The 72,089-nt window shown below is 38.7% G+C and overlaps 1 protein-coding gene across 8 annotated transcripts; it reads right to left on the reverse strand.

The window, feature by feature from the left end:
- Nucleotides 1-23,110: 23,110 nt before the first annotated feature.
- On the reverse strand, nucleotides 23,111-50,467 carry elavl2 (ELAV like neuron-specific RNA binding protein 2). 8 transcript variants are annotated; one of them, XM_078795713.1, is made up of 9 exons: nucleotides 49,437-50,035; nucleotides 41,967-42,154; nucleotides 40,676-40,766; nucleotides 39,856-40,090; nucleotides 31,961-32,064; nucleotides 30,083-30,236; nucleotides 28,061-28,247; nucleotides 27,801-27,839; nucleotides 23,111-24,729 (listed from the first exon to the last, which is right to left on the reverse strand). In XM_078795713.1, exons 2-9 carry the CDS (start codon nucleotides 42,113-42,115, stop codon nucleotides 24,399-24,401), a joined length of 1,290 nt encoding a protein of 429 aa, XP_078651839.1. In that variant the 5' UTR covers nucleotides 42,116-42,154; nucleotides 49,437-50,035; the 3' UTR covers nucleotides 23,111-24,398. The 8 variants fall into 8 exon arrangements, with proteins under 8 accessions (XP_078651839.1, XP_078651837.1, XP_078651834.1 ...); XM_078795711.1 differs by having other exon boundaries at nucleotides 28,025-28,247; nucleotides 39,856-40,087; nucleotides 49,437-50,032; XM_078795708.1 differs by having other exon boundaries at nucleotides 28,025-28,247; nucleotides 49,437-50,032.
- Nucleotides 50,468-72,089: the final 21,622 nt, after the last annotated feature.

Below are 72,089 nucleotides of genomic sequence, written 5' to 3' on the forward strand. Positions count from 1 at the left end.
GTATACAGAAGATACGACAACATTGAATTCAGCAATGATTACAGAGTGCGGTCCTTCGGTTAGAACACTGGTTTTCAATCTGGGGGGCGGGGGGCGTGGGGCTACCATGAGCACATTTCATTATTAACCCTGTGGGGGCGCCAGAAAAATCATCAGTATAAAGTTTGTGATTGGAGTAAATTCCCTCCATCTAATTCGAGCGGTTAACGCGCAGACCTCACAGCTAGGAGACCAGGGTTCAATTCCACCCATGGCCATCTCTGTATGGAGTTTAAGGTTTTCTCCGGTTTCCTCCCACATTCCAAAAACATGCTAGGTTAATTAGCGACTCCAAATTGTCCATAGGTATGAATGTGAGTGTGAATGGTTGTTTGTCTATATGTGCCCTGTGATTGGCTGGCCACCAGTCCTTAGTGTACCCCGCCTCTTGCCTGAAGACAGCTGGGATAGGCTCCAGCACCCCCCGCAACCCTTGTGAGGAAAAAGCGGTAGAAAATGAATGAATGAATTTCTTAATTACTTCATTTCATCGATATGGTAACAGGTAACAATTCTATTTTAATATTAATTATTGGTAATTATTAAGGGTGTCCAATCCCATATTGATATCGGAACAATATCAGGAAAAACAAAACAATACCAGATTATATCAACTTGCATCTCAAATGTCCAATCAAATGTGATCACATCAACAGTGTATGCTAACATGCTAATAAAGTAGCCGTATGAGTGCAGAACTTTTACCATGCACACGTTTCCCGGGGCTAAAAATGACACTTCCACATTAGGATTTACTCGATGTCCTTGAATGCATCATCATGGGTCATGAGTTAATTTAATTCAACTGAAATCTCAGCGAGATTGAGACGCTAGAATTACTCCGGACTGTGTAGTAACATAATATTTGTGTGGTAAAATGCGATAAAACGAAGAAAATTTACATACCAATAGGTTTGTATTTGATATGATAAAAATGATACTGTATTATAATCATATGCTATAATGAGATATTGCACATTAGCTGACAATAAATGTAATTACAACACGATAGTGTATGTGCTCCCTCCAATGGGTAATAGAAGATAAGATAATATGCTCCACAGCCCAGGCGTCGGGCGCCACCATCTCCTGCTGATGTGCTCCATTTTCTTGCTGTGCCTCTCTAATTTTTACGACTAGCCCCGTGCTATCGCCAGGGCAACGCCAGCCGATGAGTGATGGCGTCCATTAGTAAACATAGCCCCCGCCTCCCTTCTTATACTCTAAAGAGCCTATAAGACTTGAACCTCTTCCTCCGGGGGGCTCTATCATTCTTTCGCTCGCTCTACCTCACTCACACCTTTTTTTTTTTTTTTTTTTTTCCATGTGACCTCTGCACATCTTTTCTGGCGTTTTCATTCCCTGACTTGCCATCTATCCTCCTTTTCATTGCTTCAGCTCTGCACTATCGGCGGGGATGAGACCATTTCTCTTCCTCCCACTTTGCACGCTTGCTTTTTATTATTTCTTGGTAAGATGTAGCGACTTGACGATGGGCTGAGATGGCCAAACATGAGCTCGGGAATAAGAAGTAATGTATTCTTAGTCACTAATGTGACAGCCGCTGTGTATGCTGTATATCGGGGTGTATAATAATATCAAAAGGGGAGTACTAGTAAATATTTGTGGAGTAGAGGTTGGTTTGTGTTTTTGTTGGTCCATTTTTAAAGAGTAAAAAATTTTAAGCCCTGCATATGTGTTTCATTGTGGAGCTGTTTTTAAGAAGTACTCAAAATTAGCCGCTGCAACCATTATGTCCGATACACAAAAAAAAAAAACAGAAAAAAACAGAAGCATGACAAAGTATCAAGTAGCCTTACTTAAAAACAAACAGGAAGTCGGTCATTCCTGAGACAAAGTTAATAGGATTACGAAAAAAACTGCACCACCGATTTCAATGCGGATGAGGCACAGATGTGAATTACAAGTTATGTGGGTTTTCTCCGGGTATTCCGGTTTCCTATCACATTCCAAAAACATGCTAGGTTAATTGGTGACTCCAAATTGTCCATAGGTATGAATGTGAGTGTGAATGGTTGTTTGTCTATATGTGCCCTGTGATTGGCTGGCCACCAGTCCAGGGTGTACACTGCCTCTCGCCCAAAGACAGCTGGGATAGGCTCCAGCATGCCTGCAATCCTCGTGAATGAAAAAATGAATGAATGAATGTTCAAAATTGGTGGGGCAATTCCAGACCAAAAAGTTAGCAGGATTACACAAAAGGAGCTACTTGTAGAAAGAAATATTTTTTTCAATGTTTGGCATGAGGTACGGAATTGAGTAATCTGCATAAGTGATAGCACAAAATCCACAACCTTTCTTAATAAGGGTGCCAGATTCAGACCAAAGGTCCAAATAATTTAAGCGTTCATGACTAAAACAACAAAATTTTATCTATTACACTGTCTGTACATAAATAACACCTTGGTAATGGTAATGTTTTTATTTCATTTGAACATGCATCAGATTACAATTGAATGCATCACATAATCAGTTCACAGTTCCACATGTCCAAAAGGAGTAGGAAGAAGCAAAGCTTATTAAATCCTACCCCTCCATCTGGTACTTTTACAATCAGTAACTGTTACATTTGTTCACTTCCTGCTTTCCATAATACAGTTTAAGTTTTTTTTGGTTTTTTGGGGTTTGGGGTAAGCATGCTAGGAAACGCAAAATCTGCCCATTCCACATTTGCAAACATCTCATAGATTATGATGTTTTGTGATATAAAATACTGCAGCTTTTGTCCGGCTTTGAGAGAATGACAAAGAGGCGGTCGATCAACAATGAAACAAAAGACTACGCCAAAGCAACCATAGCCGTATATCCGCTGACTATATCTATAAGTACAAATTTCAAGCAGGCATGAATGAAAACATCTTAGAAGCTAGCAGTGTTGGACTCATTTTGGGGCCATTTCTGGGTCATGCATTTACTATGCAAAGACTACACCACTGATTTCCATCAAACTTTGTGGGAAGGTGACACACTGCAAGAAACTTTGGAAAAATGAGACTAAAAGGACATGTCAACCACTACTTTAAGTGAATATTTGCTACGGTTTATAAAGGAGGAATAATTCACTGAAATTTTAGGGTAATTTTTGCCCATTCCCAGCGGTGCTAAAAATGCAAACCTGTCCTTGAGAATCTGATGGATTGCTACCAAATTTCAGTCGTGTGTATAAAGTACTAGATTTATCTGCAACACTGCACAGAAATTGGCACTCAGAAATTTGTAAAAAATGATCATTAGTATTTGGTTAATGGTATGAATAATGAACGGTTCCAGATGTATGATTATTTTTTTGCTTGCATATACACAACACTAGTGTGCCTCCCTTTGGGGTACAAAAATGCTAATTTTCACATTGAGTTTTTGTGTAATTAGCCCTGTAAGCTAACTGGTGCATCTGCCGCAATTAGCTTCATGTGAAGTCCTTAAGTTTCAATCATTTCCATTCAGCTAATGATGAACACTCCAAGTCTCCTGTCTGGGTCACATGTTGGCTTGGAAAAGTGGGTTGAGGAAGTTTTCTTTTGTGCGTATGAATGTCGGCGAGGGAAATGCAGCAAATGTACAAAAGCCTCCTGATTGCATTGTGGACTCTTGGCATGGTTTTTTTTTTTTTCTCCTTAGTTTCCTTACCGAGAAAGCAAATGTTCTGGCACAGCGTGATTGACTCATTGCCTGATTGGCCATCTTTCTCTCCTTCCTTCCTAGTATCTGCTTTTCTAGGTCTCCTTTTGTCACTTTCTATGACTATTTATAGCAGGAATAACATATTGGATGTTCTTTTTTAGGCTTGCACATTCTCAACCTGCATTTTCTACACAGTTGGCATCTAAAACTATAGTTTGTTAGTTTATCTTTTCTTGTTCAATTCAGTCCATTTATGGAACAATTATATATATATATATATATATATATATATACATACATATATACATATATACATACATACATACATGCATATATATACATACATACATACATGCATATATATACATACATACATACATGCATATATATACATACATGCATATATATACATACATACATGCATATATATACATACATGCATACATGCAGATATACACATATATGCATATATATACACATATGTGCATATATATACACATACGTGCATATATATACACATATGTGCATATATATACATATACGTGCATATATATACATATACATGCATATATATACATGCATATATATACATATACATGCATATATATACATACATATACATACATGCATATACACATATATACATACATGCATATACACATATATACATACATGCATATACACATATATACATACATGCATATACACATATATACATACATGCATATACACATATATACATACATGCATATATATACACATATACATACATGCATATATATACACATATACATACATGCATATATATACACATATACATACATGCATATATATACACATATACATACATGCATATATATACACATATACATACATGCATATATATACACATATACATACATGCATATATATGCACGTATACATACATATATATACATACATACATATATACATACATACATATATACATATATACATACATATATACATACATACTATATATATATAAAGTACCTACCTAATGAAGTTATTCATATATTACCATATATTAAATTTGCACATATTGAACCATACACAAATAAAATTATGTTTTTCCTTTACAATGGCCATTCATGTGCTAATTCAATAGCCATAGTTTGTTCAAAAGAATTATTGTGTCACTTAATATAACGGCTTTAAAAGACAACCATTCAATCCAGTGGCAATTCTCAGCAAAGACCATGAATAAATCCCCCTAACAACATTTCTCATATTTGCTTCTAACTTTACATTTCGGCATATTCACCATGACTGCTATTAAATATCCCCAAGTGGTTTTTGGAGCAGAAAGTAAGGAAGTAACTCATTGCCATTTTGGCACGGACATGTTTTCTCACCCCCTGTGAGAACCTTCCCAGCTTTCCTCTCAGCCCGCCATGCTGGCCAATCTGCTGCCGTGAGCAGCATTTAACCTGTGCCAGCTTGGAGAAAGCGAGAACCATGTCCTATTTTTGCTTTTGCAGCTTGCACAAACTCACCAACAAGGCCTTCCACCCTACATCATATCCCCCCCCCCCAAAATCAATAGAGCTAAAGCTAAGTGGGCATATTGACCCACAGAGGACACATAGTAAATATTAGGCTTGTGGTGGACCATTGGATTTGCATCGAGACACACAAGTAACAATACCACTTTACACATGTTCCTGTGAGACCTTGGTCTCCCACCCGAGACACCATCCTGGGTGATCTCTTGAGGGGTCATCCCGCTGGGGCATCTAAAATGAATATGCTACACTGTGTGACTAACACCTCCCTATTATATCTCTAAGGGTGAGTGTGAACACTCCATGAATCAGAATGGAGAGGAGTACCTGAGGGACCCAGTGTAGACCGGGGTTCCGGTAGGGTCTCCCATGGCAAACTGGTCTTATGGGACAACAGGAACTCAATCACTATGCTCTTTCCCCACTGCATACTGCTTTTACCAAGTGACATTTATTAATTAAATATGGTGCAGCGCCTCAGGACGCGCTTCCCTTTCCACTATTTCCAGACACTAATAATTACATTGGCATTTAGCTCACTGATAAGACCACCCCGTTTCTGGCCTTTATGAAAATGTTCCTCGGGCATGAAGTGAAATATAGACCGATGCATTTTGTTACATATCGATCCATCTGCCTTGTCGCCTTACTTTTTATGAGTGTTTTTATAGTGTTAACTAAGATAAGTGTATCTTTTGCTGTGTAGAATAGGCTAATCATGAATAGAATTAGCAATTACATACAGATAAAACCATTCATCTTCCACGTTTACAACAAAATGTCATGGTGTAGGTAGGATTGTGTTAAAAAAAATAGCACCATGGCAGCAAAAAAAAAAAAAAAACACAGCTCAAATTGTGACATAAATATTGAATAATTCCTCTGTGGTAATTAACTTGGTCTGTATTTGTATTTTATTATATTTTCTTATATCAAAATAAACTTGCATTCATGATAAGGTTAGCCTGCTGACATTTTCAACCAACATCTTTATTTTGTAATATTTGAAAATGTTCCTCGGGCAAGGAGTGAAATATAGACCGATGCATTTTGTTACATATCGATCCATCTGCCTTGTCGCTTTACTTTTAATGAGTGTTTTTATAGTGTTAGCTAAGATAAGTGTATCTTTTGCTGTGTAGAATAGGCTAATCATGAATAGAATTAGCAATTACATACAGATAAAACCATTCATCTTCCACGTTTACAACAAAATGTCATGGTGTAGGTAGGATTGCGTCAAAAAAATAGCACCATAGCAGCAAAAAAAAAAAACACAGCTCAAATTGTGACATAAATAGTGAAAAATTCCTCTGTGGTAATTAACTTGGTCTGTATTTGTATTTTATTATATTTTCTTATATCAAAATAAACTTGCATTCATGATAATGTTAGCCTGCTGACATTTTCAACCAACATCTTTATTTTGTAATATTTGAAAATGTTCCTCGGGCAAGAAGTGAAATATAGACCGATGCATTTTGTTACATATCGATCCATCTGCCTTGTCGCCTTACTTTTTATAGTGTTAGCTAAGATAAGTGTATCTTTTGCTGTGTAGAATAGGCTAATCATGAATAGAATTAGCAATTACATACAGATAAAACCATTCATCTTCCACGTTTACAACAAAATGTCATGGTGTAGGTAGGATTGTAACAAAAAATAGCACCATGGCAGCAAAAAAAAGCTCAAATTGTGACATAAATAGTGAAAAATTCCTTGCAAAATAAACTTGCATGCATGATAATGTTAGCCTGCTGACATTTTCAACCAACATCTTTATTTTGTAATATTGTAACACAACTTTGATGTAATCCACAAAGGTAAATGTGACAAGGGCACTGTTACAGCTCGCATTATGCGTAAAAGAGTTCAAGTATTAGTATTTTGAATCTGTTGTATTGTAACACAGGATTCCTGATCAACATACTGCATCGTGTTAATGCAAGTCCTTCAAGTCGCAAGTCGCCAAAGCCAAAGAATAAGCAGTCAATTGTTTTGTTGTTGTTTTAGTGCAATATGACAGTTGGTTAATATTCCAAACATTTGTGACTTTGGACACCATGAAATAGAAATATTTGCGCTAAGACCTCTTTCTATCTTCACTTCTGCGGCCATATTCTTTCTTTTCCAAACCACTTTGTTTCCCTCCATGAAAAAAAACGAGATACCATCCTTTTCATTTCCTCTTGCCTGATTAAAAAAAAAAAAGATGAGACAAAAAAGTAAGACCTTCAGTATATCACTGGGCAGCGACTTGATTGAGTCCCTTTGCTTGGCCACACTTGGCGATAAGACGGCTGTCATTTCCATAGAAAAAAAAGGGTCTTCAGATTAGATAGCGGTGTCTGTCCGCCTTATCTTACTGTTGCTTGGTTGTCTGATAGGATGGGGATTAAAAGGCTAGCCATACTTCCATCAAAGACCATACAAACACACCATTCATTCAGAAACAAATAGCGTTATTCATCAACTTGAGACTTTTTCTAATAAAGAAACCTAAAAGCGACATTTGAGATGAATAACCTCTCCATCGATTTATCCAATCATCAGGTTAGAAATCTCAGGGTAGTAATGGACCTGAAATTAACACATTTTTAAAGCGACTAATACATGCCTTTGTCTCCAGGAGGCTAGACTACTGTAACATTCAACATAATGAGACTGGACTGGTCGCCAGCCAATCGCAGGGCTCATATAGACAAACAACCATTCACACTCACATTCATACCTATGGACAATTTGGAGTCAACAATTAACCTAGCATGTTTTTGGAATGTGGGAGAAAACCGGATTACCCGGAGAAAATCCACTCATGCACAGGGAGAACATGCAAACTTTTTATTTATATTTATTTACAACATATTGCGCAACTGCAGGGTCTTGAGACACATGCTAACTCGCAAACTCGAGAGCTAGCAACCTAAACGGTAACCTCCAAGTTATTTCCTTTAAACTTAAAAAGCCAAAAACTTACCACTTCCACACGGATAGGGAGGATAACTATTAACAGTTATTTAACCTTTAACATGAACATTAATCAAACGTAATAATTTTTTCTGGGTACATGATACCATACAGCATCCATATCTTACCACTTCCACACAGATAGGGAGGATAACTATTAACAGTTATTTAACCTTTAACATGAACATTAATCAAACGTAATAATTTTTTCTGGGTACATGATACCATACAGCATCCATATCTTACCACTTCCACACGGATAGGGAGGATAACTATTAACAGTTATTTAACCTTTAACATGAACATTAATCAAACGTAATAATTTTTTCTGGGTACATGATACCATACAGCATCCATATCTTACCACTTCCACACGGATAGGGAGGATAACTATTAACAGTTATTTAACCTTTAACATGAACATTAATCAAGCGTAATAATTTTTTCTGGGTACATGATACCATACAGCATCCATATCAAACTTGCGCGGGCCGCACTAACATTAAACTTTCATATCATATAAGTGGGGGCCTCAAACTAGTGTCCTGTGGGCCACATTTGGCCCACGGGCCGCGTGTTTGAGACCCCTGCTTTAAAACAACTCTGCTGTCTTTTCTTGGTTGTGATATTTCTGACATGTCAGGGAGTGACATCATCACCATCTTAGAATTCCCAAGTTTTGTGTGACCTTTTTTTTTGTCAAATACAGAATTATTGAAATTTTTCCGTTCCACCATATTAACATTTTAATGGTGAGCTTATGTGAAGGCTTTTAGAAATCGAGGAATGAAATGTCTCAAAGTCCTAAGAATGTGTCTTTCTTGTGCAAAACCTCTTAGACTAAAGGTCAGATGATGATCATCTTTTTCCTTAAGAGAATTTCTTTGGTGTTTTGGCTGTGAAAGGAAAAAAGCGTCAGGCGGCGTTAAGGGTGCATGAATATTCCAAATGACTAATGTTGCACATGCTTATTCCTGACATATCTGGCTTCCGCTGGGAAATAAAACACTTCTAATGCAGAAGGGTGGAGGGGGGGACCATCTGTTATCTGTTGCTGGTGCTTTAGCTCAGGCGGGCGGGTGGGCACGCACGCAGCTAAACCCACTGGGAGGATACAAAACAGACGTCCTATGCAAACAGAGCGCTCTTATTTATTTACATTTTTTGTTGTAAATCTGCAGCACTGCTGTTGTGTTCGTGGAAAAATTCTCATATTTTTTTATTTTTTTTATGCTCGCCATGAATACCCGAAGCTGTCTCCTTACAGCAGCTGGAGCAGGATAATATGCTGCCACGAGAAACTAGCTAACTGCATCCCTTAGGAGGAACCAAAAGAAATAAATAAAAATACCCAAGCAGCCTTCCTGCATGAAATGCATTCTCTCTGAGATTTGTTAGCAGCGATAGCCCGAGGAACAGGAACAGTAGAAAGCACAGGAAAAAACTGCTATCACTTGCAAACATCTAGCAAACTCTCCACTGAAGTTGACCACTGGGTCAGTGGGAGTGGAGCCCCGAGTTTTATACCTCACGACTACCAGCAATAAGTACCAAAGCAGTCTACGAAATCTACGTATCATGTACAAGGAAAAATTATTAATCTATAACAGGGGTCTCAAACACGCGGCCCGCGGGCCAAATGTGGCCCGCAGGACACTAGTTTGAGGGCCCCCGCCTATATGATATGAAAGTTTAATGTTAGTGCGGCCCGCGCAAGTTTGATATGGATGCTGTATGGTATCATGTACCCAGAAAAAAATTATTACGTTTGATTAATGTTCATGTTAAAGGTTAAATAACTGTTAATAGTTATCCTCCCTATCCGTGTGGAAGTGGTAAGATATGGATGCTGTATGGTATCATGTACCCAGAAAAAAATTATTACGTTTGATTAATGTTCATGTTAAAGGTTAAATAACTTAATAGTTATCCTCCCTATCCGTGTGGAAGTGGTAAGATATGGATGCTGTATGGTATCATGTACCCAGAAAAAAATTATTACGTTTGATTAATGTTCATGTTAAAGGTTAAATAACTGTTAATAGTTATCCTCCCTATCCGTGTGGAAGTGGTAAGTTTTTGCCTATTTAAGTTTAAAGGAAATAACTTGAAGGCTTCTGTTTTTAGGTCGCTAGCTCTCTAGTTTGTGAGTTAGCATATGTCTCAAGACCCTGCAGTTGCGCAATATGTTGTAAATAAAAAAAAAGTATAAATGTGACTATAGTCGCGTTTTGTCATGTCTACAGGGCTCTAATAATGCTTTGTTAATTTTAATCTGAAAAAAATAATTTTATTATTATTATTATTATATTTATTTATTACTGATTGATTGATTTGGGAAATTGAAATGGAGGGGTATAGTGACAAAAAAAGGCCTACATGCCCACACCAAAAGTATTAAAACTAACATTTTCATGGATGAGGAAGCTTAAGAAGCAAATATGATGGTAACTTATTGTTTTTAGTGTATTTTATAGCTGATTTAATACACGGGTCAAAACCGACCCGTTAACATAAGACATGATACCAGAAAGCTAACACAAGAGGAAGGTTAAACCATGTAGCACCCTTGGTAATCAAAAAGAAGCAGATAACATCCAAATAAAACTTGCGATGCATTACTCAAAAAAGCACAAAAGATGTAAAATACTAATATGAATTTAAATTATTTTTCCAAAACAAACTTTTGAACTTTTTCTTCAATGAAAAGTCCATCCATATAGTTCAAAAATGAGACTTTGGAGATTTAACATGCGCACATTGATTTGCCAAAACAACCCCCAACGGTGCGTTGGGGGGGGAAATCCTTGCAGGTAACCGATTTCTCCACTGAGAACACAACCGGCGGGAGAAAAGTTTTAGGTGTAGTAACAACCATCTGGAGGCTGATGTGTGCAACTTTTAATTGGGAAGGCTTCAGGAAGTGGTGGGAGGCAGGAGCTGGAGTTTGGACACCATGATTCCCAATGGAGGTTTGCCGGTTTTGCACTGCTCTTAGTGTATTTTTTTTTTTTTTTTTGAATAAACAAGACATTGTGTACATTTGGACAATACGCTAAAAATGTTTTGTAGTTCCTTAGTAAGCAGTTGCATAATAGAAGTGTTTTGTGTTGATTTGGAAGTAAGTAAAACTACAAAACTAACTTGGCTGAGGCTACCGTTTGTTAAGTTAGTGCTTTGGCAGAAGTATCGCTAAGTACTATTATGTAAAAAAAAAAATACAGCACCCATTTCTCACACATTGCCGATTTTTTTGGCTTATTTTATTAGCGCATGGCAAAGTTTATTTATTTTTAGGTTAGTGGCAGAGGCTTACTGTTTGAATTATACCGTTTTTTTGTTGTTTAGTTATTTAACATTCGGAAGAGGCTGACATTTATTTCTGTTCATCCTCTTTGCCCTTACGAAAAGAAAAAATATTTATCAATATATTACTTTAAATATATTGTATTATATTATAATGTATTATTTTTCCATTATGGAATAATATATTTTTGTATATATATATATATATATATTATATATTCATGTAATATATGGCAATATATTGCAGAATATACAAATGATTGCCGCTTTTTTTATATATATTTAAATATATTAAATCCAAATATATAATATATGAGTTTATAAATCCGAAATTATATGCAATTTTATATATGTAAAAATATAGTCCTTTTTTGGTCTTGATCGGAAGATATTTTTATATGTATCAATATATACACATATATGATCTATGCATATATTGCAATATATTGGAAAATATAAACATAAGATCCCATATATGGAAATATATTTCCTAATACATTGCATTATATTTGCCAATATACTGCAATATTTTTTTTTTTCCATAAGGGTGAGCATCCCTCTTGATTCTTCATAGTCCTTGTCGCTGCCATTCAATTTGTTTCATTTGGTATTCGTATTTAGATTTATTTCATGTATCCCGCTTTTAATTTACTCCCGGGATGTTCCACCGAGATAGATAAAATACTCCGGCAATCATTTACCACTTAAGACGCTAGCGCAGGAGGTCCATCACCCCCACCTTCCTCGTTCCCGCAGCAACCGGCGCCTTGGTGATTGATTGGTTGCCAGCATGGCGTAGCTGCGGGGAATCGAGCGCGCCAGCTTAGTGTGCAACATGCTTCTAATTAAAATGGGATTACAGAGTCATTGGCGTCGTGCGTTCAAACCAAACGTGAGGCAGTGGAGGGGATCAATTTGTTAAATGTCAAGGCTACGGCTAAACAACAATACAACGCGCTACATGTTGGGTTAGCCGCCTTGCGTCTCTTCATCATCGCTTATTGTGTCTCGCAGCATCCGTCAAAGCAGTTTACAAGGTGCATCAGAAATGAACACAGTCCTAATGGAATTGGATTAGGAAGGTCGATCACATCAGGGAAGTTCAAGCCTTGTCACCTTTTTATGATGTTTACGCTAAATCTGCTTTAAACATTATACTGCCTTCCATATTTATTAAATATATATTATTTGGACAGAAATATGATTGGTCGTGTGGTTAGCGCGCAGACCTCATAGCTAGGAGACCAGGGTTCAATTCCACCCTCTGCCATCTCTGTGTGGAGTTTGCATGTTCTCCCCGTGCATGCGTGGGTTTTCTCCGGGTACTCCGGTTTCCTCCCACATTCCAAAAAAAAACATGCTAGGTTAATTCCGACTTCAAATTGTCCATAGGTATGAATGTGAGTGTGAATGGGTGTTTGTCTATATGTGCCCTGTGATTGGCTGGCCACCAGTCCAGGGTGTACCCCGCCTCTCGTCCAAAGACAGCTGGGATAGGCTCCAGCAACCCCCGCGACCCTCGTGAGGAAAAGCGGTAGAAAATGAATGAATGAATGAGTTCTCCTCCTATTTTGTGTGGAAGTGGTAACTTTTTGGCTTCTTATTTTGTCTTTCCCCAATCTCGGTTATCTCTGTGTGGAGTTTCCATGTTCTCCCCGTGCATGCGTGGATTTTCTCCGGGTACTCCGGTTTCCTCCCACATTCAAAAAAAAAACATGCTAGGTTAATTCCGACTCCAAATTGTCCATAGGTATGAATGTGAGTGTGAATGGTTGTTTGTCTATATGTGCCCTGTGATTGGCTGGCCACCAGTCCAGGGTGTACACCGCCTCTCGTCCAAAGACAGCTGGGATAGGCTCCAGCAACCCCCGCGACCCTCGTGAGGAAAAGCAGTAGAAAATGAATGAATGAATTAGTTCTCCTCCTATTTTGTGTGGAAGTGGTAACTTTTTGGCTTCTTATTTTGTCTTTCCCCAACCTCGGCCATCTCTGTGTGGAGTTTCCATGTTCTCCCCGTGCATGCGTGGGTTTTCTCCGGGTACTCCGGTTTCCTCCCACATTCCAAAAAAAACATGCTAGGTTAATTGGCGACTCCAAATTGTCCATAGGTATGAATGTGAGTGTGAATGGTTGTTTGTCTATATGTGCCCTGTAATTGGCTGGCCACCAGTCCAGGGTGTACGCTGCCTCTCATCCAAAGACAGCTGGGATAGGCTCCAGCACCCCCCATGACCCTCGTGAGGATAAGCGGTAGAAAATGAATGAATTACTTAATAAATAAATTCAATGTGGTGGCACGGCGGGCGAGTGGTTAGCGCGCATACCTCACAGCTAGGAGACCAGCGTTCAAATTCACCCTCGGACATCTCTGTGTGGAGTTTGCATGTTCTCCCTGTGCATGCGTGGGTTTTCTCCAGGTACTCCGGTACGCTGCCTCTCGTCCAAAGACAGCTGGGATAGGCTCCAGCACCCCCCGCGGCCCTCGTGGGGAAAAGCAGTAGAAAATGAATGAATGTTATACAAGCTGTACATTGACTACTTTACATATGTCACAAAGTATCATTTCTTCAGTGCTGTCTCATGAAATGATATTATATATTAGCAGAAATGTGAGGTACTTTTATAAAAAAAAAACATTGATGTCAAACGTTACTGGTAATATCTCAGTTTAGTGGTCATGTAGCGTGTAAATAACTAACACAGTCATTTGTTGGAGGCAACATTAGCGTGCTGCTACCTTATTTTGCGAGCGTAAGCCATCAGACAGCCACACACAGAAGCTCACGGGCGGGTAAGAACTCATTTGGGGCACCTGTCATCTTTTATTGCAATTAGCAAGCGGACATCTAGATAATTGCCATCAGGTTAGCCAAGTTGCCTGGTCCCTCGCCTTGAGCTCTGGTCATATTTAAAGGGCCGGCGCGACAAATGCCAGTGACACAAGAGGCATTGTTTGGTTTCACACACACACATGCGCAGAAACACACAAACACACGATTAGAAGTGCACCAGCTAACACTCTCACCCCGCTGGGGGGAATCAAACATGGTCGTACAAGTAAATGGGGCAGATGTGACTGGCTTGAAATGGAGTTGAAAAAAAAAAAAATAGATAAAATCCCTCCGAGGAATACTGACAGAGGAATGTTCTGGAACAACATCGGCAGTATGGAATAATGTGAACAAAGAGTGCAGCCAGTTATGCAATTGTTATCTTTGTACAACAAACTCAACTTGACAGCTTCTTCGAAAGCTTCTTGTCACAACAAGCGCTCTTCAAAGGACTTCAGGGGAGGCGCAGCAGCTTGAAATAAATAAGTACATAAATAAATAACAAATATGTATGTTTTAATGTAACCCTGTGTATTTAACAATGATAAAATATTAACACGAATGAATATTTAATGAGGGTGTTATTTCTACTTCAGGGGAGGTGCAGCAGAGCATTTTATGTAAAACAATGCTGGAATTGTATGGAAATAGAAATAAATTATATACATGAATGAATATTTCATAAAAAACGTAGTTTTTACTTCAGGTGAGGTGTGCACAAGATGACCTAAAGGCATCATAAATTACATACTATATACATTTGTAAATTAATTCATTTGTTGATTAATTAATGAAATAATATTAAAATAATATATAGTTTCTACTTATGTAAAAAATATATATTTTTTACATTAAAAATAGTGGCGGCACGGTGGTCTAGTGGTTAGCGCGCAGACCCAACAGCTAGGAGACCAGGGTTCAATTCCACCCTTGGTTTTCTCCGGGTACTCCGGTTTCCTCCCACATTCCAAAAACATAGTTAACTTTTTAACTTTTAAAAGGGCGGAACGGCGATCTTATAAAGCGCGCAGACCTCACAGCTAGGAGACCAGGGTTCAATTCCACAGTCGGCCATCTCTGTGTGGAGTTTGCATGTTCTCCCCGTGCATACATAGGTTTTCTCCGGGTACTCCGAAAAACATGCTAGGTTAATTGGCGACTCCAAATTGTCCATAGGTATGAATGTGAGTGTGAATGGTTGTTTGTCTATATGTGCCCTGTGATTGGCTGGCCACCAGTCCAGGGTGTACCCCGCCTCTCGCCCTAAGACAGCTGGGATAAGCTCCAGCACTCCCCGTGACCCCCGTGAGGAAAAGCGGTAGAAAATGAATGAATTAATGAAAAAAAATCCATAAACAAGCGGCACGGTAGATAGTGGTTAGCGCGCAGACCTCACAGCTAGGAGACCAGGGTTCAATTCCACCCTCGGCCATTTCTGTGTGGAGTTTGCATGTTCTCCCCGTGCATGCGTGGGTTTTCTCCGGGTACTCCGGTTTCCTCCCACATTCCAAAAAAACATGCTAGGTTAATTGGTGACTCCAAATTGTCCATAGGTATGAATGTGAGTGTGAATGGTTGTTTGTCTATATGTGCCCTGTGATTGGCTGGCGACCGGTCCAGGGTGTACCCCGCCTCTCGCCCTAAGACAGCTGGGATAGGCTCCAGCACCCCCTGCAACCTTCGTGAGGAAAAGCGATAGAAAATGAATGAATGAATGAAAAATGCATAAACATTAGCTAGGAAGATTTAAAAAAATAATTAAAAAAATAATTTTAATTAAAAATAATTAATTCATTAAGTAAAGTAATTTCATTAAAATAATCCATAATGAATTAATCATCACAATAATAAATTTTGAAAAGAATGACTGTATGTACATACATATACAGGTTGTTCCCCCTCCTCTGGTGCAAGTCTTCAAGTTCTTATGTTGTAAAGTGTGCTTATATTGTGCTTGTATTGTATTTACAGTCCCACCCTGTATTTCCCCATTTGGAGTTGCTTTTTGTCTCCTCCCCTCCCCACTTCTCCCCTTTCTATTCCAGAATAAAGGCCACTCTGTGTTATAATCCTGTTAATAATGATGGAAGTAGATGCAGGTAGAGTGCCATGAAGCCTTTGGGAGTGTGTGTGTGTGTGTGTGTGTCTCACATGCGTGTGTGTTGCTAAATAAAGAGCTATGCTTCAGGGCTATGCTTCAGTGAGAGTGTATCTCCAGCCAGCCGTCTGCTCGGTTCCTCCTTCCAGTCGCATCAGAGTAGCAGTAGTAGATGCTGCACGAACATGTACAGTATGTCAGTGTGTATACTGTATACTTTATCCATACAATATATCTATACAGTGTAAATATGACAAAGAAGCTTAAGGCCAGGAAACCACCAACTCCCTCATCTCCTTCAGGGGTATATGATAAAGGTCACCGCAGCTCTTGACAGCACTGACAGTGATGGAAAACATTACCATTTGCTGCCATGTTGCCAACAGCACCCCTAGAGGCCACTTTAGTTATTGCATGGTACAGTGGCCTGCTTTCATTCATTCATTCATTCATTCATTTTCTACCGCTTTTCCTCACAAGTGATTATTAATTCATTATGGATTATTTTTTAATGAAATTACTTTACTTAATTAATTAATTACTTTTAATAAAAAATATTATTATTATTATTGTATCTTCCTATCTAATGTTTATGCATTTTTCATTCATTCATTCATTCATTCATTTTTTAACGCTTTTTCCTCACAAGGGTCACAGAGGTGCTGGAGCCTATCCCAGCTGTCTTCGGGTGAGAGGCGGGGTACACCCTGGACTGGTCGCCAGCCAATCACAGGGCACATATAGACAAACAACCATTCACACTCACATTCATACCTATGGACAATTTGGAGTCACCAATTAACCTAGCATGTTTTTCGGAGTACCCGGAGAAAACCCACGCATGCACGGGGAGAACATGCAAACTCCACACAGAGATGGCCGACTGTGGAATTGAACCCTGGTCTCCTAGCTGTGAGGTCTGCGCGCTTTATAAGACCGCCGTTCCGCCCTTAAAAAAGTGAACTAGTTAGTTAATAATGTTAATAAAGTTAAGAATGGCTTTTATTTTTTTATGATTCCCCACATAGCTTTACTTTTATTTTGAAGGTGACGAAGACATACGTACATACTGTACGTTTGTCTGCAAATTCCGCCATTCTGTACGAACCTAAAATCAGCCTTCACAGCTACTGTATATAATGCTAAAATGCAAATACCGAATAACGCAATCAAGTACATTAGGGTCTTGTTGGACAAAACTGGAAAACGTCTGGCAACCGCAGAGCAAGGGGATGACTTGCAACGCCATCAGAAGAGAATCGTAGAAGTAGGTCAGCTCAGAGGCGTTTGTTACATCATCGTCATGCATATTCATCAACATCACCCCTATTGTTCGTGACTGACTCCGCACAGGCAGTTTACAAGAACTTTGCACTGTATGATTTATAAATTAATTTCCATGCCAGCCAATGTGTTCACATTCCAGACTGTTTAGTAGGTGGGAGCTCAATGCCAAGAAATATTATATATATACGCAAAAGACTGTCAATCAATATGTAGCAAATGTCCCTTTCACCGTTTTATGTTTTTGAGTCAGGGAACAGTGTGGGAGAGCCTGTCGCAGGCGCTCGGCTTCAAATCACATGACGCTAGCTCCGCCAGCCACCGTTATTCACTCAAGCCTAATGCAATCCGACACAATGCAACACAACCATTATTCCGCAGGGGAGGGAAAAGGGTGGCAGCAGGCGTGATTGACATCCTCGCAACTCCAGGCAGCAGACTCGCCAATAAAGAGAAAGTCAAAGTAACATGTGGGACAGATGGGATTTTTTTTTTTTTAATTGACTGTCTTGATTTTTTTTTTTGCCACAATGTATGCTTTGATCTTATTAAATTTTTTTTTTTTTTTTTTGTGAAAGTTTATACAAAAGTGGCCAGGAAAAGACTTAAATTTTGGAGCGGGGAGAATAATTTATTTTTGATGTCTGCCCCTCTTGCATCGTTCTCCATGAATGAGTGGAACCTCGGTTTTCCAATCCATTCCAAAGTCAGATGACAACAGAATTGTACGAAAACCAAAGCAATTTCTCCCATAATGCCCAAAATTCCAATGGAATCGCTTACAAACTGAACTTTAAAAAGAGTGGAAACTCAGGTTTGCGAAATGTGACGTTCATCAATCACGTGGTTTGAGTCCCCATGAAAAAAATGGTAGAGTCTGAAAAGCCTATGTAATTTTCCAGATTTATAATTGATTTTTCCAGATTATTTTTTATCATTTTGATCTTTCTTCATGAACTGAAAATAGCCTGTCGGACAAAGAAACCAACATTATGCATTTTTGGTAATTGTTTTTTGTTTTTGTTTGTACCCTGCTAAGTAATTAACAGGACAAATATAAATATATTGAATTATATTGAATTTTTGCTAGTTTTTTGCTAGTTTTTTTGCTAGTTTTTTGCTAGTTTTTACCTCATTTGAGTCAAGGATGATGTAGTGCGTAGATTGACACCGTGGGAACAACGTGTTATTGCTGATGTCAGATGGACGAGGGGGTACCAAGACTGTTATTTTCGGCTTCTGGACCCGGCGAATGGGTGGATCGGTCGGTTGTCATGTTTCGTTGTCTTCTCCGTCCCCCGTCCATTGTCCCTGTTTCAGCGTTTGTCATCTTTGCAGTGATTCATGGCGTCGCTCCCACTCGACTGTCTTTGTTCGATGCCCGTTACTTAGCCTTTCAGTTAAAATAAAATAAAAAAAAAAATACAAAAACACAACATTACACATCAATATATTAATAAATACTAATTAAACAGCCATAAGGGCATCATGTATCGCATCCCGACTAATCGACTGCTTCCAGCGATGAACAAAAGGCAGCCCCAATCTTCATAATTATGTCAAAAGATGGCCATTTTTATCAGTCCTCTGTAATTGTAACATGTATCCAATGTAAATATATATATTTTTAAATGATACAATATAAAGTTTAATGACTAGGGAATTTCAAAAAGACTAGGTTCGGCGACTATGGAGGGAAGCATGGATACTTTCTCTCTCAAGTTCCTTCCGGCGGATCCTGAGGCATTCCCAAGCCGACTGAGATACATAGTCTGTCCAATATTTCCTAAGTCTTCCCCGAGGCTTCCTACGGGTCAGATGTGCTCTGATCCCCTCCCCCAGTGATCAGATTCCCCAGCCACCTCATCTGGCTCATTTCAATGCGGAGAAGCAGCGGTTCTAATCCGAGTTTGTTGCACAGCCACCCTGCATAGAAAACTATGAATGTGAGTGTGAATGGTTGTTTGTCTATATGTGCCCTGTGATTGGCTGGCGACCAGACCAGATAGGGATAGGCTCCAACACCCCCCACGACCCTCGTGAAAAAAGCAGTAGAAAATGAATGAAAGAATGAATGTTTATGATAAACTATCCATTTGTATATAACCAACAATATAAAAATGTGGTTTATCACTACACTGGCAATTGTTTCATTCTTACCTGGCAACCATCTTCTCCATGTCAACAAAAGAGACCTTCCCAGAGAGAGAGAGGGGCTGCAGGTGAAAGAGCCAGTTTTCCCCCTGAGAAGTCAAACCACTTCTGGAAATAAGACCTATTAAGGAACCCGCACAACCCATCATCTTCTCTGAATTAGTCTTCTCAGAAAATAGTGTATGGAATCGTAATAGAGGTCAACAGATTTCAAACAAGGACATGGTACTATTACAGAAGAGGAGGTTCACTTGGTTCATTCCTCACCAATGTTGCGTTTGATGCCCCTGCACAACCTGCAGAGCCATTAGGGTACATACATCAAATTCATTCATTCATTCATTTTCTACCGCTTTTCCTCACGAGGGTCGCGGGGGGTGCTGGAGCCTATCCCAGCTGTCTTCGGGCGAGAGGCGGGGTACACCCTGGACTGGTGGCCAGCCAATCACAGGGCATATATAGACAAACAACCATTCACACTCACATTCATACCTATGGACAATTTGGAGTCGCCAATTAACCTAGCATGTTTTTGGAATGTGGGAGGAAACCGGAGTACCCGGAGAAAACCCACGCATGCACGGGGAGAACATGCTAACTCCACACAGAGATGGCCGAGGGTGGGAATTGAATCCTGGTCTCCTAGCTGTGAGGTCAGCACGCTAACCACTAGATCGCCGTGCCGCCTACATCAAATTTGAATGGGAAATTTTAAATTCATAATATCAATTTGGCTGGCATTCCATTTTTTTTCTAATGAACATAAAAATGTATTTTGCAAAGTTTTGAGGAAATCCATTGAGATTTAGGGGTGCCACCTCAAACATAAACTTTTGTAAAATTTCGGAAAATGTTCTAATTGCCAAAAAGTTGACCTGGAAATGTTGAGTACAATGAACGTCTATACAGCATGATTTTCTATAGGATTATTAATGGGGGCCCAGACCAAAGACCAAGCTGTGACTGCTAGTCTAAAAGGAACTAGTTTTTAAGGGCAGCATCTTAGGAGAGTTGGTGTGTTGTGCTGCACAGTGCCTAAAATAATAATAATAATAATATAATAAATAATAATAAAAAGTGTATATCAGATTATGTAGGACTACAGTACCACTCTCAATAAATATGAGGCATCAGTAATACTGTCTACTTTATATTACTCTTGTTGATGTTGTGCTTGCTCAGCTATTAGCTAACTGTCATTAGCAAACTGTAGCTAGCTAACGTTAGCTACAGCAGAAGCAATGAGCAATAAATACCGATAAATATGACTACAAATCATTCAAATTACAAAATAATCATGTATTGGAAAAAATATTATGCTTGCTCAGCTATTAGCTAACTGTCATTAGCAAACTGTAGCTAGCTAATGTTAGCTACAGTAGAAGCAATGAGCACTAAATACCTATAAATATGACTACAAATCATTCAAATTACAAAATAATTATGTATTGGAAAAATATTATGCTTGCTCAGCTATTAGCTAACTGTCATTAGCAAACTGTAGCTAGCTAATGTTAGCTACAGCAGAAGCAATGAGCAATAAATACCTATAAATATGACTACAAATCATTCAAATTACAAAATAATCATGTATTGGAAAAATATTATGCTTGCTCAGCTATTAGCTAACTGTCATTAGCAAACTGTAGCTAGCTAATGTTAGCTACAGTAGAAGCAATGAGCACTAAATACCTATAAATATGACTACAAATCATTCAAATTACAAAATAATCATGTATTGGAAAAATATTATGCTTGCTCAGCTATTAGCTAACTGTCATTAGCAAACTGTAGCTAGCTAATGTTAGCTACAGTAGAAGCAATGAGCACTAAATACCTATAAATATGACTACAAATCATTCAAATTACAAAATAATCATGTGTTGGAAAAATATTATGCTTGCTCAGCTATTAGCTAACTGTCATTAGCAAAAGGTAGCTAGCTAATGTTAGCTACAGCAGAAGCAATGAGCAATAAATACCGATAAATATGACTACAAATCATTCAAATTACAAAGACAAAAGCAGAAATTTGCTAGTAATATGTAATAGGAGTATAAATACCAACAAAAACATAAAGATCACATGAGAGTTCGTGCGCCGCAGTCTTTGCTGACCTCAAATCTCCATGGCGACCATTGAACTATTCACCACTTTATTCCACAAAAACAGATGCATGGTGGCACCCCTAAATAATCATGTATTGGAAAAATATTTTGCATGTGTTGTTTCTACATATATTGGAACACTTTTAGTACCCAGCCATATCAAAATTCAATAATTGTGTTTTTTGACGCACCCTAAGAGCCATTGAAGGAAAACATCTCAGGTGGGATCTGATGGTTATTGGACTGCACTCGGAACCAGTAACAAGCTTTTTTGCTCCCCCTTTATTTGCAACCAGTAACAACCGTCATTTGGGTCGATTTGTGTCTTGACGGACAGCCAATCGGATCCACTGACTCAAAGCCTGTGACATTTTTCACATCTACCACTTGACATTTACTGTATGTTCCATAATCCTCAGCATCTTTGAAGAAGTTTCAAGTGACTGCCTTACTGCTTCCAACCTTGGCTGCAATGGTGAGAGGAGAGGCCTCGCTTATGCAGCTCAACAATCCGACTATGTTCAAAGAGAGAAAGCTTTATTGACTTTACCATCGAAAAACCTGACAGAAAATGACATTGAATACAGATTTTGGCTTTTAAAGACTTAAATAAGACTTAAACTTTTGATCAGCTGATGAACAGCCTATTTCAATTTACTGCTGGTTTGCAATAAATTGTTTACACCCATTTCTTCTTGTTGGATTTCACTTAGAACCTAATTAAGATCTAACAGTGCAAATTGTTCATTACTGCAACTGGTGTGACCACCATTTGCCTTAAAAACTATGTACAGTAATCCCTCATGTATTTTGGTTAACTGGTTCCAGACCGGACCATAAGTAAATTTCCTTCTGTATCAGTGGGATATTTTTGTAGTTGTGGCATAGAAAACCAGTTTATGACCCAAATGTGGTTTGTAACATTAGAGCCCTGTAGGCATGAATAGTCACTTTTACATGTGTATTAATCAAAATAGTACACAAAATGAGTAAAGACATATACACTCATGCTCATATGCTACTATAAATGTGTTCATCTCCTCTGGGTTGTGAGTGATGGACAGCCAGGAAGTGACGTCGGAGGTTCAGATGTGTGGAACAGTTGCCTGGTGTTATGACTATTGTCTGAAAAATCAGAGCAAATATTTTTGTGCAAAACAAAATAACACAATTTGTCAGCTGTTGCCCTTCAAACTTATTTATTGATGTACTCAAAAAGGGGTATGTTGGGAGTTAAATTGTTTTTTTCGAAGTACTGAAAAAAAAACAAAACATGTACATCTCTTTATATACTCAAACATTCTGTTTTCCAACAACAAACAACAAAACAGCTAAATGAAGTGTCCTTACATTAAAGCCATAAGAAGTCAGGGAGCATATTTGCATGCCAGACCCTTTAGAAAAATGCAACCAAAACAATGTCTAACTGGGGGCATTACAAAGCAAAACATGAATAAATAATATATACAGTATAATGCACATAGCATACTGCTCTTTAATGGCTTTGAAGTATGTGGCCTAATTTTGTCACTTTCATTATAACTTTAAAATCATTGAAAGACAAGATATACTTTATGCACTATTCAGTATATATCTATATAGTATATAGATAAATAGATATATGTAAATAATCAATAACTGTAAGTACCACAAATAGTAATCTATAATGATATATATATTATATATAAAGAAACGTATCTAAACATAAGCAGGTGTTTTTCAGACGAAATGAGACTATCTACATACCAAAACAGAGCAAAAACTGATGGCCTTCAATGTAACAAACATAAAATTAGATATTACGCATTAGAGGCCCCGTTTTGTAAAGTCAAATCGTAAAGCGGCAAATGAAAAAAGTACAACAAAAATCGGCAAAGAGAATACAAAACATTTTTTTTTTTTTTTTTTACATCACAAAGGTCTGCAACCTCTCTCGTTAAGCTCACTGGGGTTGTCATACGAAGAAATTTCCCAAAGTCAAAATTTTTTTTTTCATATTGTTTTAAGGACCAGTAAAAAGTTTGCTCCAATTTTTTCTTAATTTTTTATAAAAATAGAGTTTTTTTTTTCTCTCAACCCAAAGAGGTTCTTAGCTCTTTGGCAATATATATAATTTTTTTGTGTCTCTCTCGCTCTCTTTTACAACTTTAAAGTAAGACACATTATGTAGCTGATCTACAATGAGAATAATACGACAAACCCGATAAAATAGTCTAAATGAAGTTAAGCACTCAAGGCAACAACAACAACAAAAAAATAAATAATCGGGACACAAAAACGAAAAAGAATCACAACACTGCACAAGACTTGGCGTAACAGAACGACTAAACCTAAATACCCGTTTTTTTCAAAGTATAGAAAGATGCAAAGCAAAAAAAAAACCAAAATCCCGCACAGTCGTTTTCATAATGTAGAAAATTAATATTGGTACATATTTGTTTTAGGCTTTGTGCGTTTTGTTGGTTTTGAATGACACCTGCAGCATGCGGTCCCCAAGGCGGTACCCATTCAGGCTGGCAATGGCCACGGCCGCCTCGTCATAGTTGGTCATGGTGACGAAGCCGAACCCCTTGCACTTGTTCGTGTTGAAGTCGCGTATGACCTTGACATTGGTGACGGCGCCAAACGGCCCAAACATTTGCCACAGGATGCTCTCATCGGCGTCGGGTGCCAGATTGTAGACGAAGATGCACCAGCCGCTGCCAGGGTGGCCCGGGAGGTTGATGCCCGCCAGGCTGGTCACCCCGTCAATGGCCATAGGGGAGAACCTGCTGTAAACATAAACAAAGCTTGCTTCAAAGTCTGCTCAGATTTCGGTGACGAGGAACATAGTTCCGGTTAGTTGGTGGGACTACTTAAGAAAAGAGTTTGGCTTCTCGAAAACAACAAATTTGTCGATAACATGATCCCTGACGAGCCCTTATCAAATGTGCTTCTGCCACCTTGTGGCAGCTTTTAGCAAAAACTGCTCTGAAGTTATCAGCTTTTTTGGCCTCAATTGTAATTTTTTTTTTTTTAATGCATTGGGGGTTTCGGATTACAAAGACATATTAATACAACTTTGGCATTGAATGCGTTCAGGCCCGACTTAAGTATGACTGATAATTTTCCATATGTATCGAGTTTGATAAACAAAAATGGAAAAAACAGAATTTGAAAAGCCAAGGTTTGAAACAGCATTAAATTTGGGAAATTATAAAAAACAAAAAATACATTAATTTATCGCAGTTTTGCATACTTTTATGGAAAATGCACTTTAATCTTCAAGTGTTAGAGAGCATTTAATCAGGAAAATCAAGAATTATCACGTTCGAAAAACATGCAAATATCTGTGAACGGTTGTCTATGTGTGTCCTGTGATTGGCTGGTCACCAATCCAGGGTGTATCCCGCCTCTCGCTCGAAGTCAGCTGGGATAGGCTCCAGCATACCTCCGCAACCCATATCAGAATAAGAAATGGAATAGAAAATGGATGCATTTCGATACATTCAAATGCTAACCCGGAAGTGGACAGGACAAGAGCAAGAGCATTTAATCCGGCCAATTATTAAAGAAAAAAAGCGTCATAAGTACCAAAAATACTGAAGCCACAATTCTTCATAGCGCATCATACGTTCTCATAAATGAAGTGTGGCCACCAAAAAGGAAGCTGAATTACAAACTAGAACATTAATTCTATATTTTAACATATCAAAGTGCACCAAAGCCTACGATAAATGTCGTTTTTACAACTTCCAAATGCAGAAAATGTTCAACTACTTAGGAAAGGGCGAGGAATTATTATTGCAGGAGGTGTCGTGTGAGATTAGCTGCTCCAGTTAGCCTCTCAGGCAACATCCACCGTGACAGGCGCGGTAAAAGAAAAAAAAAAATGCAAGTCTATTGTCACCTGGTGAGCTGTAGCGCTTCCGGATGAGGAATTTGGAGAAAAGTCGACTTCTTGAGGAGGAAGAAATATATATATTAAAAAATCCTGCTGAAAGTCGTCTGATGCAAGGCATTAAAAAAAAAAAAAAAAAAAAAAACAGGACAGGGATTGTCCATAATAGATCAAGGTGAATGCACTTCAAATTCGTCCATGCAACGTGCTGCAACAGCAGCCAAGAAAGTGCAAAACAGCTCTCGTCCTGATGTGTTGACATTATGTTGAAGGTGTAAGACATTCCACTACATATTTGTACAAGAATACAAATATACAATGCCATTATATTCTAATATGCTTAATATGATAAATGTAATTATTAATATAATTATGAATATTTGTGGGGAATAAATTAATTATTTTTGTATTGCAAGAATGGAACACCTGAGTTGATTTTGGGTGGAGAAAATATATATTTTATGTCTTTAAAGTGCAAGGAAAATCGCTTATTTAGAATATGAAATATACATAATACTAATAATTTGTTATTTTACTGTTTTACTGTAAGTGGAAAGGTAATAAAAACCCGGAAAATGTTCTTTGTGCTGCCAGAAGTCAGACTGTGAACTATGGCATCCCTACTGTCAATGATACACATATGGACAAGGCAGTGTGCACGAGGCAGAATTGGAACCACACATTAAGTGCTTGCCCACATTATCCATCCATCCATCCATCTTCTATGCCGCTTATCTCACTAGGGTCGCGGCTATGCTGGAGCCTATCCTACCCGTCTTTGGTCGAGAGGCAGGGTACACCCTGGACTGGTCGCTAGCCAATCACAGTGCCTGCCCACGCTATAAACCTTGCAATTCATCCTACACTCAGTGTTGCCAGCATTACTTGTTTGTGACATCAGTTAACGCGGTTCCCAGGCAGATTAATAAACAACTAAATATAAGTACTTAAAAATATTGTGGTAAATGGCTAAATCGACGAAATGAGGCAGAAGACAAAAGCAGCATTCTCATTGTGAATGTAGTATTATAATGTACATTGGCCACTAGGTGTCAGTGTTTGGCGAGACAAAGGCCTGACATGATGAAGGTTGAAATTATCTCACAACAGGTACAACAGCAACATAATAATCCTAATAACACAGGCTAGTGTTGGGGCCATAATCTACAAGGTAAAACAACTCGGAACCTCTGACGTCACTTCTTGTCGCCCGCACACTATTAAGGTCCGCGAGGGAACATAATTACTGTGACACACACACACAAACAGGCGTTTCATTTATGCCTTCAATGGCTTATTTACTCTTATGTCTACTATGTTGGGTAATATGAAAGCCACCATAACAATACATTGCTGAGACAACAGACACAGCGGGATGTACGCCCCCCCCCCCCAAAAAAAATTGTGCTTGTCTATGTATGGTATCTCATTTATGTCTCTTATTTTCTCAGATTACATCCACTATATTAGGTAATACAAATGTATTTCATTCATTCATTCTCTACCGCTTATCCTCAGGGTCACGGGCATGTTGGAGCCTATCCCAGCTGACTTCAGGCGAGAGGCGGGGTACACCCTGGACTGGTCGCCAGCCAATCACAGGGCACATGTAGACAAACAACCATTCACACTCACATTCATACCTATGGACAATTTGGAGTCGCTAATTAACCTAGCATGTTTTTGGAATGTGGGAGGAAAGAAAACCCATGCACGGGGAGAACATGCAAACTCCACACAGAGATGCCCGAGGGTGGAATCAAACTTGGGTCTACTAGCTAACGAGTCATCCACCGTGCAGCCGGCCCTTATAATGTTTAAGGTATTTAGAAGATAGTAAACATTCCTGGAAACAATTGACTGCAATAAACAAGGGCCGACTGTACGTATATTCTACTCATACGTACAAAGTCAGAAAAGAAAAAATCTACTGCAATATTAATAAGATGCAAATGAACATACCTTTTCACACCATAAGCCATGTTCAACAGATTGTCCAGCCTTAAGACACCAGACAAAAAGTGCATTTTAATGTCAAGACAATGTAATAACTGTCATTCAGAAAGCATCAGTCAGGAAAAAGACACTACAACAATATGGAATTGGAAATGATAATCAGCTCTACTATGTCATCCTTTTGTTATTAACTAATTGTTTTTTTGAATTTTTCGTTGCATGCCTATTACCTGAAGCGTGCCTGCTGTGCGAGCGGTCCTGGGTACCTTCGATTGGGTGACTGGTAAAGCTGAGAGAGCAGTGCCTGGCTGGTCTTCTGGCTGGGGTTGTTGGCAAACTTCACCGTAATCGGCTCGGTGGCGCCGGGCGGCTTCTGGCAATTCAGGCCCTTTATGGCCTCCTCGGCCTCCACTCGTCGGTCAAAACGGATGAAGCCGACCCCTCTGGAAAGACCTGAGAACAACATACAAGATAACTTAATAAAGCGTAGACAGATGCAAAGATGAATTATTTACAGTAGGACAGGGCAATATGGACCAAACTCGTATCCCGAATTGTTTAGGTTGAAAATTAATATGATATATATCCTGATATTTTTTTTTTTACAACGATTTAGACAAAATCAAAAGGCCTGTCGTGTTGTTTTAACACAATACAAATTTAAACATGATGACATTTTAAAGCCTTATGCAAAATGCACATAAATAATATTTTCTAAAAATAACTGCTAAACTAAAACACTCTTTTTGAAATACATATATAAAAAGGCACATATAACTTTTTGCTATATGCTCAAATCCTCAGCAAATATAAGAAAAAATGGGTGCCCGTTTTACAACTGCAACTCAAAAACATAGTAGTATTTTTTTAGGTAAACATTTTTAGCCCACGATCAGTCCAGAGTGTACCCCGCCTCTCGCTCGAAGTCAGCTGGGATAGGCTCCAGCATACCCCCTGCGACCCTAACGAGGAAACTGTTGAAACTGTTGCAACAAGGACCATAACTTAAGTTGGTGAAAAATACTATGCTTGTATCCAAAGTACCATATTACTGAGATATAAATATTGCTTATTCTTTGCTGACTTGTCTTTAAGACGCGGTTGCCTGTCTTGAGCTGCCGGACTTCTGCTCCGCCCCTCTTCCTGCATGCAGGGAGGGATGAGGAAGATATGCCGCAAATCCAGTCCATATCGATATGTCTGGTTTTGATATTTTGCTTAAAGTAAATATTGATATTTTAAAAATATCCATATATTTTCGGACCAATTAAGAGAAATTGGATATTTTCCAGCAGCACACTTTACAAAGGCTCAGTGGTTAGGTATCGCTGATTTAGTCAAAGTCCGACATTTATTGGCCATTGTAGCTGCCAGAACAAATGATTTTTTTTATGAAAATGTGATTTTTTTTTTTTTATCAAAATCTACAATTTGCTGTTTGAAGCCTGAACACTAAGCTAATTTCAGGACTGGGAATCCCAGGGTATCTCACAATACAATACACAATAGATGGCTAACAATAACATCTTGATACAGCAACAGCAACACAGTGTAACAAAAAATATATATATATATATATTTTTGTGACTAAATTTCCATGAAAACAAATACTATACACAGTATATGAATACATTCGCAGCCCGATTTCCTTAAGTCCAAAGTCCCCAAAGGCCAGATTATCTGATATCACCAAAAATATTATCCTCAGTATTTAGTTCTGGTTCAATTTGATCGAAATACAGTCTGGGTTTGACAAATGTTAAACATATCGCCGATCAAAACTCTCAATATGCGAGGACTCTGTGATTATGTGAAATGAAACAATCAATGGGAAGTATGCAAGCTGAAATGACTGACTTTTGGTGTCTGATTTTAAAAAGTCTTGGGAGATTCTGAACAAGTGGTGCTCTGTGACTGCTGTGATGTGTGGAACTGTCGTGGGGGGGGGGGGGGGCCTTGATGAAAGATTCAGTTTATTAGGAGGCTCTTCACACGACAGCTGGGAAATCTCTCTCAATGCTTTTCATTTCTTGCCGAAAAAAAACGAGTCTCGCTACAGATATCATGAACCAACCCCCCCTCATTCTTATATATTCTACCCATCACAGCATGCATATTTATGAACACCTCGGGTGGAAAATTGCATTTTGTTATCATGCTTCCCATTCCCCTGACGCATATTTTGTAGACCCCTGTTGAGGAAGCCTAAGACAAAAATGAACTTTTTTCCAAGTATATATATAACATAATAATGGCAGAAGAAGTCACAGCTGCAGCGTTCAACTCACCGGTCACCTGGTCCACCAGGATGCGTGAGGTAATGATGCGGCCGTACTGAGTGAAGAGCTGCTCCAGTTCTTTCTGAGTCATGGTCTTTGGCAAGCCGCTGACATACAGATTTGCATCGCGGATGGACGCCGAGCTTGGACGTGCGTAGGAAACCTGTGAATAGAGGACGGAGCATTTGACTTTCATTGCAATACACGGTGTACGTATGTGTGCATTGGTACATGTATTTTGCAATGCACAGGCCTAACAGAGTTCCACATGATACACATTGAGGGATAGGAAGTGTTTATTTCATGTATGTCTACTCGGTAAACAAATACAGTGCAGGCCAGCATTTCATTTTACAAATCAAAGCAATTTACACAAAAGTAAAGCATTTTAATGTTGCATTTTTTTGCCTTATTGTATCCAAATGCCACCCTCGGGCATCTCCGTGTGGAGTTTGCATGTTCTCCCCGTGCATGCGTGGGTTTTCTCCGGGTACTCCGGTTTCCTCCCACATTCCAAAAACATGCTAGGTTAATTGGCGACTCCAAATTGTCCATAGGTATGAATGTGAGTGTGAATGGTTGTTTGTCTATATGTGCCCTGTGATTGGCTGGCCACCAGTCCAGGGTGTACCCCGCCTCTCGCCCGAAGACAGCTGGGATAGGCTCCAGCACCCCTCGCGACCCTCGTGAGGAAAAAGCGGTAGAAAATGAATGAATAAATATTTTTTTTTGGCCTTAGTGTAGGTTTTTTTTTGGTAACCAAAAATAGTGTTTTTGACCAAGTATGGGATTCCAATGTTAAAAAATGCTTCAATATTGTAATATTGGCAAAATATGATATTATGAAGAAGGTATAGTATTGCTGTGGTAAAATACATACTATATAAAAAAGTGTTTTTTTTTCAGCCCATTTTGTAACATTGTATTATATCCGTACATATTGAAATGTGGCATTTTTGTGTGTTTTTTTTTAAACTCCAACGGTATTTTGTCAGCAAAATACTGTTTTTCAGCATACAAGTAAATCATGTTAATAAGATCAATTTACAATTGATATCATTAAAAATGTTTAATTCCTTTTCAAATGAGGAAATATAAAATCAATTGAAGAATAAATAGTGTTTACATTTTTTTAAAACAAATTGAGCATTTTTTTGACTTATTGTAGGTTTTTTTTTGGTAGCCAAAAATAGTATAGAAAATGAATGAATGAATCCAAATGGACCAAACATGAACTTAAAACCAAGGTACAGACCAAACCCTGACAGTAAAGAGAGCAATTTTTGAGAGCAATATTTGTCAGTACTACATGCTTTTTGCTGTCATTTTCTTGGAAACAAACCTTGACTTTCACACTTGACCAAACGAGTACCAGCAGAACAAATGCATCGGACTTCATTTTAACTCAAGTAATCATGACAAGTGTGAGCGCAGCCTGGAAATGTTACTTTGAGGACAAGAATCTCGGATGCTATGTAGCTCCTGCTCATCTCCCCATCCCGAGTCTCACCTTCACACATGACTTGACTAATGCATTCGTCTACCTTAAGAGGCTTTTATTGACACTTCCGACAGAGCAGTCAGTTGACGTGCGATGTGCCACAATATTGGAGGTGTAACGACGCCGTCGGCGTCGGGTTTCTTTAAAATTGATGAAATATATCACAACAGGCTCACACCTTATGAGGCAAACCACAGGCACCCTGATGAATACTAATGGCTGCCACCTCCTGCTAAACACACGCGAAACCATAGTAACAGTTGCGCTCTACTTGAGGGCCAAGGCGTGTGCCCAGATTAACAATAGGCTCTCATCATGCTGTCGACTAACATATCTTCAACTTGTGCATCTGGCTGGTCAGGAATGACAGCAGGATTCCTTCTTACCTTAATGGTTTTGGTCTGAAGTCTCAGGCCGTTTAAGGTGTTGATGGCTTTCTCTGCATCTTTGGGGTCCACGTAGTTGACAAAGCCGTAGCCCAGGCTTTGCCCTGCAACAAGATTGACAGATGTCACATTTATGGATTACTGCATCCAAATCAAGCATTCCCAACCACGGGTATGCGCACTACTAGTGGTACACAAACAAATTGCAGGGGGTACATGGAAGTATTTCATTTCATGTTAAGCCAGACAATAAAATGGAACGTATGTGTTACGAGTACTTTCTCCAGGGACACAACCTGTGGCACCGCTGCGCCAAAAATCATAAATCGTATCAACACTTATGACTGGCAGGGTACTCATGGTTTGACAAAAAGGCTCTGAGGGGTACACAAGACAAAAACACTGGTCTAAATCAAACCTTTTTTCAGTCAAGTAGTCCTCATGGAATATTTTTCCCCCCAGCCAAATACACATAAGGAAAAACACGGTAGCACCAATGTCTAAATGCTACTGTTCAAAATCACTGTTCTTGTTGGAAATAAAAATACATAAATACATTATATTAATTTAGGGTTGGAGCAAATATTCTTTGACCCTTCGTGAGCTACTCAAAATCTCCTGGCGAGTTGTAGTATCACCATCATCAAGGCTGTATTTATGTTCATGAAACAACTACACCAACAGTCTTTGGACATAAGTATGACAACAAGAGAGTAAAGTTGCTCAGTGACACTTGACAGGTAGTCAATATCCATTCTCTCATGGGACAAAAATGAGCTCCTAACTAACCGCATTGCTTGTTTTAAAAACAAAATATAATTTTGTTACTTTTGGTAGCAAAAAATATATATTAATTAAGCACTGGAGACAAAGTAAATGCGATGTGCACCCTTAAGAAGCCAGGACTGGGAAGTGATGGGCGTGATGTCAATTGTTAGAGTTGACTACTTAGCCGGGTTCTAGCAGCAGTTTTTGCAGTGTAGAGAATGATCTACAGCAGCTCCTAAATGTAAATGTTGACTGCATGTTTTCTTTGCTCGTTAATAAAAACAATTCAAAAGTTTATTACTTTTGATACCGTGCACTCTTCTAGAATTAACAAAAAAAATGTCTCAAATATCGATTTGTAAAAGTTAATTTAATAACGTTACATGGCCGAGACAATAGCCACCAAGAAGTATGCCGTTAACGCTAACGTGTGAGTCCCTTGTGTTTAAAATGGCAGATTTTCTACTTTGACTACCATATTGGGTAATACAAGTGTGAAAGGGGCCACACGGTAGCCAAACAGTCATGAGATCAGAGGGTCGATTCTCGGCTTGGTTACCCATACGCGTGTGGGTTCTCTCCAGGTACTCTGTTTTTCTCTGGTTAATTGGCGACTCCAAATTGTCCATAGGTATGAATGAGAGTGTGAATGGTTGTTTGTCTATATGTGCCCTGTGATTGGCTCGCAACCACTTATTTAAACAAAAGTAGGCAGGTGAATAAAGTTGGGCACCCTTGTTTTATTGATTTGAATACCTTTAACACTAATTATTGGACTAATTACAGCACAAATTGCCTGAGAGCGCATACAGGTCAAACAACAATTCCTGAACTCTATGACCGAGGGAAAGAAGTGATCAGAAACATTGTATTTTACTCCATCACCAGAGATGTGTTGTCCAGCTCAAATATGAGCCCTTACATTAGTTTAACAATACATACCGTAAGTGCGTGTGGTTTTTATTGGAGTGTATTTTTAAAAGTTTTTCCGTCTAAATACTAAAATTTAAGTTTATTACTTTTGATACCATGCACTCCTCTAGAATTAACAAAAAATTGTCTCAAATATGGATTTGTGAATTTTAATTTAATATTTGTATTATTTTTCAATAAATGTAGATGCACAGAAATAACACCCGGCAACATAGTCAAGTTCACAAAGAGAATATTCAAAATCGCACTGCTGAAACAGGAAAACAAGCTGAGAGGTCCAAACATCTGCCTGAATGAGCATCTGACAAAACATAACACTGACATTGCCAAGAAAGCACGTGACTCGAGGAAGCTGGGCAAGATTCAAGGTACTTGGAGGGCCAACTGCAAAATTTGCATCAAGCTAAATGGAGGACAAGAGGAGGCCAGAGTGATTTTTTTTGTCAAGGATCTGGATAAATATTAAACATCACATCAGCATGCAGAACAGGAAGGCCTATCCACACCGCAAGCGATTAGATTACAGACTGATATAGATTTGGACAATAAAAGAAAATTAAAATTTTGTATACTGCAAATAACTGTTTATATTCCATGAACACTTCAAAGTAATCACAATCTCAAACTTGAATGGATGCAAGTTTTCCATGCAAGAGCTTGAAGCGAACTCCATCAAAAAAGAACGTTAAATTCTATACTAATCTATAAACCTTAAATCTCCGGTGACACATTGTTACACATCCTGATCATTACGTTTGTACGTTAATTCAGATGTGGTACGTTTGTAGAATGCAGGAATTGAACAAATGTATAAGCAACTGATGTGAAACAGAGAGGGGGGTAGGATTAAATGAGCTCTGCTTCTTCATACTACTTTTCGGACATGTGTAATTGTGAATTGAAACTAATTCTTTGCTGCAACTTCTTTCCTTGTGGGCGATAGGGGATTAAAGGGCGATAACGGTCGTTGAATTGTCAAAAGGATCAGCAAATAACCCCATTTGCCCTCTTATATGCCACCCTCCCCCCCAGGCAAAATTTAAAAATATATAATAAATCCTGTAATGGATGACCGGTATTGGCAGCATAAAACCCTCATCAGAGAATCCCTAATTTCAACGATGCTGGAATATCTGACTTCCACTCTTGCAAGGAGCTCCTCCTGGATGACATGGAAAATGGAGACTCACTGAAGTAGAACGGAGGAAGACATTAATAGCGGTTGTATTTTGATAATAAAACGATAGATGGCGAGAGTGTACCTATAATCCATTGTTCAATATTTCGTCGCACCCCTACATAAGAACCTTGCCCAATTCCAAAAAAAACACTGCTTCATTTTCAGCATCAGATAAGACCTTTGTGACACAAAAATGAAGATTCAAAATACTTGAAGATGAATAATTTTCAACAGTACGCATGACAGGAGTTGACTAACTTGCTGTGTTTAATATCTACATGCAGCAACGCCAGAGGGGGAATGTTTTAAAAGGAAAGAGGAAGGATGCATCTCTCTGATGACTACTTAGCGTCTCATCTATCAGAAGAGCGCACACAAAGTAGGCTGGCTTAAATCCATTGCCTGGGGGGGGGGGGGGGGGAACACAAAAGCAAGCAACGTTGTCATCTTATGAAGTGCTAAAATCAGGGCATTTTGTTGCTTTAGAAATAACTCAGAGGCTTTGAATAGCATTAAAAAGGCCTAACAGTGTGAAGTCACTTTCACTTATACAACATTTAACAGCAGCACGCGCAACTCTGAGAATAACTTGTGGTGTTTTTGCTTTTTGTTTGGATTTTCTGATAAAGAAAATATGATAATACCCGTATGACGGGAAATTGAAGCAATTTATTTTAACCTAGAAAAAAATTAAGGGAAACTAGGCATCAAATGTCAAAGAATCCAAGTGTTTGATTTCGCTTTTCTGCCATGCCAAAGTGGCAAGAGGAAAAGTGAGATGATAAACATTGAACAGGAAATTGCCATTTTAGTGCGACATAGGAAATGGTCTGGTTGTTCAAGACAAAAACTTTGTACGCACATGAATATTTACCAAGCAGATGATAAACATAAATACACTTATTACACAATTAACTTATTTTTACACTTGTATGACTTGTGTTCATTTTATAATCCTGAGGAACTGCTCACACATTCTCAAATTTGAAAATGTTCAGGCCAAAAAAAAAAAAGGACCTCAAATGTCAAATTAGATAAACATATGCTTTTATCCGGCTTTTTGCTCCATGTCAGGTTGGCAGGGAACCAGAGACGGCAAAGGGGAAGTGTGATGACAACCATAGAACCGGAAATGGACTGGGTCTTGCTTATACATTTTACAAAAAGGAGATGTTAATGAATACAAGGTATGCAACAGCAAGAAGAAGTCGGTTTCAAAACCACTAAAGTTGTCCGTCAAAGTGGAAGCCCAGTGCGGCCACAACCATCGCTATGCTTCATGTCCTGCGCTATACCTCGGAGTCGGAACCGGGCTTCGATGTGTTGAAACCACTGACGTAGGCTGTGTTGCCAAAAAATTGAGCAGAGATAGCAGCGTCCTTAGTTGTCTCGTTATCACTGAGCTGCGCCGGTTCGGCCATGTTGCTGATGGTTGAAATGTGGAGATGTGATTCAGAACGAGACAGAAGAGATGTGGTGTAAACCGTTTACTCTCCACTGACAATGAGAAACAGAACTTGGTACGCCGTGGCAAACTAAACAATTTGGAGAAGTGATATTGCTGTTCATGTACACATATGGAATGAGTATTTATGAGCCATTTAATGCAAAAACCTTGATTTTGTGTAAAAAAAACATTCAGTGCCAAGCTATTAATATAGTCAAGGACCGGCTGCGCTATAAAGTGCAATTTTATGGTGTTAAACTGTGCCAATCAAGTCAAAAATGTTAGAATTTGTACTATTAGGAGAAAATATTTGGAATTTTAAAATAAGTTAAAAAGAAATAAAACGTTGCAATTTCACCAAGTCGACAAGTGTGTTTTCTTTTTTTTAACCATGCCTCTATGGTGCAGAGAAGGCGAGACAGTGTGAGAATAACTCGGTATGTATGATGTATGATAGTGGCTGCGATTGACATGAAAATGAGATCGTGGTTCATCGATGGACATTATCGGCATATTGGATATCGGTAAAAAGCAAATGAAACGTCTCCAATGATAACCATAGAACAGAAAATTAAAGAAAACACTAAATATCAGAGTGCTGCTATCAAATATTTTTCGTAATTGAGTATTCTACTGAAAATTCCTTCAATTCATCGAGTAATCATTACATTTTTGTTTGTTTACAGACAAAAACAAACATTTCACTTAATGAACAAATAATTGTTTTCATGAATTAGCTAACAAACAGTTAAGACTTGCTGGGGAAGGGTGTCAAAACCACTACTGTATTCCAGTCATATTTCAGAATTGTTTAACATGTTTAAGTACTTTTATTTTCACAAACATTTTTTTGTGCCATTAAAACTTTCAATAGCTAAGCTTTAGTAAAGAGCCTCCTAAGCAGGTATTGACGAAAAAAAAAAGATCTATGAAGAGATCCAGTAAACATAGATGAAAGATGACTTTACAGCTTTTGCAGAAGATTCAGCATGGGGCTATACATACACCACGATCAAATATTAACACACCATTTATATTTCAAGGGTGCGTGTCAGCGGGTGCACGCTCCAGGGCAGAAAATGACTTTTCCAAGGTATTTAGTGGAAAGTTGATATAAATTTGATTGCCTACATTAATGACAGGGTTGGGCAACCAGTGGCACATGGGCAAAACACAGGAAGTAGTGGATCTGGCCCAAAAGCCACAAAACATTTAACCCACAAATGCTCATATTATCATATGCAACTGTTTTTGTATGAACCCACATAGGAAGACGAGCATATTGCATAATTCATAGAATAGTAGCTGGAATATTACGCAAAGTGCACCTATTATGCTTTTTCCACTTTTCTGAGCTACGAATGTAGTTTGAATGTCGTATTCTCGTGTTAAACGATGCCAAAGTCTCATTATAATGAGGTTTGCGCATTTGGAAGTGAGCCCTGAAAGAATTTTGGGATGGTTCAAAACCTCTGTGACGCCCTTATCTGCCCTTCCCCAAGCTCAGCTTCCCAGTTTACAAAACAAGTTCAGGCAGAAGTTATAGTAATGTCCAGTTAGCATTTGCCATCAAACATTACAGATACACATAAAATAATGAAAATAACCAAGTTAAGGCAATGAACTTGTCCCTTGCTCACGTTGCTCAACTGCGGTGGTGGATTATTTGTCAAAAAATATTGAAAGACAAGTGTAGTATTCCAGTCACTAGGTGTCAGTAAAGTCACATAAGTACAGCATAAGTACACTTTTACAAGAACCAAATCATAATACAGTAAATCCTTGTTTTTCCACCAGCAAATGGACTAGGGATGTTCCGATCAGGGTTTCATGCAGATGATATTAAATCCAGGCAAATGTACAGGCAGGCCTGTCATGATAATTATATTGATATGATAAATATATTTGATCATTGATAAGTGACATATGCATGGGTGTTTGTTGGCACCAGCGAGTGTCGTGAGGAGTAACCAGCAAGCACTCGCAAATGAGTGACTCCCCTGAAAGCAGTGCCAGCAAATGAGTTTTCACAGGCATACCAGACAGTGCAAGTTCACCAAGTTTCCATTTCCGGGTCATGTGATTGTTGTAGCAAGTGAGCCGTTAAGAGCTTGTTGCTTAGTGGAGAGCAAACTGTTTATACCACTGATTCTCAACTCCCGTCACGTTCTGACTCACATCTCCACATTTGGTGATCCTCGACGTGACTAATAATGACAACGTAGACAACAGCTCAATACTCACGAGGCAGCTAGTGCTGATGCTCTGTATGCCGCAACAGTTAAGTTGACGAACCTGTGGCAAAGCCGCACATGCCCGTGTGAGGAATAACACCGGACGTTACAAAGTATTTTCTCAAAGTGGTCGTGCTGGACCTTCACTTTCTCTTACACCACTAGGATGGTGTGACAGAAAATTTTGAAATGTACTTTTTCACACCTTGAAACCAATAACCAGCCCATGTCTACTCACCACGAATGAATGATAGTGTAAGAGGATCGATAAATGGGTTGAATCACTGACTAAAAATCTGTCAATCCACCGTATGACAAACTGTAACGAAGAATACCGAAAAATTAAATGTTTTTTGGAGACAAACACATTTTTATATACAATTACAAGAACGTGTGATTGAGCCAATATTTGGCCACAATAGAATAATGAGCTGCTAGTATAAGTATAACAGGCTAGAAAGTAAACAAAGCCATGTCAGCTGTGTGGAAGTACTTATGATTACAACTGGAGAGTCTGAGTCATTTGTAATTTCAAGGGGTGGTACTAACAGTGCTGCATTCAATAAAAGAAATATAATACCAAATAAAAGAAGTATGAAGCGTTTTCGCAAGGCCATAAACGAAAAGGCTGCAATGCCAAAGCAACAAACTCTGGACTTTGAGCAAATACAAATATCAGAGAGACTGAAAAAGGCAAAGCATATCACTGAAAAAGTAGTTAAAATGTATTGCTTGGGACATAGCTCGTCACCATCATGGAGAAAGTGGGATTTTGACATATTACCCACACAGTGGTCACAACATTTTTTATTTACGACAATACTAGCTTCATAAAAATGTTTGTTTACTTTAGTTACTTGCTAAAAACATTTTCGGTTCCATAATCTATAAACACTGTCAAAGCATCGGATTGCCTCTAAGGCCAAAAGAAATCAAATTCGAATCGGAGGCCAAAAGTGCTGGTAAGGACATCCCTGATCGTCAGTTATCAGTAGCAAAGTTATTTTTTTTCCCAGTAATGCTTGCGCATCATGGCAAGCCACACCTCTGTTATGACAACAGTTGGAGACAGTAGCATCCCCACTGAGTCACACTGTATGATGATCATTAAATGATTATTGGTAAAATATTCGATACCTGCAGCCATAAATGTTACATGAAAACCTTTTACAAAAAAGCACATTATTTGCGCAAGAGTAGGTTGTAATTTTACGGGATAACGCACGGTATGGTACGTGACAAACTAATATTTTAATGAAAATGGAAAGCATTTTACAGGAGTCACTCAGTCCTTATACTATTGTAATTTCATTTTGGAAAAACCTGATATTACCTGCAATTTTGTCCCGGACAAGCTTACAGGACTCGATCTCACCGATGCTGGCAAATAAGCTCTTGAGCTCCTCTTGGGTCATGTTCTGAGGCAAATAGTTGACTATCAAGTTAGTTTTACTCTCCTCCATGCTGCTCGACTCCACAGGCGAGGAGCAGTTGTTGGACGGGCCGTTGCTCGTGTTGTTGCACGACGGCCCATTGGACAGCTGTGATTCCATGGCAGCGATTACCTGCTAGAGAGACAAAAGGAGTGTCAAAAATATAAATAAATAAATAAACTCTCCTGGAAATGTTTTTGATACTAAAAACTACATCCAGTATTCATGTTTTTGCTACAGTTTAAACAAGATAACTTCAATCTGACATACGCTTTTATACAGTTGTAACCCTTTAAAGCACTTTTTAAGAATGCTTTTTACTGAGACTGCTGCCCCCACAACCCGGACAAGCGGAAATAATATAATGAATATAATGAACTGAAATTCTAAAATATTGTCATATATCCTCTGGCAAATTTCACAACTACTCAATCAACATAGGAGATCACAAATGGCATGAAAATAAAAAGTTGAACAGCATAATGGCCCCAGGTTGTCTTGAGGGATGAATTCAAACAAGTGCCATTTTTTTTTTTTTTTTTTTTAAATCAAACAGATTCACCATGTGCACAAGCCTCACTCACACCACGTAACACTCAGTGATCGTCACCACCATTCCCAAATGGATTCAAAGTGACAAAGAAAGATGTCAAGAATACATTATACGACCCGCACGCTTGGCAAAACAAGAGCAGTAGAGAAAGGAGAAGTGGCACACACCCCAGTCCAAGGCTCGGGCGCCCACGAACCACTTCTCAACAGAGAAGCCACATCACACAGTCTGACTGCCATGTTAGCTTGGAGATGGTGTCTGAAAATGTGGACACAGAAAGCACGTCATGTTAGATCACAACAGCAAGAAGCAACAGCGCTGATGGCATGCCATCCAAGCAGAGGAGGAGGAGGAGAAGGAGGAAGAAGGGGGAAGACCGCTTGTCTGTCGCTTTTGCATTAAAGTCGAGAAGACGGCGCTCCCTCAACGACAAAAGTGCAGCAAGCAAACCTGCAGCACACAAACCAGTGACAGGCTCCAAGAGCATTCGATCGTTGTATTTAACACAAATAATTTTACAAGTATTAATATTGCGCACTTATTTTTATTAGTGGTACGAGAATAAGGTCTCCATATGAATATACACTCCTGATCACAATTGGTTGGTAAGGGGGTGCCAAGTAGAGCTTCACAATGCAAGAAAAATAAAATGGGAGTGAGAATTATTATTGAGTAAGCAATTGACTGCAAACAAAGTGAAAAGGACTGATCAAAAGTTCAAGACCACAGGCTTTAAAAGCTAAAATCTTGGCAAAAAATGTGGATTCAATGCCAAAGTTTAACATAATGAGGTTTGTACATTTGGAAGTGAGCCCTGAATGCTCGATTTCAGATTTTTTTCCTAACACCGAGCTTTGTGACATCAATGCCATCCGGACTCTTTTATGGGCATGCCCAGATACGCTGTAGGCTTGTCCTCGGGAACCCTTGGGAATGTGACAAATTACAGTTGAGTGGATGTGTCTGGAATAAATTAACAGACCGTTTTGCTGGGAAGCAGGAAATCCAAGGAAACACAGCTTGAATAGGTGCAGATTCTGGAAGATCTAAAAAGCTTTCCGTGTGGGTTATTGTGTGTATCTGCTCTATTAGGAGTCCACAACTCAATACAACAGGCCAAAAATGAGCTATAATGATTTTTTGTTCCATAACCCCTGAGCCAAGGTCACGCCAGTGAAGTCAAGTGGAAGAACAAAAAATTTCACCGGCCCTGCGCTGAAGGATTCGGATGATCCTCAAAGTCCAATAATCATCAGATGGCATCTGCAAGAGAAGGGTTTAAAGAAGAAAAAAAAAAACACCTTCAAAAGGCCTTGTCTCCTTCAACTCCACAAAATGTATCTAAGAGCACCAAACACGGGACACTAGGTGGAAAACGGTTCATTCTGATGAGAAACAAATGAAACCTTGATCGTCCTGATGGCTTCCAATATTACTGGCATGACAAGGAGATCCCACCTGAGATGTTTTCCATTTGACACAGTGGAGGGAGCGCCATCATGACCTGGGTTGGTTTTTCCTTCAATGGAACAATGATGCTTCAGGTTGTGCAGGGGCGTCAAATGGTAGGTGGCTGTGTGGATGCATTGCAGGGGGGCATCCCTCATACCTCATGACTGAAGACCCTCGCGTCTGTGTGGTAATGACTGGGTTGAGAAACAGGACAACACTGCAGTTCACTACGCCCGCCTGACAAAGGACTGCTTTCTTTTGGACTATTCTGCGTGTTACCCTAATGTTAATCCATTTGGGGATGGATGGCAAGGGAAGTTTAAAAAAAATAAAAATGATTTCCAGACAGTGGAGCCCTCCGTGAAGCCATCTTCACCACCTGGTGCAACATTCCCACTGGCCTCCTGGAAACACTGGCATCAAGCATGCCCAACCCATTTTTTGGGGGAATGGTGCAGTCTTTTTTGAAAATGTTATTGCTAATTTAGTTTTTTGTATGTTATGTTTGCGCTATGGTCTTAAACTTTTGGACCAGCTGAAAAACAGCTCAGTTAAATGGTTGTTTGCAATAATTTGTTTACTCAAATTTGGCTCATTCACATTTTTTGTTTTTGCATTTTGAAGCTCTTAAAACCTCCTTTAGATCCATCAGTGCAAAATGAAAATTCTTGCAATTTTTCCGACTTCTTTAAATTTTGATGAGGATTCCATTGTTAAATTACAAAAACACTTGGAAAAAGCATACAATATACTAAATTTCATCTTTATTCTCATAAATTTACATTAAATTGAATTTCTGTTGTGATTAAAGGGATTTCAAGGGGGGTTTTTGACATAATGATAATTATCATGATAATCATGATTAACATGATAATTTTTTTGACATGAAGTTGTACGACACCCCCATAAGCAGTGAAGTCCGTCAACAGCGACTCACTCCACACTTGGTGTTCTGGTCGGTTTTCATTGCTGAGGAAAGTAGTTGAACGCATTTATGGACGGTGCGTGGTATAGACAACCAGAGGTTAGAGCACTGCTCACGAGCTCCATGGACCATGACACAGCAGTCTGGCCACAGTGAGGGGTAACTCACGCTGTAGCAACAGAGACACATACCAACGTGAAACTGACTTCACCACGATACACGGCGGACATGTCTGCATTGTGGTTATGCATTTTCGTCTTCGTCTTCCAGGTGGTAACCAGCTTTGAGGTGCATCAGTGCACCTACCAGCGTGGACAAGAGTTATACGGATATTATACAGCAACTAAATCGATCCAATCTTCAAAACACAGCGGATGAGCAGATCCTGAAGATCAGATCGCGACATCCCCGGAAATCTTAAAACGCTCAGGAGGTTGCTTACTGCCAAAAATATACATTTATGTATATAAAAATATACATGATGAATGTACACATGAAACTATGACACCATTTAATTCACAAAACGTTAATCACCACATTTGACAATTGTTAAATCTTTGTATTTTGATTCATCTAGCCATTTTTATGCCTGAAAATGCTTGAGGGCATAAATACGTCCAATTTGCTTAAATAAGAATTATTTTAAACTAATAGACCATATTCAATCACTGAACAGTGATCCTTTAATTAATTTTTGGAAAAACCTCAAGAGAGGGGAAGCAATTTTCGAACATCAATGTAGAAAGAGACGACTAAGTGAATTGGACACCTCCGGACTAGCATAAAAACAGCGTTGTATTAGGTTATTAAAAATATAACATGTCGAAACATGTTCACCACCACGCAGTCCAATCATGAAGAGTAGCATTCAACTTCAGTTACTCAACAGTCCTCCTGCTGTCCATCTGCAGAATAATAACCAGCTTCTAAAAATACAGAATGCGGCCATAACAGCTTTAACATACCAAGATATGACTACACAAAGACAGCATCAAATGACTTGCTTCAATCTCCATCTTTTTTTTTTTAATCACAGTACAAAAAAAGAAAAAGCACAAAACATTGGCGAGCAAGAACGCCACAAGGGCAGCAGAAATATTTCATTAGATATAAACACTTGAATGAGAAAATCTTGGCTGCATGCCTCTTCTACAGCTAGCCAAGCAAACACCTTGTCAGCACAGACATTGGAGCATCTTGTTCCCCCTAAGGGGCCGCAAATTCAGATTGATAACAGGAATAAAAAACAGTCCCAAGTACCACAAAGACTATGAATACATCCAATAGCGCCACATTCACCACCATACTGACCCGAATACAAGACATACTATAGCGTTGTTGTAGTGTTATTTCCTGAGTGAAAGTCCAAAATCACAGATACTGTGTATTCAAGGGTGTATAGCTGGATTTACACATTGGAGACCATGTCTTGTTAGAATTTTAAAAGTAGATGCCTGAGGATACTCAATGGAAGCAGAGTCAGAACAGTTGAGCGTTTAAGATTTTCTTCATTAAAATTACATTTTTTTTGAAACAACTATTCAGTACTTGAGATAACATTTTTAAAAAGGTAATCTATTACTGTGAATAATGTCCATTTACCAAATCTGCAGAAGGATGGGGCATTAATTGGAAACATGCTGAAAGGTCCACAACATTTTACAACATCTAAGCACAAGATATGTGAATAGAGACAGCTTGGAATATTGTTTTTGTATGCAACATATTTCAAAAGCATCTGCTGCCATCTTGTGGAGTTTATTGTTTTGAAAATTAAGAGTTTGCCAACAACTATGGCTGCTAAGGTGTGAGGGATCATTTTATATATGTGTCAGTACGATGTATGTGTATTTGTGGCATCGGTTCGTTGGGGATGGACACCATTTTCTCTGAGATTTTGTTTTTAGAATCCCATGGCAGGTCGGATCGAGTGTTCAAATATGGCCGCAGGTTAATTCAAGACAGCATTTCTACTAGGAATGTCCAGATCTGATCTTCAGGAATGGGATTGGCTGACAATCTGCAATTTTTACAAGATCAAGCAGATCTGGTTGCTGTTACGTTTGTAACGCTGGGCCACACACACCAACATGCTAGGCTTGGAAATGCGACTCAAAGCTGGCTGCCGGACCCACATGAAGACAACAAAACACCACCACGCAGACATGTCCGCGGTGTACTGTGGTTAAGTCACTTTGGACATGATTAGGCTCTGTAGCTATAGCGGTAGTTCCCCTTCACTGTGCTCAGACTGCTGCGTCATGGTGCAGTGAACAACCATGGGAAGTTCCACTCTAAGCGATCCAAAGAATCTGTACCAGATCGGCAAGACTACAAAAATAAAAATTTGGAATTGGATTGAGGCCAAAATATGTGGCCAGGACATCCCTAGTTTCTACATGCTATTATGGTGGTTATAGTTTACTGAACAAAAGGCTTACCCACATTAAGATATGTAAATAAATAAAAATCCTCAACAGAAGGCAATGCCTTTACCTTTAAAAAGCAGATTAAATCAGATACACCATGTTTATAAACATATGAGCGCCACACTACTGTGGAGCGTCAAACTGTTTGGTGACTAACTCGCTCAGCTCGCACCTCAAGGCAACGGCGAGATCAGCATGCACTGATGTGACTGAGCACTTTAAAGCGAGGAGGCATGAATCCTCACTATACTGACTTCTCTGAGGATTCAATTGACCGAGCTCGAGTGCGTGACAAGCTGCCAAGCGAAGGAAGCTCTACGGCGTGTCCTTGAAAATCTAAAAGCCCACGAGTTCAAAATATCCAGACACGAGCGCGGATGGCAGATGTGACACCTAGGGCCAAGCCAGACAAGAGCATGCTAACAACGCTAAAGATGCTCTCATACCACTGTCGCACACTCGTACAACAAAAACAGCTGGAAAGTCAGAGATCCTGTACATGACAGGAGCACTTTGCTCTTTTAAAAAAGGACCTATTGTAAAAACGCTAGTCAAAATGTTGGATATACTAACACTAAATGGTCTTAGGACACCTTTTTCCCCCCAGGTGTCCCAATTTCCAGCAGGTGACTGCAGTTGATACGTACGTTGCAGCCCTCTCCACAGCATATGTGGCATCTATTAATTAAGCAGATACAGATGTATCACAATACATATTGCAGTCGATGATTCCATTCTGGAGTCTGTTATGCCTATCAACCTTGCAGTTTAATCTGCAAGGTTGCAAATGTCATATGATCGAATGTACCATTCTGACAACATGGGGTGGCCACGGCTGCTGCTGAGCATACACTTTTACAAAGAATATCTATATTTTTACTCAAAATCAGTCTAATTTGTGCTAAGAACTAAAAACAATGCATTTCACAGAAGACCTATACCGACTCTGCATTAATAAAATGACCTGCTTCAGTTTTACAATCCAAAAGGAGCCAAGTTGAGCGCTCAGAAGATCTTTAGCATTGACTGACTTATTGCTCATAATAGCTACTTGGAAAAAGACAAGGAACTGATTATGGCTGTCATAATAACCATTTCTGCAAGACGCTAATTGTCCCACAAACTATTGCAGACAGAAGATATTATTATAGTGTGGTGACCCACAATATTGTTGCAATGTTGAGTCATTCACCAGGACTTCCGGTTCCGGGTCATACGAGGGCTGTAATTGTTAGCAGTTAGAAAATTGTGGTTGCTGATTGAGAGACGCGAACAAGAGCCAGCCCCTGTTAGCGGTGAGTAATGTCAGGTTCAAACTCGTCATTGAGCACCTCGCCATGTCAAAGCTATACCCGACATGCATACGTAAATACCATGGACCAGTTTTTCCTCAAACCTGTTGTTGCTGAGTATTCTGAGTAATATCACTTGATCCAGCCTTTTCTAACATTCCACGCTACAAAAAAGTATGGATGATTGCTGCTGATCAGAGAACTAATAAGTTGCTGAAACTTACCCAGGTTCTACTGCTGATTACTAAAAAAATGGATGAGGAAAAAAAACCAAAAACAATAACGAAAAGAGGGTAATTTTGTTTATATTGCCTGAGAACAGTAGTTCCCAAACTTTTCTTGCAGCACCCTCTTTTGGAGATGAAATTATACATCATCACAATAGGCAAGATACTGCAAATATTACGTTATGTTAATGATTCATTATGTTAATGAATGATCACAGCATGTATAACAAACAATGTAACGTTGTCAGAGGTTTTTTTTTAGTTGAAATAGGTGTATCCCAATGATGAGCTACTGTAGCTAACAATGCACATTAACTTGTTTTCTCGTGTTATGATGCACACAAAAGCAAAAGCAATATGTGTTCATGTTTCAAATAAGGATTGTGAATGATGGGCCAAATTCCAAAACAAGTGCAGTTCCCCTTAAGGCCTGATGTGCCCATAGGGCCCCATATTTACGCTGTAAAAGTAATAAAGAGGGAGAAACAAACTTGTGCATAAATTTTAAGAACCCAAGGATCACATTATTGTAGTTGACCACATAACATACATATATAACCACTATGAATAAATAGGCTCTGTAAGTCAATTGTAAAGCTATGGCTGCTACTGAGGCAAATCATACTTATAGCGCACTAGACTCTGCTGCTGGCACACTAATGCTACATAACAAGAGAAAGACGACAGGCCAAGGGTTCAAGGACAGCGGCATTGTCACCTTCTGGTAATGACACACACATGACCAACATCCTCCACCCTGCAGATAATTGAAAGACAGCAATGATCTAATGACCGCATCGGGGCAAAGAGGACAATAAAAAGAAAATGTCTGAAGCTACTCAGTGACACACATTGCTGCACAAAGCGGCCTTGGCGCGTTTCGTTGCTGTCCTGCATCCATCACTGGCCTTTATTTAGAAGAGTGGACTCAATAATACATAGAGAACCACTCCTAGCTATGAAGAGCAAAAATGGCTGAAAAAACAACTCTGGTACATCAGCAGTGAATAAATTATTTCATAAAATTACAATAAGATGCATTTTTTAGATGACCAAATTCCTAAATATCCAAGCCAACCACATCCAATGTCACAAAATTCTGCACCTATAGATTATACCGTGTATATTAGATATAGGTTCAGCTTGTACCTATACATACATACAGAAAAGTGCTAAAATCATCAAATTAAAACATACCCAAACCTACTAATATAGTACTACTTCAAGACTGTAATTAGAATCAAAGCCAATTACAACTCAATGCAGTTTGGATAATTACCAACACCTGCCTCACAGCATACAAAGCGACATGCAAACAAACTCCAAAGCATTTGTTTTAAAACACAAGGCACAGTTTTGTTCATTCAACTTAGCCACACTGGCGTATTCAAAGCTAATTTACCTTTACTAAGCTAATTTAAATTGTAAAAGAAATACAAAAAAATAAGTTAATTACATTTCTACAACACACTGCGCACCACACTAAGCATTATTAAATCATCCACAAATATGATCATTTGGGAAATAGAACTAAAAACTACCAAATTATAAACAACCATTCAATGCTAATATAAATTGTCTTTACAAACAGTAATGCACAGAAAGTACATTTCTAGAACAGGGGAATGCTAGTTAAGTTAATCAGCTAATTAATTAGCCAATTAGCAACATTAGCAACAAACCAAGCAGTGACAATGAAACAAGAGCAAAAACATCTCATACATTGCAGGGCTTTTATTTTCAAACACCAGCTCGATTTTGTGGAATTATGTGTAATTGTACTGTATGTATTAAAGCTTTGACAAACGCTAGCAGAGATTAAAGTTTAAAACAGGTGCCGTCCATCATTATAGGTACTGCAATGGGGGCGCTAGCGTTCCAACATCCTACAGCATATTTGCCTACTTCCGGCTCTACTGACTGCTAATTGTCAGACTGCTTGTATGTACATGCACTCCTTACAGACACGTGCTGGTGCATGAGCCACGAGTGAGAGCCAACTATTAACGCCACGCCATTTGGAACCAAGGAGGGATAGCACCTTGAAGTCCCATTACATTTACAATTTTGCATCAAAACCAAATGCTAATGCTGTAATATAGATAAATACCGCTAAAATGACCCGGTCAGAAACACATTCTACAGTCAACAGTAATGACTTAAAGCCAATTTGGGAAGGGGGTAATTAGCAACATTTGTGTTACAGTATACAAAAACAGTGACTATACAAAAAAAACACGTCAAAGCATTTGCAAACACTACCAAAATTGTGTGTAATTCAAATTGAAGCCGCATGGTTGGAATCTTGGTGCATGCGCACTAATGGACATTAGCTTAAATGCTGATTTAGTGCTTACAGCTCGTTTTGCTAGAAATTTTCACGAACAAGAGTAGGTTTAAGATAAAGCACGCATGTATATGTCTAATAAAAAATTATTATTTAGAGCAAACTAAGTTTTATTTTAAAGAAATTGCAGCCCACATGTCCCAGCCTGTGAGCTGCATGTTGTAAAGTAAAGATACAACTTGTATGCAGCGTCACACCACATTTTATTTTCAATGTTCTAAGATAAATTAGACATTATCACTAAATGGCGACTTACCTTTTGAGGTGATTAAGCAGGCGGTTTAAAGTCTGTTCACGTCAAACTTCTTCGTAAATTACAGGGGGGTGGTTTTGGAGGAGGGGGCGTTGACATGGCCGCAGGCTGGCGAAAGTAAACTAATCAGACCTCGCAGCCAATCAAAGAGCCCGATGCAGCTATTCCCGGAAGTGGATTAACGTGCTGATTGGCTGCAGGTGTCCTAAATGAAGGCACTTGACAGTATGGCAAGGCAAATCAAGTATTTCTACTACTAAATTATGTGAACTAATTTGCTATATATTAATGTATTGTAAGGATGTGCGTTAATGTAATGCATCAAACAATATAAATTAAGTGAAAGTGGAGGGCTTTCACACTAGAGCCACATATGAAAATGCAACACTTGAGAAAAATACAAAACCAGATATTGTACCGCAACCCATTAGACACACAGCAAATATATATTGATCATGTTTTCTTAATGTAGTAAAATGACTCCACGTTTGCAAAGCACTCAAGTCCAAAAGACATGCACGTATTTTGTTAGAGTCCACTCATCCTGCCGCGATCCAGTCGCGTCGGAGGGAACCTGAACGCGTCATGACATGCACTTTACTAGCGAGAATGTGATAAATGTTTTTTTAAACAACAGAAACAAATCTTACCGTTATTAATGCAACTCCTTAGATCTCGCAGTCAAAATATATACATTAATCTTTGTTGGTTGACAACATAAAAGGCAAACGAGATATAAAATGAGAAGGAACTTAAATATTTATTAAACCAAATAACACACTTCCTTTCAGCATGGAACAAAAGAAGGTGGAGAAAGGGGTAGGGGTAAAGGGGACATAAGGGTACAAGGTGGGGACAACAGAAGAAATAATAATGTAAAAAGAATTAAATAATGTATAATTAAAAAAAAAGGAAGAAGAAACCCTCGGTTGTTGTGCCTGTCTCGCGCTTTACAGGCGGGCCACATAAATAAGCGACATCACTGAGTGCAAAGTGGGAAAGAAAAGCGGTGCACTGGAGAAGCCTTGGTTTTTAAAAAGGAACATAGTCCCAGCCGGCGAATTTATACAGAGCCGAATCACAACCTCTCTCTCTCTTTCTCTCTCTCTGGCTCCTCGCAGCCGTAACGCGGAAGTGTACACACACAGGCGTACCACTCCGCGACTCCGCGGTCCTTCAAATGAGAGTTAAGCCTCGCCCATATATTTGCATACGCCTCTTTCTTACAAAGTGGGATTTTAAAAAATATTATTTATTTATTGTAAGAGCTATGTGCTATAGTATAGAGTATATGAAATAGTATAGTCGAACATACATATACAAAATGATCTTACCCAATTATCACGTTTTTTTTTCAGACATACACTAATATATCATGCTGTTTCGTGGTTGAACATGACCCAATCGTAAAAAAAGGCATTTATCTGTATGTATGTTCAGATAAATATGAAGAAATTAACTAAAATATAAATAGAAGGCTGAAGATGCATTCTAATTGTGACTGTAGTACCGTACATTAGTCACTAGGTGTCAGTAATTATTCAGTGAAACAAGCAGCAGATCAATCAAGACTGGTGATTTGAACATTTCAGTAAAATGACTGATATTTAGTGTAGAATACTACATTGCATTGTTTTTTATTAATTAATTAAGAAGTGTGTTTGGAAAGTCTTCAACTCGTGACTAAGTTGGTTTTCTTTGCTTTAGAAGAATTCTAGGGAAAAATATAAAATATAAAATAATTAATCTTAATATTTGTAATGATCTGTATTGTAATGATTTTGTAGAAATCCCATACAGTTTTTGTACCCGAATGTAAAAGTGGCATAAAAATGAAAGCAGGAATAAGTTAAAACCATCACAAACCTCATGATATAAACTCTCATACCATACAGAACAATAGTGCAGCATTTTAAACATATACAGTACATAGTTATGAAAAGTTGGAAATGTGGAATAGGAAAGCTGGAAATTGGCTCCTTTAAGGAAAGCCCATGTTTTAAGTTCCTCTGATTTTCTGGCTTTAAGACATCTTCATGCTCAGAAATATCAATTAGCTCATTAGCATTTAGATAGCATAGAAAGTGATTTTTTTTTTAAGAATGTCAAGATCTTGCCGGTAGATTATATTTTAAAGATCACACACAGAGAGGACAGATGGATTTAAAAAAAAAAAAGACACAGCGATGCTGACAAATCATGTCTGACTTCCTATTTAGGCTAACTTCTGTTCTGGAAAAGAGATATCATATCTTACCTTCTGACTAGACTCCCCGAAACCACCATCTTGAGTGCACTAGAGACAACGAGAAACGTGTCAAAATGGGCACATGTGACAATATACTCATATTTACAAAAACAGACGAAAAAACATGCTAGGTTAATTGGCGACTCCAAATTGTCCATAGGTATGAATGTGAGTGTGAATGGTTGTTTGTCTTTATGTGCCCTGTGATTGGCTGGCGACCAGTCCAGGGTGTACCCCGCCTCTCGCCCTAAGACAGCTGGGATAGGCTCCAGCACCCCCGCGACCTTTGTGAGTATAAGCGGTAGAAAATGAATGAATGTTTTTTCTTTTCTTCTGTTAGATTAGCGTTAGCATATTACTATAATTAGCTAGCATGACTGTTGCATATTTTATAATAATTATGGACTGAAGACGTTAATGGTTGTCTAAAAACAAAAGAGTCTTAGTTTGCATTCACCTGCATCCATAAGGGAGCATCATTCCTGCGTTCACCTGCTTGGTACGGGAAGCACTTCCTGGAATGCGGCGTTCATCCATCCATCTTCTATGCCGCTTATCTTTTGTGGGGTACACTCTGGACTGGTTGCCGGTCAACTGCAGGTCTTAAAGTTGCTGCACTGAAAATGATTTTTTTACATACAATGTCACATAAAAATGTCACTTAATATAAATCTGAAAACCCAAAAATATGTAGTGTGTTGATTGCTATTATTAACAGCAACAATAATTACCAGAGTTGGAACGGTGGAGTCTTAAAGGCATAGCTCTGTCTGACAAAAAAAGAGAAAAATATATAATAATAATAATAATAATATGACCAATATCAATAAACATCTTGGTAGCGTTCACGTGTTTGGTGTAGCAAGAAGTGTGGGGTCTTAAAGGTATAGCTTGACTTTCTTATTTGACAGGAAACTTTACAATTATTACATATACCGAAACTGAGAACTATAACAAATTCAACATAAACTCTTAAAAGACTCTTAAAGGCACAGCGTTGAAAAAAATCAACTAAACTTTGACATAAGAAGTGTGGGAATGTGTGCTCCTGAACATAACATAAGAAAACATAGAATATCGTAGAATGGCATAGCATCCATAATGTAGAATAAAATAATATAAAGACATTTTAGAATGCAAACTATATAATACTAATGCTAACCTCTAACAAAAACAGTCAGAAAATAAAAATGGCACCTGTGTTCCATGCATAAAAAAACGGAAACGGCGGTATTGACATTATCGCGACTGAATAATTAATTGCATTCATTTTCTTTTTGGAATGTAAAAGTTTTAACCTTCAATGTTTGCTTTCTGAGCTGAATCCATTCGTTAATTTGAGCAAAAATATTAGCTTTACGTGCCATTTGTCTTGATTGTCCTCATGCATAGTTTATCACAATTACAAGGTTAGCAGAACCTTCAGATATGTACCACACAGTTTGACGTCTGAACCAAAAGCTTTAATGTTACAAGCTATATCACGACATTAATACATAAAAATAAAATTAATAAAGCTAAAAATGTTGTTTATTAAAAAAAAACATATATTTTTGACCATATCTGCATGGAGATAATAGAGAGGTTATCAAATATGACTGAGCTCATCCTATTGCTGTAAATTACCTTAAAGGGGGCCGAGTATGATAGGCTCCGGCTCGTATCTTCTACTCTGTTTACTTGCTTTATTCTACTCCATTCTTCTGTAAAGTGTCTTTGAGTATTTTGAAAAGCGCTATAGAAATAAAATGTATTATTATTTATTATTATAAGAGGCATAGAAAGTGGATGAATGGGGACCTATTATGCTTTTTCCACTTTTCTGACCTATTGAATTTTGTATTCTTGTGTTGAAGAAAGTTTCAGATCATGAAGCTTGCACATTTGGAAGTGAAAACATGTTATAATTTAATTTAACAAATATTACATGAAAATATTATATATGATATCAAATGTTTTAAATGCAAATATGAATTTTGAAAAATACAAATAATAAAATAAACATTAAAACCTTTGTGGAGCTAAGCATTTCCTGTAGTGCAGGGGTCTCAAACTCAATTTACTTGGGGGCCACTGGTGCTAGGGTCTGGGCGAGGCTGGGCCGCCTTCAAGTTATTTCCTTTAAACTTAAATAGCCAAAAACGTACCACTTCCACACGGATAGGGAGGATAACTATTAACAGTTATTTAACCTTTAACATGAACATTAATCAAACGTAATAATTTTTTCTGGGTACATGATACCATACAGCATCCATATCTTACCACTTCCACACGGATAGGGAGGATAACTATTAACAGTTATTTAACCTTTAACATGAACATTAATCAAACGTAATAATTTTTTCTGGGTACATGATACCATACAGCATCCATATCTTACCAATTCCACACGGATAGGGAGGATAACTATTAACAGTTATTTAACCTTTAACATGAACATTAATCAAACGTAATAATTTTTTCTGGGTACATGATACCATACAGCATCCATATCTTACCACTTCCACACGGATAGGGAGGATAACTATTAACAGTTATTTAACCTTTAACATGAACATTAATCAAACGTAATAATTTTTTCTGGGTACATGATACCATACAGCATCCATATCTTACCACTTCCACACGGATAGGGAGGATAACTATTAACAGTTATTTAACCTTTAACATGAACATTAATCAAAAGTAATAATTTTTTCTGGGTACATGATACCATACAGCATCCATATCTTACCACTTCCACACGGATAGGGAGGATAACTATTAAGAGTTATTTAACCTTTAACATGAACATTAATCAAACGTAATAATTTTTCTGGGTACATGATACCATACAGCATCCATATCTTACCACTTCCACACGGATAGGGAGGATAACTATTAACAGTTATTTAACCTTTAACATGAACATTAATCAAACGTAATAATTTTTTCTGGGTACATGATACCATACAGCATCCATATCTTACCACTTCCACACGGATAGGGAGGATAACTATTAACAGTTATTTAACTTTTAAAATGAACATTAATCAAACGTAATAATTTTTTCTGGGTACATGATACCATACAGCATCCATATCAAAGTTGCGCGGGCCGCACTAACATTAAACTTTCATATCAAGGTGGGGGCCTCAAACTAGTGTCCTGCTAATGTCTTGATACATTTCCTTTTGATTTTTGTATCGCTTTTGCTTGGTTTGTTGTATTTTGAATGTTTTTTATGATAGTTTTTTATAAACTATTAAAAACAAAACACACACATACTACCTATACATACAGAATGTATAGATATATCCATGAAAAGTTGATGGAAAATTCCAACAACTCCAGCTGCAATACTTCTCCGGTACTTTTCTCGATATAGAACAACCTCTATAGTCGAGAAACACCAGATAATTTAGGTCAAGCTAATTCATTAATGCATCCCAAAATATTCATTTTAATGATCTAGAGGAATTGACTCACGACTCACTGATATAATATGATGAGTGCGCGCACACACACACACACACGAGTGCAAATGCACAAATACACACACACACACACACACACACACAAGACCTCTTTGTTTTTAACGAATGAGGAGACCCTGAATAAACACAAACAATAACATGGTGGTGCCTGCTTATCAAAGAGCCCATTGCCCAAAAGGTAAAGAACATAGCCTCTTCCAATCAAATAGAAGCCTGACATTTTTTCTGAATTGAAATCAATATCTGTTTAAAGGCATTCATCTTGCAGCGTCAGCAATCAATGCTTTCAAAGAGGAGATATTTAGGGATGAATTCCCAACATGGAGCTCATTCAATGCCAGGCTAATGAGCTCCATTACATCTTTTGGAAGCAGCATGCAGGAAAAGGAACAGCCAGGCTATTTAGTCCTTTGGTGGTTTCAATAAGACGCAGCATCCATGATATGCTTGATGACAACCATATGGTACAAAATGTCCTGCGGCGTTCCGTGAACTTTAAATCAACTTTAACATGGAATTGCAAGTGGAAGAATTTCCGGACCGCAGCGTCATCAAACAGGTGAATGCACAAAAATACGACAAGAGACGAGGAATCAGTCGAGCCTGTCGTGATGACTGACTTGGTTTGCCGCAGGAAGTTTGTCGTATTTGACCGATTTTACGATCATAACGCTGGAAACGACAGCAAGATTAATTTTATCATGATCTGTAATTAATTGATTTAATTCTAATTTTATGTCTCACCTAAAAATGGCTGAGAAAAGCCCTCACCTTTAAGTAGTTTCATTTCAATTAATTACATTATTGTGGCAGAAGAAAATAGTATTGTACAGTAAAACCGTGATTATCGTATCGTGGCTAATTGGTTCCAGACCTGACCCAGACCCGACCACCATAGAATACTTTCATAGTCCCAGCTGTCTTCGGGTGAGAGGCGGGGTACACCCTGGACTGGTGGCCAGCCAATCACAGGGCACATATAGACAAACAACCATTCACACTCACATTCATACCTATGGACAATTTGGAGTCGCTAATTAACCTAGCATGTTTTTGGAATGTGGGAAGAAACCGGAGTAACTGGAGAAAACCCACGCATGCACGAGGAGAACATGCAAACTCAAACAGGAAGTGATGTCAGGAGTTCAGAGTTGAGTTTTAGCTGCATTATGCGTGATGCAGCATAAACACATTTTTTGTGCATGAGACATTTTTGAAAATTGTGCATTTTTGTGTGCATATTTTATTAACAGCACATCAATAATGACTTCCACTGCAAATCCTTTTACATGATGCAATCACATTTACTATAAGATAAGATAAGATATGCCTTTATTCGTCCCTCAGTGGGGAAATTTGCATTGCACAGCAGCAAGAGTACAGAATCAGTTAAGCAGTACAAAAATACACAATATAGAAAAATAATATAAACAACCCGAGTATTAACAAAATCAACAGTTTTACCCACAGTAATATACAAATACAGTATGCAGATAATATGAATATTATATATATTATATACACTATGATATCTTGCTAGTGAGTTAATATGAGGCATTATAGAAATACTTCACATAGAACTTAATATATTGCATTTAGAGCCTTAATATCGCATCAGAGCCAACTCAATAAAACCACAATATTCGTGTCCTTTCCCCCGCCCAATATCTAGGATGAAATCCTAGATATCCTAGAAAAGATCAAATGTTACCCAAGATCCATTTTATCATAATATGACAATAATATAAGAATGTCCAATGAGAATCTGCAATGCATTATTACTACAAAAATATTAACAAAAGAAGAATCAGTCATGGCTTGGACAGTAGAAATAGAATGGGCCATGATGGCATTGACCATATATAGCATGGCGGTCATAAGCGCCTTTTATACACTAATCAATTCTGCGTTATCTCCAACCTAATACATTTTTAGAAACAGTTTGTATATTTGAGGTAAAAATGTGTAAATTAAATAATGTACATCGTTTCAGAACATGGTTTTGACAAATTGTGATCTCGATACTAATCTTTCATCTGCAGAGGTCACTTTCACAGGTATTTTTTTCTTCTGTATGTGTGTGTGTGTGTGTGTGTGTGTGTGTGGATCTTATCTAACCTTTTCAGCGTCTCATGAAAAATTCAGCTTCCTGGACCAACCAATCTCCTCCTGAGTTGTTTCCAATATTGTAGTGCTGGGAACAAAGAACACAAATAACATTGTTACTTTTTTTCGTTGTGGTTAGCGTGCAGACCTCACAGCTAGGAGACCAGGGTTCAATTCCACCCTCGGACATCTCTGTGTGGAGTTTGCATGTTCTCCCCGTGCATGCGTGGGTTTTCTCCGGGTACTCCGGTTTCCTCCCATATTCCAAAAAAAACATGCTAGGTTAATTGGCGACTCCAAATTGTCCATAGGTATGAATGTGAGTGTGAATGGTTGTTTGTCTATATGTGCCCTGTGATTGGCTGGCGACCAGTCCAGGGTGTACCCCGCCTCTCGGCCGAAGATAGCTGGGATAGGCTCCAGCACCACCCGCGACCCTTGTGAGGAAAAGCTGTAGAAAATGAATGAATGTTTTCAAAGCGGCGGCACGGCGGTTGAGACCTCACAGCTAGGAGACCAGGGTTCAATTCCACCCTCGGCCATCTCTGTGTGGAGTTAGCATGTTCTCCCCGTGCATGAGTGGGTTTTCTCCGGGTACTCCGGTTTCCTCCCATATTCCAAAAAAAAAACATGCTAGGTTAATTGGTGACTCCAAATTGTCCATAGGTATGAATGTGAGTGTGAATGGTTGTTTGTCTATATGTGCCCTGTGATTGGGGACAGCTGGGATAGGCTCTAGCACCCCCCGCGACCCTCGTGAGGAAAAGCGGTAGAAAATGAATGAATGAATGTTTTCATTCAGTCTATGAAATTGTTTTTGTTATGTAACATGCAAATTATGACAGCTAACGCAACGCATCGAAGTGACAGAAGTAGTAGAAGTAGTAGTAGTAGTAGCCGGCTCTCCAGTTTGGTGCTTCTTGTTTATTTTCTTCTTTTTGAACATTTATCAGGCTTCCATCAAGAGCTAGTTGGACTTGAACAACCTCGGTCTGAAGTCTGAACTTACCATTATCAGTCACCTTCACACAAAACACACAAAATACCGAATGACACAGCACTACCAGGATCTCCATGGATGGTCACCCAACAGCCCAAGCGACAGAGAGCCTAGTCTGGGGAAAGCTATATCTCCAAGGAATAAATCTCCATGGTAACTTATGTTATGAACTTGTTGGTGATATTCTTCCATGTGAGGGACATCGTCCACTCGGGGTTCTTGCCGCAGGGCCAAACGATCAGCCAGTACGTATACAAAGAGACCTTCAAGCGTGTGGATGACCACAACACCCTTAATATCCAACAGTTCCTGGCTGAGAAGAGCATCACCATGCTGGACCCAACCTGATTGCGTGTGATTTTTTTTTATTCTTCTTTCCAAAGCTCAGGATGGTCATAAGTGGGACCCGTTTTCAAGCCATGAATAACATGCCGGGATCCTTCATCGTTAATGCTATCTTAATCCCGGAGGAATCCTTCCAGCGGTGCATTAAGGCGTTGCAGAGAAGGCTGGGAAAGTGCATCGGACTCTAGGGAAAAACGTGTCATTTGTAGCTTGTATTTGTAATATATATTTTTTCACATCAGTTCTGAAACTTTTATGGCACATTTTGTATATTTACACCACACATTTAGCGCTTTACACACACTATAAACCTTGCAATCTAACCTGGGATTGAAATGCAAACCGGAAACATCGGAAAACATCAGTAGTGCTACGTGATCTTAGCACATCGATACCGTTAGCTACGTTAACGACTTTTTCACTCCAAAAAAATAATTATTCTTAGATAACAAAAACCTTACCATTATTTCCAATATGGTGGTTCTGTTTTCTTAAAACATGCACTGTTAGGCGACGAGAGGTTTTTCAAGCTTCTGATCTCGGTTTTTTAATTCCGCTGCAGGAGTATCAGCAATATTTAAGCGGAAATGTCACAGAATGTCAAGTTGGAAAATGTCAGCAGGGGGCGGGGGGGGGGGGGGGGTGGGGGGGAGGGGGTGGGGGTTGGAAGGACTGAAGGGTGACCTCAAAGATGAAATAAATATGCCTCTGTGCTATTGTGTAGTACTTCACTAAAGAACGGGTGTTTGCACACACAAAAAATGCATTCCTCCCTGAGACTTTGTGCTTTTAGCGCCAACGCTAGGCCCCTTTTTTTTTACGAGGATCTTTGAAGTGTTTCCTATTGACTAATGAGGCCATTAGGCTGCTAAAAGCATTTACTGACATTTTAGATATTACCATCAGTCAATGTAGAGGCTATATGCTACTTAACATGGAGCTAATTTGATAAATAAATAATTGTAGTCAAGTGATGACAGAATCCACAGTAGCTATAGCGATTGATGCTAATCAAAATATAAGCCTGAGCTTTTTGGTAAATAGGTTATTTAACCGGATGGCAGTGAATGCATCTTAAAGTATTGAGTGCTGGGATCCAGAAGGATTATGTCCAGGTCAAAGGTCGGATAAAAATCCTGCAGTTTTACATCGTTTAGCATATTGATGAATGGGTGTTAAGCTTTCTCTACCAATTGCACTTAGTCTTAATGTACGTCCATTAGTACGACATTCGGTCATGGCTGCTAGTGATGCTACCTTACGCTACATTCCCTTATGTCGGTGGGGGGGGGTCAAGAATCAGAAAGACCTGTTTCTGTTGAACACTTAAGACAAAATAAGACAGAATTACCATACTGGCCAGAATATACTTATAGGTTATCACATGGTTATTCTGGTATCAGGCCAGGTATCATGCCCCCAAGTGTCATTATCAGCCCGAGACCGAAGGGCGTGATACTGGGCCTGATACCAGACAAACCATGTGATGATCTTATTATCACATACTATTTAATCATGAGCTTATTATCACATACTATTTAATCATGAGCTTATTATCACATACTATTTAAGCACTATTCAGTTCATTACATGTATTATATCTAAACAGTGTAAACACAATAATTGCAAAAATATTTCAACAATATAATATTTTATCAACAGTCTTATCTTATCAATGTCTGACAATTAAAGTTCCATTAATCAAGTTTGGGTTTTTTGGTGACTGGAGAAGCACTAAGGCACTAAGCACTCGTTTGCTGTTCTCTGATTGGTTGTTTCACGGGCACGATACCAGAGCAGCGCGCTCTGAGTGGACAGCTACGGGGGCTGATACTGGACATGGTTAAACTCTATATTTTATCAGTATCACTGCCCTGTATGTGATAAAGTGTATTATCACATACTACAGTATTAATTGGCTCTGTACCCTAGAAACCGCCCATGAATGATACGGGAAAAGGCCGAAATGATACTGTGTCAAAGCCCAGGGAAGTGATACTGATAAAATATAGAGTTTAACCATGTCCAGTATCAGCCCCCGTAGTTGTCCACTCAGAGCGCGCTGCTCTGGTATCGTGCCTGTGAAACAACCAATCAGAGAACAGCACACGAGTGCTTAGTGCCTTAGTGCTTCTCCAGTCACCAAAAAACCCAAACTTGATTAATGGAACTTTAATTGTCAGACATTGATAAGATAAGACTGTTGATAAAATATTATTGTTGAAATATTTTTGCAATTATTGTGTTTACACTGTTTAGATATAATACATGTAATAAACTGAACATTTTCTGGAAACAAAATGGTCTTTTGATTAAATAGTACGTGATAATAAGCTCATGATTAAATAGTATGTGATAATAAGATCATCACATGGTTTGTCTGGTATCAGGCCCAGTATCATGACCCCGGTATCGGGCTGATACTGACACTTGGGGGCATGATACCTGGCCTGATACCAGACAAACCATGTGATAACCTATAAAGACGACATTGAAAATAAGACGGCACTTTCTCTTTCGAGGCCCATTTTTAGCTAAATAGACAAAATTCAAGTAAAAAAAAAAAAACAAACATAAAGATGCGAATATGAGACAACGTCCTCAAACACAACTTCTGAAGTCAAAATTAAATACAAAAGGCACAATTACCACAATTTTAACTAGGATATAAGACGACGATTCCAAAAACATGCTAGGTTAATTAGCGACTCCAAATTGTCCATAGGTATGAATGTGAGTGTGAATGGTTGTTTGTCTATATGTGCCCTGTGATTGGCTGGCCACCATTCCAGGGTGTACCCCGCCTCTCGCCTGAAGACAGCTGGGATAGGCTCCAGCACCCCTGCCACCCTCATTAGGGAAAAGCGGTAGAAAATGAATGAATGAATGAATTAATGTTTTTCAAGAAATAAGACAATTTCCATCTTGACTACAGCACTTGCTGTCTTTGTAATGGCACGTGTACCTAATATTGTGGCCAGTAATATTATGATAAGTTGGGATAGGCTCTACTATACTCCTGTGACCCTAACATAGACAAGCATTATCAAAAATGGATGGATGGATAGAAGTCAAGACAATGGTTTTCTTGTTGTGGTTAATCTGAAATGAGTGAGCTGTCTTCCTAAGATGAAGTACGCTCCATTAAAAAAAGCTTTTCGGTTGTTTCGTTGGAGACTTGAGTCCAGCATCCTAACAGCCTTTTGTTTTCCAATCTTATCACAAACCTCAAACCCCCCCCCCCCGTGGCGACGTAATGAAATGATGAATTTGTCAACCAACCGCAGTGACTATGATGAATTTAGTGCTATCTCAAAGACTAATAGCTCTGTCAACAACACTCCACGGAGCACAAATAGCCATTGTGGTGCCTTTTATTTGTGGTTGAATGCAGAATACACGAGGTGGGAGGTTAATATGACATCGAGTACGGCTGTTTTATTTTGTATTTGCCCTTCAAAGCTTATAATGTAGTCCGAAACGCCAACAGTGGGGCCGTTTTACCATTAATATTCAAACATTCGGGCGGCACGGCGGACGAGTGGTTAGTGCGCAGACCTTACAGCTAGGAGACCAGGGTTCAATTCCGCCTGAGTTTGCATGTTCTCCCCGTGCATGCGTGCGTTTTCTCCGGGTACTCCGGTTTCCTCCCACATTCCAAAAACATGCTAAGTTAATTGGAGACTCCAAATTGTTCATAGGTATGAATGTGAGTGTGAATGGTTGTTTGTCTATATGTGTTCTGTGATTGGCTGGCCACCAGTCCAGGGTGTACCCCGCCTCTCGCCCGAAAACGGCTGGGATAGGCTCCAGCACCCCCGCGACCCTTGTGAGGAAAAAGCGGTAGAAAATGAATAAATGAATGAATGAATTCAAACATTATTTTCAAATATATTTGTAGAAATGTCTGAAAATTGTCTAATTTGCAGTGTCTATCTGCTGTATACTTTGTATACTTTGACTGCATAACTACAGTCCAGGGTGTACCCCACCTCTCGCCCAAAGTCAGCTGGGATCCAAGTGAGTATGTCAGAAGTTGTTTTTGTGTAATCCAGCTAATAAGAACAAAAAGACATCATTCTGGCATAATTAATAATATAATAGCATAATATAATAGCATAATTATTGCCTGTTTTATGTTTGTGTGACTATATTTTGTCATTTTCTCAATCACCAGTGTGCGCCACAGATCAGGATGAGGTCATAAAACATGTCATAAAAAAAAAAAATCTACAATTTTCAGAAAAAAAACAACGGAACTAAAAAAAATAAATCTGACAGGCGCATAATCCTGCTAATGAAAACACTATTTTTGTGCTTAATGACGTGCCATTTTCTACAGTTGACAGTGTGTTCACTGATAAGAAAAAAAAAACTGTCATATTTGTCATAAGAGAACTCATAACATAATAAGATAATTCCATGCAGTTTTGGTGTTTGACTATATTATTCAGTTTTCTGCAATCTACTGCATGTGATCAGATATGAAAGCGGCAGTGGCTTAAAAAAAAAAAGGGGGCGAATTTGCAATATGAATAATGATCCCATGCTTTTAATGCCATTTTTCCTATCCTGCTACAAAAACCAAAACAACAAATAAAAAACAGCTGATTCATCTTCTAAAAGCCAAATAAGCCCCCTTACTTACATTATTATTATTTATTTAAATTATTTAAATTATTTGGGCAATTTACTGTTCACGCTGCACTTTACATTATGTTGTTCATATTTGGTGTCTATTCTATCTATTTATTCTCCACATTATTATTATTATTATTTATTATTACTTATCTTCTTTTGTGTCTGTTATTATATGGGAGCCAGGCAACGACATTTTGTTGGCAATTTCACTACTGTGTTTTTGTGCAATGACAATAAAGGGAGTCTATGTCTATGTCTAAAAGAATGCTCACGAATGTCAGAACTGCTAAAAAAAAAACTATCGTATAGTATGTCATATTTGTCATAAGAGAACTCATAACATAATAAGATAATTCCATGCAGTTTTGGTGTTTGACTATATTATTCAGTTTTCTGCAATCTACAGCATGTGATCAGATAAGAAAGCGGCAGTGGCTAAAAAAAAAAAAAAAGGCTAATTTGCAATATGAATAATGATCCCATGCTTTTAATGCCATTTTTCCTATCCTGCTACAAAAGCCAAAACAACGAATAAAAAACAGCTGATTTATCTTCTAAAAGAATGCTCACGAATGTCAGAGCTGCTAAAAAAAAAAAACTATCGTACAGTATGTCATATTTGTCTTAAGAGAACTCATAACATAATAAGATAATTCCATGCAGTTTTGGTGTTTGACTATATTGTTCAGTTTTCTGCAATCTACAGCATGTGATCAGATAAGAAAGCGGCAGTGGCTAAAAAAAAAAAAAAAAAAAAAAAGGCTAATTTGCAATATGAATAATGATCCCATGCTTTTAATGCCATTTTTCCTATCCTGCTACAAAAACCAAAACAACAAATAAAAAACAGCTGATTTATCTTCTAAAAAAATGCTCACGAATGTCAGAGCACATTGCATCACATTCCGATAAAAGATGAAATGCCAGAGATCCGAGCAATTCTTTCCTCCAACAGGCTCTAAAGAACAAATGTTAACCTTTAGAGGATTCTTTTATAACTGTTGGGTTTTTTTTTTAGAAGATAGAGAAGAAAATAGGCCATTGATTTTTTTTTTTTCTTCTCCTGTCTGCTTTCTCCTGATAGCGCTTCACAGAGTCTGGCATCGAGTAGTTTCCGATGCTGCTGGTGGGCGTTTTTTAAAAAAAAAAAAAAACAGTGACAATATGTAATCTCGATAAATTAACAACACTCTTCTGTGACCTACAACGTTGTTCCTCATTTGCACTTTAATGATTGCTTTGTCCTCTCCACGCTTCAAAGACGTTAACTTTTCGCTACGCTAAGTTCGCTTTTAATGGACGTTCATAAACATTGACCGCCGATGCACTTTACGACTTGACGTTTTTAAAGGGCAGCGTTACAAGAAATGCACCTTAAATGGAACAGAGAATAACTAGAATAGCTGTAACTACTAAAAGAAAGGAAGAAATAAACTTCTTTTCCCAAAGGAGTCAATGGAAATAGAAAATCTCCATCCCGGGGTCAAGCTGTGTCGGGAATGATTCTTTGTGAGATCAACAGGTAGATTTGGTCGTGATTCATGAATGTGGCATCCACATATAAAGGGCTGTGATTGCATTGGAATCACCGCTGGTGGGAAGACGATAACGATAAAAAAGTGGACTTTCACAGAGGAAAAACTGCAAAAAGTGTCAAATTTGGGAGACAGATTCACAAAACTGCATTTGGGTTTTTCTTTGGGTATTTTAGATCTCTTCCAGAGGGAAATATTTCACAGCAATCCATATTTTCTTACTTTGTACATAATAGACGGTAAGTAATAACTATAAAAGCAATCTTCACTCACTAAATGTACTACAAAAAAAGGTCAGTAAGGATAATTCATAATGCCGCCTACAGAGAACATACTAACTCCTTATTTCTATTTCTGTCCCAAAATATATAATAAAACCAACAAATCTAAACTAAAATATAGTTGTATTATATTTTTTGCAACTACTAATCAACGTATCATAATGACAAAAATACATTTCTGGGGATCACAATAGATGAAAAAATATGAGCTGGAAACCTCATATTACAAATATACAACATAAGGTGGCTAACAAAGCAAAATTTGTTCTCAATCAGAAATCACTCCACACTCTTTATTGCTCTCTGGTTCTACCATATCTTACTTATTGTGTGGAAATATGGGCTAATAACTATAAAAGCAATCTTCACTCGCTAAATGTACTGCAAAAAAAGGTCGGTAAGGATAATTCATAATGCCGCCTACAGAGAACATACTAACTTCTTATTTCTAAAATCACAAATACTTAAACTTGCTGATATAGTTCATCTTCAAACAGCTAAAATAATGCATAAGGCTAAAAAAATAACCATTTACCTACAAATGTCATCCAATACTTCTCTACAAGAGAGGAGAAATATGATCTCAGGGAAGAAGTACATTTGAAACACTTATATGCTAGGACTACGTTAAAAAGCCATAGCATTTCAGTATGTGGAATCAAACTATGGAATGGATTGAGTAAGGAAATCAAACAATTCAAGAAACAATACAAGCAGTTGATGTTTGCTAAATACAAGGATGAAGAGTCTTGAACCAGTCATGATGTGCTATATATATCACTATATTGACACTTACTATGGTACCCATTATGTCATTGGATGCTCATATCACCTTGTACTTCCGTACGAGGTACATAAAAAAAAAAAAAACTTAAACTGTATTATGGAAAGCAGGAAGTGAACAAATGTAACAGTTACTGATTGTAAAAGTACCAGATGGAGGGGTAGGATTTAATAAGCTTTGCTTCTTCCTACTCCTTTTTTGGACATGTGGAACTGTGAACTGATTATGGGATGCATTCAATTGTAATCTGATGCATGTTCAAATGAAATAAAACCATTACCATTACCATTACCATTACCATTACCATTACCATTACCATTACCAAGTCACCTCCACGATGGCAGCAGATTACTCCAATTTCAAAGACCAGCAGCCATCACTGGCCTGTTCCTATAGAATAATTTAAGTGCTTTAAAAGTAAAGATGAGGATTTAACGGTAATGGCGGCCGACAGCATGATTAGCCTCTGACAGCTACCATTACACCAGGGAGAGGACACCCACTTTAAGGACCGTGTTCACGTCTGTCTCTTTCTCGGAGCGCACTGTTTGCAGAAATCAAACATGTTCCATTTGAATGGCACAAATCCCATTCATAATTTCCTTTGATGGGCCAGAGGAAGCACTCGGAATAATACTGTAGAACAGAGCAGCCGATCCCTACCGGGACAGCAGATCAATACTCCTTCTTCTTGACAGCCAATGAGTGATCACAAGATGAACACAGCAGGTGTCTCCTTCCAGAGCAGAGTTCTCTGCTGATGAAGGAGACAAGCCGGCAAAGATTGGGGGGGGGGGGGGGGGGGGGGGGGGGGGAAGAAGAGGCTCTGCTCACCCACGCTTCCAGCAGCTCTTCCTGCCTTTCATTTTTTAAACTGATATTGACTCCGTGGTAGAGCAGCATGCCCTGACCACTCATCGCTTGAAAAAAACAGAAATATAAAATCATTTTTAATGTGTTTTGCTAGGAACATGAGGACACTTCGACGTTTTTGAAACATCCCTGTCGCCGTTTATGAAGTGATTGGGTGCTTTGCAAGGAAATCAACAAAGCAAAACAGCAGGTTCATTCATTCATTCATTCATTTTCTACCGGGGGGTGCTGGAGCCTATCCCAGAGGTACACCCTGGACTGGTCGCCAGCCAATCACAGGGCACATATAGACAAACAACCATTCACACTCACATTCATACCTATGGACAATTTGGAGTCGCCAATTAACCTAGCATGTTTTTGGAATGTGGGAGGAAACCGGAGTACCCGGAGAAAACCCACGCATGCACGGGGAGAACATGCAAACTCCACACAGAGATGGCCGAGGGTGGAATTGAACCCTGGTCTCCTAGCTGTGAGGTCTGTGTGCTAACCACTCGACCCCTGTGACGAATACAGCAGGTTGTTACTTAAAATAGAATCTGAATGTTGTGCTCCAATCAGAGATTTATGGTGCCGATTCCAATATTCCAATATTCCAATATTCCAATACCGATACAGATGAGATGGAGTCAATTTTCAATTTATCTATAATGAGTGCTATTGGCCATGGGTGCCATGTTGGGGGAAAAGTTAGTACAAATCTAAGGGGCATCTAAAATCTATAAATCTGTAAAATATTAACAGGGGGTGAAGGGTGGGGAGTTTCATGGGGCCCAAAATTCCTGGCTGCACTCCTGCTATATTAACAGAAAAAGGGAGCATAAATCCCTATAAATTAGACAAAAACATATTTGACCTCACTTTCTCCTCCTCAGACCCGAAAAAATATCATTATTTCAACCTTCAAGTACACCTACAACACAGGAAATATGCCTTTTATAGCTATTTTAACAAGATGAATGTGTTTTGGTGTTATGAGCACTCTAATCACTTGGCTTTCTCGAACAGCCATTCATAATTAGCCACCTTTGCAGTCAATGGGCGGCATACATGTCAATCAATATGGCAACACAACTGATTGGTTATTACCTAAAAATAATAGCAAGTGTTTAATATATGCTGCACGAGTGGTTAGCGCACACTGCTAGGAGACCAGGGTTCAATTCCACCCTCGGCCATCTCTGTGTGGAGTTTGCATGTTCTCCCCGTGCATGCGTGGGTTTTCTCCGGGTACTCCGGTTTCCTCCCACATTCCAAAAACATGCTAGGTTAATTAGCGACTCCAAATTGTCTATAGGTATGAATGTGAGTGTGAATGGTTGTTTGTCTATATGTGTTCTGTGATTGGCTGGCCACCAGTCCAGGGTGTAGAAGACAGCTGGGATAGGCTCCAGCACTCCCCGCGACCCTCGTGAGGATAAGCGGTAGAAAATGATGAATATAATATTGTGTAGGTTGCACAGCGGTCGAGTGGTTAGCACACAGACCTCACAGCTAGGAGACCAGGGTTCAATTCCACCCGCGGCCATCTCTGTGTGGAGTTTGCATGTTCTCCCCGTGCATGCGTGGGTTTTCTCCGGGTACTCCGGTTTCCTCCCACATTCCAAAAACATGCTAGGTTAATTGGCGACTCCAAATTGTCCATAGGTATGAATGTGAGTGTGAATGGTTGTTTGTCTATATGTGCCCTGTGATTGGCTGGCGACCAGTCCAGGGTGTACCCCGTCTCTCGCCCAAAAAGACAGCTGGGATAGGCTCCAGCACCCCCGCGACCCTCGTGAGGAAAAAGCGGTAGAAAATGAATGAATGAATGATACAATGATAATAATAACAAGGAAAACAAGACAGTGGCATGAACATGATTATATTTATAAGCTTTTGCTTCAGCCTACTCCTTTTGGGCTTGTGATCAGATAGTTGAATACAGATGTAAATAATGGAGAGTTGTATTTTTTTTTTTTTTAAAGACGATTATGCAGCATTTAAAAATCAGGGACGTTAACAAACAACCTTGATGAGGTTGAGGTTTTTGGAACTGACGCCATTTCCGGCGTGCCGATGTTCAATTTAAGTGATGGAAACAGCGTCTCACTTAAATACATTTGCCCTTTCAGCCGCACTTACCTAATAGCCATCTACGCATTGATCACCCCCCTTCCGTACCGCCTCTCACCTCCCCTGTGTGTCAGGCGCTGATGATGACTGGGGACAACGTACAGCTATCCCTGACCTTTACAACTTGGGATCATAATAATTTAGCCAACATTAGCCCGGGCCTACATGTAAATTATCCTGGGAGAAAAGGGCAGAAGAATCAATTTAGTGTGGATACTGTAATGTAACTGTATCATCTGTGAGACAGTGGAAAATAACAACTCATCATTAGCCACTTTCGGCCTTTATCCGGCTTCGGAGGTAGTGTCAGAGGCTAACATTAGCATGTGTGTTTAGAAAAAAAAAAAAAAACGGGTCACTACAGCTAATTGGAGACTGTGGAGTATAATCTGTGACTAATTGAGCTAACATTATCTTATGTGTTTATGTTGTGTTGTTTTTGGAAGAGGAGAAAAATAAAGCGTCACAATGAAGCGCTCCTATTTCGACTATCTTTCTAACATTATTAGAGCCCTCTAGATATGAAATAACACCCACTTATAAGCCATAAAATATAATATAATATAATAATATAAGCCATTTAAGACATGAATAAGACTTGCGCTTGTGTGTGTTGCAGTAAATGTGTTCTGTGTGGAAGACAGGAAGTGAGGTCGTGATTTCAGAGTTGAGTTTTGGTAACCCAGCAACCCATGTTATTATTATGGTGCCTGTTGTGATATAATTTAAACCTGCAATGAAAACCTGTTGTTCCGGTGATAAAGTCTGGTGTTTGCCTGGTCTGGTGTTTGAACATGCAAACTCCACACAGAGATACCAGAAGAGGGAATCGAACCCAACTCTCCAACTGTGTGGCCTGTGCGCTAATCACCGTGCTGATAAAGTCGTGAAATTTGAATCATGATGTGGGATGACTTTATCACTAACATTTAACTATCATATCAAGGCGTGGGCCTCAAATTAGTGTCCTGTGGGCCACATTTGGCCCGTGGGCCGCATGTTTGAGACCCCTGATTTAGACCATCGATCGTTTAGACGAGATTGCAGTGAGTTACTTTCCGCTGCATTCCTATTAATAACGTACATTATCTGACTGAAGTATCAAAAGTATCAATGTTTTGATTTCAGAATGGATTTTAAAGCACAAGGTTCTGGTATCAGAAGTACTTCTACTTCAGTATCAATCAATACGCACATCACAAGGGAGAATACATACTGTATATAGCGCATTTAAGTTTAGCCTATACAGTAGTTGTGTCCTTTTATGAGCTGCTCTCTTCCTCTCTCTGTCAGAGAGCCAAGGCAAGAAAGAAGTGAGTATTAAATGTTAAAATTAGCATATTGATGGATGTTACCAATAGGAGGGCGACTTCATCTTTTTCATCGGAATTTTAATGACGCATAATCATAATGGTCATTTTGCTGCTTTGCATACTCTGCAAAAAAATTAAAGATTACATTTTTAAGGCAATTTAAGCAACAATGGGAACTTATTTTTAAACTTGCGTGGCTGAATGTTAAAATGTTCGTGAAATAATTGCCTGGTCAGTTAAATAAAGGTGACGCTAAAATGTCTTTTTTTTCTATTTAGATTATATCCGATAACAAAACTTCCTAAATAATTGTAGGTTGGGATCCTAGAATATATATATATATATATATATATATATATATATAGTTTACGACTTTTGAGGTATGTTGAAATATTCATTTACATTTATTAGCATGGCTTATTTAACATTGGGCTAGTCTTGCTGTCCAGTTTTTAAAATGGTTAATTTATACTAAACATGGTGATTGAAAACACAATGCCACTTTTACAGTTGGAGGGGAACAAATAAAATATAAAATAAAATAAAAATAGTAAGTAAAATCTTATGAGCAAAACACGTCTTTACAATGTAGCTAGCATGTAGCTAGCGTAGATCTCTGTGCCACATTGCGTCTTTGTCAACAATCAACAATCCCAAAAAGTGAAGTTCAATATTCAAATATTCCTTTAATTCATTGTTTTTATGTTTTAACAGTTATCTCTCCCGGTTAATTGGTTCCAGAACCGGCTGTGATAACTGAATTTATAAAGTACATATTTTCATAACCTTCTGAATTATTCATTCATTCATTCATTTTCTACCGCTTATCCTCACGAGGGTCACGGGGGGGGGTGCTGGAGCTGTCTTCGGGCAAGAGGCGGGGTACACCCTGGACTGGTGGCCAGCCAATCACAGGGCACATATAGACAAACAACCATTCACACTCACATTCATACCTATGGACAATTTGGAGTCGCTAATTAACCTAGCATGTTTTTGGAATGTGGGAGAAAACCCACCCATGCACGGGGAGAACATGCAAACTCCACACAGAGATGGCCGAGGGTGGGATTGAACTCGGGTCTCCTAGCTGTGAGGTCTGCGCACTAACCACTCAACCACTGTGCAGCCCACCTTCTGAATTACATTTTTCTAAACATTATTAGCCCTGTAGACATGAACTAACAACCCTATATTCGCCTTCACGCTTGTATTACGTAATACAGTAGCCATATTAAGAGGAAATAAGCCATTTAAGACTTGACTTACATAAATGGGGAGCTGATTGATGAGGTGATGTTGGGGATTCAGACTTGAGTTTTAGTTTGGCGTGGGCTATGGCCGCAACTGTGTTTTTATTAGAGATTATTGAGAAAAGTGTGCAGGCGTAGTGTGTACATGACCTCCAGTCGCATGCCTGAAGAGGTACGCAAGTGTGAAAAGTTTGGGACCCACTGCTGTAAAGGATGTAATTGTGAGACAACGTGAGCAGCGTCGATTAAGATGAGTCCTCTGCCACGTCCTCTGCCATGTCACAGATCCATTAGGCCAATTTAGCAAGCTCTCACTACACTGATGGAGAGACCTATGCGTAGTTAGCATGTTAAAACGGCATTTAAAGCCCAAAAGTACACTGCTACCTATCAACTACTGCATAAAGACCGGGACATAAGGAGTAAATTGTACTTTGGTATGTCTAATGAAGCGGCACACCGAGACATGACAAGGTGTTTCCATGGAGACGATCGGCGAAGCAACCTGCAGCATGGAAGTGCTAAAGAAGTGGGACTCTATCCCCTGTAGTTTTTAACAATATAGGAAAATAGTATTTACTATATTATATTATATATATATTATAGTATTCATAATAATCGTTATCATAAAGGGCTACTGTTGTGGTCATAATTCAGCTAAAATCTCTGAATGGCTTATT

This window comes from Doryrhamphus excisus, linkage group LG2, assembly GCF_037039965.1.
Source record: "Doryrhamphus excisus strain RoL-2023G ecotype Guam linkage group LG2, RoL_Dexc_Guam_v1.1, whole genome shotgun sequence".
Classification (NCBI taxonomy): Eukaryota; Metazoa; Chordata; class Actinopteri; order Syngnathiformes; family Syngnathidae; genus Doryrhamphus; species Doryrhamphus excisus.

Bases quoted from the DNA above. Each gene is read 5' to 3' on its own strand.
- elavl2 (XM_078795708.1), bottom strand. From the start codon at position 42,115: ATGAGGGATGCCCCCCTGCAATGCATCCACACAGCCACCTACCATTTG. The intron at 32,065-39,855 runs GTAATATCAGGT...ATCTTGTTGCAG, and splicing joins TGTCCGGGACAAAATTGCAG to GGCAAAGCCTGGGCTACGGC. The intron at 27,840-28,024 runs GTAATAGGCATG...TGGTGTCTTAAG, and splicing joins GCACAGCAGGCACGCTTCAG to GCTGGACAATCTGTTGAACA.